The sequence below is a fragment of the Aotus nancymaae genome, unplaced genomic scaffold (assembly GCF_030222135.1).
Source record: "Aotus nancymaae isolate 86718 unplaced genomic scaffold, 86718_ANA_hifiasm-v0.15.2.pri h1tg000008l, whole genome shotgun sequence".
Lineage (NCBI taxonomy): Eukaryota > Metazoa > Chordata > Mammalia > Primates > Aotidae > Aotus > Aotus nancymaae.
Window position 1 is genome coordinate 29,476,709 of NW_026988419.1, and position 63,320 is coordinate 29,540,028.

Genomic DNA, 63,320 nt, shown 5'->3' on the forward strand with positions numbered 1-63,320 from the left:
AATTTGCTTGACTATAGTAATCATTTATATGTATATCAAAATATATATTTTATTATATATGTTCAAGATATATAATGAGCATTTAAAATTTTTTTTAAGTTCTGGCATACATGTGCAGGATGTGCAGGTTTGTTACATAGGAAAACATGTGCCATGGTGATTTGCTGCACCTGTCAACCCATCACCTAGGTATTAAGTTCCACGTGCATTAACTGTTTATCCTGATGCTCTCCTTCCCCTGCTCCCACCTCCCGACAGGCCCCAGTGTGTGTTATTTCTCTCCCTGTGTCCATGTGTTCTCATTGTTCAGCTTACTTATAAGTGATAACATGTAGTGTTTATTTTTCTGTTCCTGTGATAGTTTGCTGAAGACAATGGCTTCCAGCTCCATCCATGTCCCTGCAAAGGACGTAATCTCATTCCTACTTAAAAACTTTAAATCCCTAGGATTTTAGAAGTGAAAGAAAAAAAAAACACGAGGATAATCCACTGTGATTCTTCTGATGTGGATGAGAAACGGAGAGAAGTGATTTGACCTTAATCACACAGCCATCTGGTAACAGAAATGGGATTCGAAACTGGGTCTCAGATCCAAGTCTATACACTAGACCAAGTTATCCAAAAAGATCTACACATGAAGATTCATGTCTCCCAACAGTGCTTATTATGAAAACCTGGAAATCAAGATCTCCCTTTCAACATCAAGAGATTTTGTGATGTTCAAGTGTAAAATTATTATATCCATGTATTAGTCAGGGTTCTTTGGGGAAACAGAACTGAGAGAGAGGGAGTAAAAGAGAGAGAGATTTATTTTACAGAATTGGCTCATGCATTTATGGAGGCTGAAAAGTTCCAAGATCTGCAGTTGACAAACTGCAGACCCATGAAAGCCAATGGTATAATTCTAATCTTACAGTCCAAAGGCCTGAGAATCAGAAGAGTCAATGGTGTAATTTCAGTCTGAAGACCGGCAGGCTGAAGACACAGGAAGAGCTGATGTTTCAGTTTGAATCCAGAAGCAGGAAAACAGAAACAAAAACGAAAACCTACGTCCTAATTCAAAAGCAGTCCGGCCTTTGAATTGAAAGATCTCCCTTTGACTCATGGAAAGGGCAGTGTTTTTTTTTTTCTATTCAGGCTTTTAACTGATAGGATGAGACCCACCCAAGTTTAGAGAGGGCCCTCTGCTTTATTCAGTCTACTAATTTAAATGTTAATCTCATCCAGAAACATTCTCAGAGACACACTGAGAATAATGTTTCACCAAATATCTGTGCACCTTATGGCCCAGTCAAGCTGACACATAAAACTAACCATCACAACCTGTTGTCATTAGATTTCTGGGTCTGGGTAACAGAGAAGCAGAGTTGCACACACAGTCCCCAATACCTCATCTCTGATAATCACTCTGCCCAGCAGCTAGGGAAGAAGATTTGTGGCCCTGGGGAAAGAAGAGGCACCAAGACCTCCTTGCTGAGCCTGTTCTTTTGGAGTTGGATGAGAAGGCAAATAAATTAGAGCTACATATGATAACCCCATTGACAGGATTTGAAATGTAAATCTCATATTTTAGAATGAAATGGAAAAAAGAATAAAAAGCTTAGAAATTTTTACTCTTAAACTATAAGGAAGATTTTTAAAAGACAGAAAGGCTTATGAGAATGGCACTATCTCTTGAGGTTTCTCTAGAAAGCAGGGGTCCCCAAGTTTTGGTGACAAGCAGCCACTTTTCATTCCCCTAAAGCTTTATGCTCACGAATGTAGTAGAGCAAGGAGAGAAAAGGCCATAATAAAAACAGAGTGGAGGGGGCAACTCTTCCTTATGATTGGAATTTTGGCAAACCACAGAGCTCTTTGCTGGTAGTTATAAAGATCTTGAAGCCCCACTGTGAAAAGATTAAAGTCTATAGTTGGGGTTCACTGTCATTGACACCTATCACCCTGTAAATGTTCAGAAGTAAAAATAACAGAAAGAAAAAACAAGAAGGAGCTCTATAGCAGTCACATAGAGTAATAAGATTACAGAAAATCAGAATGTCAGCACTTTCCAATGGGAAGTGAAAGACAGATATGGAACTCACTATTTCAAGAAATTAAAAAAGAAAGAAAGAAAGAAAGAAATTAAGAGAGGCCCCACGAAAATGATGGCTCCATTCATTGACTTAAATAACATTTTCTTTGGACCTTTGAGGAGAGTAAAGCATATTTTGCAATTTCATTGCCCTGGCTGCATATTTAGTAAATTTTCAGGCCATCAATAGGATTATAGAGCCTAGAAAGTCCAATCAGAGGCAGGAATGAGGCTTAGCCACCATTTAAGAATGTGATTCTATGGCTCATGCCTGCACCAATATCAAGGAGAATACCCCAAAATGCCACAAGTGTAACACATCTGGGCAGCAATATCCTGTTTTTTAAAAAGTTAAAGAGAAGTCAGTTAAGAATGATCTACCATCATTCTTGGTAGATCAAATCTGATTACATTCATCTAGGCTGACAACCCTCTTCCTACTACCTGAAAACCTTCCAACAGGGTGCATGTGACCCCCATCCTACCTGAGAATTTATCCCTTCATCTTCTGCCAGGTTAAAGAAAGGGAAACCAGGATCTGATTCTCAAGGTCACAAAAACGGCATCTTTTTTGTTGGCCCCCTTCAGAACTGGGGCAAGAGGTAGAAAGATCGAAAGCAAAATATTTGGAATTCGGCTATAAATCAGATGAAAGAGACCAAAAAAATCTAAAAAATGTCTAATACCTGCTTCCTGTCCAGGCCATGGTCAAGAAACTGAATTATGATCAGCTCAACAGGGTTCGCCTCTCAAGCTCCTTCCTCTGAGTACCCTCTCTCCGCCTCCATAACTGGCACATATATCTGGGGACCACCAGGAACAAACCATGGGCCCTAACGAAAGGAGATGATGGAAAGGGAGATAAGGAATCTTGGCTGATGATTTTCCAAGCCAGATTATTACATAAAACCAAATATACTATACATTTTAACCTCAGAGAATAAGGTTTTCGTTTTGGGGGTTTGGGTTTTTTTTTTTCCAAGAAGAATTAATGTTACAGAATTTGGAGGCATGATTGTACAGATAGCATATAAGGAAAAGAATCTTTGGTGCCATGCATGATTAAAATTCTTAAAATTGCTAAGCCCAAAGATACTGAAACCTCAGAGCAATATTGAGTGACAGATACACTAATCTTCTTCCCATCCTTTTTATAAGAAAAGAAGGTGGGACTCATAAAAATAAAGCAAATTGGGTGACAGCAATTTAGAAGCCTGGCTGGGAGGTAAGCCTGTCCTGATTTCAGAATGTTTATCTTTTTTTTTTAACCTTAAGTTCTGGGACACATGTGCAGAATGTGCAGGTTTGTTACATAGGTATACTTGTCCCATGGTGGTTTGCTGCACCCATCAACCCATCATCTAGATTTTAAGCCTCGTGTGCATTAGGTCTTTGTCCTAATGCTAATGCTCTCCCTCCCCTTGTTCTCCCGACAGGCCCCAGTGTGTGATGTTCCCCTCCCTGTGTCCAGGTGTTCTCATTGCTCAACTCCCACTTATGAGTGAGAACAGGCAGTGTTTGGTTTTCTGTTCTTGTGTTAGTTTGCTGAAAATGATGGTTTCCAGCTTCATCCATGTCCCTGCAAAGGACATGAACTCATTCTTTTTTATGGCTGCATAGTATTACATGATGTATATGCACCACATTTTCTTTATCCAGTCTATCATTGATGAGCATTTAGGTGGGTTCTAAGTCTTTCTTACTGTGAACAGTGCTGCAATAAACATACATGTACATGTGTCAGACTGTTTGTCATTTCCAGTTACCATTACACCTTCCTTCATCATTCAGAAAGGGGAAAGGAGAGAGAGAAAAGATAGAAAAACATTAAAAGGCTTTTTATTCTTTTTTCTTTTTTTATTTTCTTTTTTTTTCTAAATAACCTTCAAGCACTTGAGTACCTGAGTTTTCTTTCCTGGCTCACTGTCATCAGAATTCCCCTAACCAATAAATGTTTTTTTCTTGGGTTTCCCCTGAGTCCAAGCGTTCATTCCTTATTCTCTGCATCCCTCTTTTGATAGGTCCCATTTATAAAGCCTAGAAAACTGGAACCATAATACTCCACTCCACCAACCACATCATAATAGAACACCTGAAGAAGTCCTTGTGCTCAGAATTCCTGGTGTCACCTAGGCTGTTGTGCAGTGGCATAATCATAGCTCACTGTAGCCTCGAACTCCTGGGCTCAAGCAGTCCACCAGCCTCTGCCTCCCAAGTAGCTGTGACTACAGGCACGTGCCACCACAACCGGCTCATTATTTGCTTTAAAATTCACCAAGTTCATCAGCCAGTTCAACAGGGCAAAGAAAAAGCACTTGCCAAGTTCAAATTCTAAATTCTAGTGAATTACCTTAAGAGGAATTCTTGAAACATGAGGGTGGAAAGCAGAAGTATTTCCCTTTCCTAGTTTTATCCCACCGTTGGCAATGAAAGAAGGGTTCGATTGTACATAGAAACTTGTTCTGATATACTGCTTTATCTGCAATTGTCAACTCTGGCTGCCCATTTGAATCACCCGGGGAGTTTTTTAAAAATAAGGTCTATGTCCCAGCACTGGTGGTTCTAATTCAACTGGTCTATGTTGGGATCCAAGCAGCAGTCTTTTGTGTTGTTGTTGTTGCAGGGGTGTGTGTGTGTGTGTGTGTGTGTGTGTGTGTGTGTGTTTTGAGACGGGGTCTCACTCTGTCACACAGACAACAGTGTAATGATACAATTATAGCTCATTGCAGCCTCAAACTCCCAGGCTCAGGCAATCCTCCTGCCTCAGACTCCCGAGTAGCTGGGACTACAGGTGCACACCACTACACCCAGCTAATTTTTAACTTTTTTGTAGAGACACATCTCACTTTCTTGCTCAGACTAGTCTTGAACTCCTGAGCTCAAACAACCTTTTGCTTTGGCCTCTCAAAGTGCTGGAATTACAGGTGTGAGCCATCATACCCACACCTAGGCAATGGTATTTTTAAGAAGATTCCCCAGGTAGCTGTAATGAACAGCTCAGGTAGGGAACCACTGCTAAATTCATAAATAGGGCCTCCCTGTATCCATTGGTAAAGTTAGAATTCTGTGCTCATCTCTGAGGAAAGTGGCTCAGAGATGTTTCCTGCTCTTGCATGTCACGTACATATTCTTCAAGTTAACTCAGAATGGTCCAATGACTCATTTCAAAAGTCAAAAAGCCCAAATTCCATTTTAGGTAGATCTGAACAAGGACAATTGCAGCCCCTTGCATTTGAAAAGTACATCATATTTTACAAATTATTTCCCTGATGAAGTATCTCATTTGATCCTTACCACAGCCCTGCAATAAGCAAGTCAGATATTTTTCCCATTTTAAAGATGAGGAAATCAGTGCTTCAAAAAACAGGGAGTGGTTTCCCCAGAGTCACACAGATGGGAGTGGTAGAATTGGGTCTAGAACCCAGGTCTCCTATCTCAGTCTGGTCTTCTTGGCATCACCCAATGCTGGCCACCACCAAGTTTTCCATCCAATCCTATTGGCCCAGTCCTGTGAGCTGTCATGGTGTGCTTTCCACTCTGCTTCTCCACTGTAAGGTACATACGAATCACCCAGGGATCTTGTTAAAATGCAGAAGCTGCGTCACTGAGTTTGAAGCGGGTCCCAAGATTCTGCATTTCTAATCTGCTGTGAGTGAAGCCAATGCCGCTGGTCCAGAAATCATACTCAGAGTAGCAAAGGCATAACAAAATCACAAAATATATCCCTTCAAATAATACTGAAGAAAAAAATTCAGTTGAGCTTCATCCATTTTCTGGATGCTCACGAGACAACACGCATATATGGAAGCAAACCTTCAGATCCTTGGCAGTTCTCCCTGGCTAGAATATGTGTTATTCTTCTGGCAGCCAGATCATCATTGTGCTCATGTCTGGAACAGGATCAACAGCTGGAGTTGCAGCAGCCACTGGCTATAATTTCTGTCTCTCTCTCTCTCTCTCTCTCTCTCATTTGCTTCTCATTCTCTCAAGCCAGAAGGATAGGGTCTGTGGGGCCACTGGGACATCTGCCATGCAGCTGGCCTGAGCTTCTGAGTCTGAGAACACAATGGTGATTCACATTGTGCAATCTAAGTCCTTAGATGACATCTCCAGTTCCTGGAAATAAACTGTCAGGGAATAGTTACATAGATAAAGGGTTTTGTCTTTGAAACCTGTTAAAGTTTGTCAGTGGGCTAGGCACAGTGGCGCATACTTGTAATCCCAGCACTCTGGGAGGCCAAGGCAGGCGGATCACATGAGGCCAAGAGTTCGAGACCAGCCTGGTCAATATGGCAAAACCCCGTCTCTACTAAAAATACAAAAAATACAAAAATTGGCTGTGTGTGGTGGTGCGCTCCTGTAATTCCAGCTACTGAGGAGGCTGAGGCACGAGAATCATTTGAACTCGGAGGGCGGAGGTTACGGTGAGCCAAGATCGCACCACTGCACTCCAGACTGGACAAAAGGGCAAGAACCTGTCGCAAAAAGAAAAAAAAATATGTTAATGTATTAGCATCAATAAAGATGATCTTTTCCAGTTGGTTCTTATTCTTAAAACAATCAAATTGCTAAATATGTTTGCAATATATAGAACATCCTAGAGAGCACAAGGGACAGGGACTCCCAAAATGGGTTTAGTTTCATTCTCACCATGGACTAGACAATTCGAGGCAAAGCATTTCATCTTTCTGTCGTTTAAAAAATGAGATGGTGGGACTCTATGCTCTTGACAATCTTTCCTAAAACCAATATCCAGAGTCAGTGGTTCTACCTCTAGAAAGTAGAAGAAATTCTTGTGGAGAAATTTTATCTCGTTCTTCTAATACCCCTACCCCCTGCTCACAAATAGTCTATATTGCAACTGCTCCACAGTCCATTTGATCATTGCCCACTCTACCATGGGGCCATTCAATCCAACCACTCATTTCTGAGAGCTGCCCACTTGGATGCCATCCAATCTTCAGGAGGCACCATTGAGTATGCACAGCTATGTCCTGACACACCAGAGACCCTATCAGTCCCATATGAGTTGGATTCACCTTTTCTTCTAATTCCCTTGACCCTCTCCCCTTGCTGCCATTTCAATGAGCACATACATTTATAACCATTATGGTTGTTGAGGGTTAATATCTTGAAATTGTCATTTGAAATAGTTTCTTTCCTAGTATTATCTCCTTTCACTTCTCTGTCACCCTCCCTACCATGTTCTCATAACTTGCCTCTGTTCTTCATTGGCTCAGGGGAAGAATGTGTCAGAGAAAAAGGTTCAAATATCCCCACTAGTCTTTCAGCCATTTGTTTAACAAAAGTATTCAGGATAAAGAAGGCTCTCAAAGGAACCTGAACAAAGAATAATTTCCCTCAAGCCCTAAAGAGAAAGAGACTCCTCCTGAGGTCAGAGGGAGAAAGAGGTAGGTCAAGGAACAGAGAGAACCTATATCTCACTCCCTACGGTCACCACCTGGAAGAGAGCAAGACCTCAGAGAAAGAAGTGAATTAGCTATAGGGTGCATACAGACCAACAGGACCAGAGACACTTCACCCAAGATCTCCCTGCCCCAAGCAGAGCACAGGAATAGCTGAGAGTCACCATTCCTGAAGAGTGACAAAGACAGAAACCATGTAAGTAGACAGGTGTGAGAGGACCTGACCAGCACCCTACCCCAGTGATTTGACATTGCACAAGATCCAGAGTGTGACACAATCCTGGGTAGACATGGGGAAACCCCAGAAAGGACTGAGATTAAGGTTTCTTTCCACTAACTTAGCATAATAAAGCTTGCAGTCAGAAATTCAAACCTGAAGTTGAGTTACTAAAATGAAGAAAATTGTTAATAATTCCTTCCTAAGACTCATGCCTGCTCTACATCCATAGGGTGTTGTATTGGTATTACCCTGCATGAGCAACTCCAGTTGGAATTTACTTCAAAATATGAGGGAATCCAGTGGTTGTTTATTAAGTATTTCTTGCAAGCCAAGTATCCATTAAGCACCTAAGAGCAATGCATGGCATATAGCAGCCTCTTTGAACACTGCTGGTTGGTTGGTTGGCTGGCTGGTTGGTTGGTTGCTGAATGGCCAAAATACTTAATGAAGCACTAAAACAACTCCCTTCCTTTATTTTACTGTGCCAGTTTAAATACAGAAAGACAGAAACTATTCAAATCAGTAAAATGTGGACTAAGAGTGGGCCCTTAGTAATAACTTCTTCCAGATCGATTTCCTTGGATCTCTCCAAAGATATGGCCTGAAAAAGTTCAACCCTCTTCACCAGAGAGCTTACCCTGGAAGGCAGACAGCTGCTAGAGGTGATTTTACAAGGACTGTAAAGATGTTAAAAGTCTTGAAGCCCTAGGACCACTGTGAAATCTGGGATGCTATGTTTAGAAGTGACAAGTTTGCCTTGGCAGCTGTTCTGTAACCAGGCATGCCTGGGTGTTAACTGAAATTGAAAAGAGCCTTTCAACAGCCCTAGGTCCTCGTTATTTTTTCATATTATAGTTCGTGTTGCTAAAAATATTCCTAAACCTCTGCTTTTTGATAATTCAGAAGGAAAGGTATTACATGGAGAAATAGCTGAATAATAACCACCTCCCTACTGAAAGTTCAGGATAAACCTAGAGAAGACACTGGACTCCATCAGAGTAGCAGCCATATTGGATCCTGTCTGTTGCTGCGAGGTCTCTCTTCTCCCTGCTAAGACACACTTCAAATAAAAGCTTCTGTATCTCTTCTTGTGTGAAAGTGAGACAATTTCACATTTCAGATTGTTAGCAGTCACTGCTTAAAAGTTCTAACTCACTACCCACCTACAAATCCTGTTTTGTCTCTTTCTCTTAAAAAATATTTTTAATGGGGCTTAAGATTTGGGATATAAAGCAAGAACACAGGAAAGAGGTATGATTTCAATACTCAATTACGAATGGCAGAATTATGTTACTGGAGTTTACTTCAGTGTCAATCCTCATGTCTTATGGGAATTCCTTCCTTACTGATGTTTCAAATCCTTGCTATATTTAGTGAACTTAACAGATAACTTTACTGGTTACTACATACATTAAACACCAAGCAAAAAGAATAAAGGAGTGAGATCAATTTTTACTATCTACTCCTAGTAGAATGTCAAGGGCTCTGCAGACATTAAATGACTAATAAGAGCCTTGTGTTTCTTTTTTTCAAAGACAGCAACTAGAAAAGGAGGAGCTGTGAACCCAAGGTTTTCTAACAAGTTAGAAACATACAGATATATTATTGGGCAAGGATAGAAATGCTCTCAGCCTATCCAGCCTAGACACTCTTCCACAAGCTTAGCTAAGTCACCTGAAATTAGATTGTCTTATCTATGAAATACTCCCTTTTCCCAGAATGCTTAGAGAGTCACATGAGTCTTAGCAGTTTATGTGACACCTATTCCCAATTCTGAACTTGATTTGAAAAAATAAAAATCCTGGCCGGGCACGGTGGCTCACGCCTGTAATCCCAGCGCCTTGGGAGGCCTAGGTGGGTGGATCACAAGGTCAAGAGATTGAGACCATCCTGGCCAACATGGTGAAACCCCATTTCTACTAAAAAATACAAAAAAAAATTAGCTGGGTGTGGTGGCACGCGCTTGTGGTCCCAGCTACTCGGGAGGCTGAGGCGGAAGAATTGCTTGAACCCAGGAGGCGGAGGTTGCAGTGAGCCGAGATTGTGCCACTGCACTCCAGCCTGGCAACAGAGCAAGATTCCATCTCAAATAAAATAAAATAAAATAATAAAAACAAAAATCCTTCCTACCTTTTTCTCTTGCCCAATCTGTTTATCCAACTATCCCTAGAATCACTTTTAGCATTGAACCAGCCTACCTAGCTCTTCTTCTTCTTAGCCAGTTGGCAATTCCTATGGTTTGAATGTGTTTCTGTGTTGGAAACTTAATATGCAGCAGTACTGAGAGGTAGGACCTTTAAGATATGATTAGATCATGAGGGCTCTGTCATTAGAACAGGAGTGGGTTTGTTATCACAAGAATGGTTTTGGTATAAAAATGGGTTTGGCTCTTTCTTGCTCTCTCTTGCTCTATCTTTGTCCTTCCTCCATGAGAGGACATAGCAAGAAGGTCCTCACCAGATACTGGTCCTTCCATCTTGGACTTCTTAGTATTCCATATTGTGAGCCAGTAGATTTTGTTCATGATAAATTACTGTTCATGATAAATTACTCAGTCTCAAATATTCTGTTAAACCAGCATAAAACAGACTAAGACAATAATAGGCAAATTATTTAATCATTCTGTAAATTAAATAATTTAAAATTTCTGCCTTAATTTTTTCATCTTACAAGTGAAGGTAATAATAGTTTCTACCTCATAGTATTCTTATGAAGACAGATTAAAATTCTATTTTAAGGGTTTAAGACAGTTTGAGCACATATCAAGCACTAAATGTTTGTAATTATTACTCCTGGAGACTCTGAAGGTTTTTTCTTATGCACACACACACATATCCCTTGCCAAATTACAGAAATGCCCTGTTTTTGTTTAGTTTTGTTTCATTTGAGATAGGGTCTTCCTGTGTTACCAGGCTAAAGTACAATGGCTCAAACATGGTTCACCAAAGTCTCAACTTCCTGAGCTCGTGACATCCTCCCACCTCAACTCCCAAGTAGCTGAGACTATGTGCATGTGCCACCATTCCCAGCTAATTTTTTTTTCGTAGTGATGATGTTTCACTATGTTGCACAAGCTGGTCTCAAACTTCTGGCCTCCAGCTATCCTCCCATCTTGACCTCTCAAAGTGTTGAGATTATAGGCATGAGCCACCATGCCCAGCCAGAAATGCTATTTTTAATGGATATATCATGACTATTCTAGAGACAGAATAGGCTAATTACATGTATGTTTTCCATGTCTTCTCTTAGTCTGGTGAGCCCACCATCATTTTTCGCTGAATTCCTTGGACAGGGCAGACTTTGTGAGACACCCACCTCACTTACAGTTTCAGCGAAGTTCACCTTCTAACTCTGGCTTTGCACTAAATACCATCCTTCAGGGCTGTAATCATTTGCTTTACTCTGACCTCTTCTTGAACAGCCACAAATTACCAGGTGATATCCCTTTGCTTATTCCTTTCAACATTCCTCACCTTACTAGCCTCTGCCTTGGTTCTTCTCTTCCTCATCACAACATCTCATGCCTTTGCTTTTTCTCTGTGCTTCCCAGTCCCAAACCTGCCATTACTTGATGGCTATGTGGAGGTAGATAATCCGATTCTGTTCAAGCTTCTGCAGGGGAAGATGTTACCAAGAATATGGTTGTGCAGCATGTTCTTGTTAAGCATATTGAAGTGCTTGCTCTGTTGGCACTGTGCTAAGTACTGTAGGAGATACAGCAGAACATAAGGCAGAGACTTGACCTCAGGGAGTTTATAATTATTAATAATCATCTCTAATGTACAAGCAGCTCCCTCATGTTCTAAGAAAGAAGTCAGGAAATCCCAGGTGAGGAGAATAATATTATGTGTACTATGGTGGTAAAAAGTGGATGATATCTAAATTTCTAATTTTCTCAACCCCAGCCCAGCAAAAGCATTAAGTGTCTCCAATAATAAGTGGGTCTTTGCATGAGAAAAGCCATGAAATCATATGGCAGGATCATCAAATGCATGTATATACATAAATCAATTAGTGACTATTCCCTAAATCATGAATCTAAAGTCCTTTTGCAAATTCATGATAAATGGACCATGTTCAGGCTATGTGTCATTTTAAACAACTTACATCTGTTTCTTGTAATTCATTAAGTGGCAAAATGCCATTTTACCCATTCTATGCACCTATTGTTTAATTTGGCTCTGTTTTCAGCAGTCTGAATAGTGCTCTTTCAGCTGGACAATGTGTTTATTCATGTAGCTGTAGCTATTCTGTTACCAGGAGTGTGTGTTTGAAACAGACATAATGTCTGGGAGGAAAGAAAACACCCAAAAGAAAAAAAAACTAAACACATATCTTTTTTTTTCTCAATGACCTTTGCCCCCTGCATATATATTAAACACATTATACTCCTCAAAACATCTTTATAGAAGAAGACATCTATAGAGACTTTATAGAAGACTTCAAAGACTAGAAGACTATCTCAAGGTTGAATCTAAGTGGATGAACTTCAACTCCACATTGCTTAAACACTGATAGGCCTCCATGAGATGCCTCTTCCCTTATTAAAGACAGAGTAATTCTCTGTCCTTCTTACAATGCTAAAAATGGCTAAAGAAATCCTGCCACTTAAATGGAGCTTCTTGGTTATAATTTTTAGTACATCTTCTGATTCAAGGCATCATTTTGTAGTGTGGGGAGCCTATGATTCTGAATGGCAGCACAGAATGCAATTGGGAAGAATCTTTTATAAAATATTTCAACAGAGATGAAGAGAAGGGTTTTGGGGCCTACCTGATAAGGGTTAAACATGGGAAAACTGAATAGCTGCTCTTGGGAAAGGGGACCCCTTGAGTCCCAACAAGCTCTAGTGTTGAATGATTTCATACTAATAACATGACTGTGTTTTTCAAAAAGTATTGTGGTGACCAGATTTGCCAAAGAGATAACATGAAGGAAATCTGAGTAATGAGTGAAGCTGCCTGTCAATCATAATGTAATTCAATAGGTGAAACAGAAAGAGGTCTCTTGAGAAATGGTTGGCCACAGGGTACGACACCTCATGAAATTTCTCGCTGGTGAAACTCTCTTGCTTTGCTGAGAAGGTCTCATTTGCTGAGCTTTCACAGATGTAGAAATATGGACTCAGCAGGTTGCAGAGCCAATTGGCAGTTTCAATCGTGTCACTTACAAGAAGAATTTGATAACCAATTCAGAAATGAATTGTGCTCCTTTCCTCTCTTGATTAGCATACCTCACCAAACCATTCTGACTGTCTAAATGTGTCGTCTCAAGTCTTACTTGTTGTGGAGCTTATATATTGAGTTCTTTCCAGAGAGCAAAACTGCGGTTTGTGTGGAGTGGGGAAGGAAGGGCATCTATTACAAAATCAAATGATTCGCCTTTCATTCAGTAATAAAAATTAACATTCTAGCAAGAAAGAACTAGGAACACAGTCTGTGTTGAATAATTTTACTTGCTCATTTCAAAACTTACAATACAATAATTCTATTAACATTTATGTTCCTTACTAAATATATCACAGAGATAGTATCACAATAAAATGAAGCTGAAAATAGATTGAGTGAGTAAAAACATCCTCATACAACTCTATTTCTTAACCAAGTTAATTAACATCCCTAAGCCTTGACCCTCTTATCTATGAATCATGATCAGCCTGGCACTACATAGGTCTAGGACAGTTGTGATAACCAAAGGAACTACCATTTCCTTTGACTACTACATTTCAGCAATATACATGAACATGCCTTTAAAACAGAAATGTCTTCCTCAAATGGAAGGTAGTGAGAAAATTCAAACCCAGGAAATTAAATGACTTGCATGAAACTGGCAATTAATTGGTGATGGGTCTGAGACTCAGAGCAAGCCCTTTTTATTTGCTACCCAGATGTATTTCTTCTCCAGACCTTGTTACTTTTACAATTTTTTCTTGTGAAACCAAGATAGCTACTTTAAAAGGCATGCTTTTGAAATAAGCACTATACTCAGTCCTGTATTACCTAAAAGCAATTGAAAGAGTTTAACATCAAAATGTAGAACAGTTATTCCAATGGCCATCTTCTAACTAATCAGGAACTCTTTCCACTAGAGATATTCAATGAAAACCTGTTCTATGCCAGTCACTCCTCGGTGTCTAAGCCATCACAGTGGAAAAAATGGGCAAAGTGAAAAAAATGTTTTTAAGACCCCTCAATACCCCCAGTGACAAACCCATTAACAACATAAAAATTACTGACCATTGTAATTTATGTCCACAATTATATGTGTGGTTAACCAAGATGAAACTTGCTCAACATAGTTCATTTCCAAGACACAGGGACTCGAGGTGTTCCTTCATATGAATGAGGACTGCTTAAATCTGTTTTCGGGCTCTCAAGGAAAGGAGGTGGGGAGGAAGGAAAGAAGAAATTGACCCTTCTAAAAGCCATTTTCCAATTCCAATCTAACTTTAGGTTTCTTTTCTCTTAAATTCCCTTCTTTTAAGTTACTGAGCTGAATCAAATGGCAGCATCCAGAACTGGTGTACACAGCGACAAGCATTTCCGGGGGACTGCCCTGCACTTCCTACAGATCACACCTTGCTTATTATACCCAGATGCACCCATTCCAAGCAACATCATGTGCTGCTTACTCATCCCTGGGTCTTTTGCTGATGTACTTGCACACAGCCAGGCATTTAGCACCTGGTATTTCTGTAATTTGCTTTTCTTCACAAAGCACACTTCTCTACACTTGCTCTTGATTGGAATTCATCTTGTTTGTAACTGAAAACCTTTGCAGTTTGTCATAAAGTCACTCTAAATTCTAATGATAGCCCAGTAGCCTCTCAGGCCTAGAAGAAACCTTGGAGACAGTGATTCTGACCAACCCCCTACTTCGCTAGAGGAGGAAATGGAGATCCAGAGGCATAGAAGGACATTTCCAGGAATATGAAATGTCTCAGTTAAGCTCTTGGCACAAAACGGAATTTGTCTCCGATGATTCGACTGAAGAAATGCGAATTAAAAAAACTACTTATAGAGGAGTGGACAGGATTAAGGCAAAATAATGGATGCTAAGACTCCCCTCCCCGCCCCCAGCAACCTGCACCAGCAGAAACTCTTTACTTCTGCAAGGTCTAAGATAAAACTGGGAAATAGCCACCAGAGCCCAGTGAGAGCAGGAAGCTAGGATGGGCCGCCCAATTCAAGGTGTAGCCAAGAAAGGACACAACTACTGTCCTGGATGCTGTATCAAAGCAGGGATGAATGTAAGAAATACCCCAACCACTCTTCTGAGCACTCTCCCATCTCTTGCTGGTGCCTTCTGGGGGTGGATTTCCATAGGGCAGGGCAGGCAAGGGGACGTGGCCTGTTCAGGCCAACTCCCCCGCGCATAGAACTGAGCAGGGATAGAATAGAGAATCACAGTGGCTTTCACCTGTAATCCCAGCACTTTGGGAGGCAAAGGCAGGCAGATCACCTGAGGTCAGGAGTTCGAGAACAGCCTAGCCAACATGGTGAAACCCTGTCTCTATTAAAAATACAAAAAATCAGCCGGGTGTAGTGGCAGGCGCCTGTAGTCCCAGCTACTCAGGAGCCTGAGACAGGAGAATCACTTGAACCCAGGAGGCAGAGGTTGCAGTGAGCTGAGATCGCACCACTGCACTCCAGCCTGGGCAACAAGAGCAAAACTCCATCTGAAAAAAAAAAAAAAAAAAAAAAACAGAGAATAGATTTAGAGGAGCAAAGGAAGAACAACTAACAGATATGGTTAATTCAACCACCTAACCTTATTTTGCCTAACAAATTTTTACTGAAGAGAATTAAAGAAAAAGTAAAAGAAATGAAGGCAAGTAGGAAAAAGGTAGAACAATCCTATGCCCGGCACTGTACCAAATACTATGACGTGTCAAAAAGAAATAACAAAAAATATACCATAGTAATGTACTTACCACATATATCAATACATTATATACTATTTACCCTGTGTCAGGCCCATTCTAAGCACTTCATATATAGTAACTCATCTAACCTGCAACCTTATTTTACAGATGAGGAAACGGAGGCATAGAGCATTGAGCAGGACAAGCCCCAGTCCTTTTGCTGAAAGGTCATGCTTTAACCACTACTCTATGCTGCCTCTCTAAAGTAAAAAAAAAGTCCCTTGGGGAATTCATTATATATTTAGGGAGATAGTAGCATTAATGCACTAAAACTTAATTATCAGAGTTACACAGTCACATTTTGCATCATTACAAGACAGCAGCGAATGAGTCCAGGGTGGGGAGTTCAGCTTGGGCTGGAACAATCAGGGAAGAGCCCAAGGTGATTATTAAACAGTGCCTAAAGCGGAAACAGCTCCAGGTAATGGCAGACCTGCTGGGGCAGAGCCAAAAGCAGAACCCAGGACTCCTAGTTCTCCAAGGAAGAATGAATGACTGGTTCCCTTGCCCTTGACAATTGTCTTTCCAGAGCATCACAGAAGTGTTCTCAGGGACAGAGTTCCAATTCACAGATCTGGTACCACATCCAACAGGATCCCAGAGGGTCACCTTGCCCAGCCTCCTTCCCTCAGCCCGTGAAGTATTATATGCTCTTTTGTCAAATGAAGCAACTCTTCTGCTCTCATTTTCTAGATTCTGGGGTAAGGCCAGTGACCAGTAATTTTTAAAGAATTAAACATAGGTTGGTCATGGTGGCTTACACCTGTAATCCCAGCACTTTGGGAGGCTGAGGCAGGCAGATCACTTGAGGTCAGTGATCAGCTTGAGACCAACCTAGTCAACATGGTGAAACCCTCTCTCTACCAAAAATACAAAAATTATCCTGGTGTGGTGGTGTGCACCTGTAATCACAGCTACTTGGGAAGCTGAGGCAAGAGAATCACTTGAAACTGGCAAGTTGCACTCCCACCTGAGTGACAAAGTGAAACTCTGTCTCAAAAAAAAAAAAGTGCATAGACTTGTAAATCTATGCACAGGAAAACACTCAAACAATAGAATATAAACAAAGTAAGTCTAACCTTGTATGCTAAACATTGATCCTTATTACAATCCCTCTTGAATATAATTTAGACTGTAAGACAGATGATTACATTTACTTTCTTAACTGTCTCTCTCTTAGAAATGTGCAATATTTAATAAAAATATGATTGGAGGTCTTTTTGTTCAAGGACCAAAGTAATTTTCTTCACTTGTGTACGCATTTTTACGTTGAAGGGAATAGGCATCACATTTGGTTTTATGATGTTGTTATGTGGTTTTCAATTAGGTTTCTGTTATGTTCTACAAACAGAAAAACCAGCCTGTATCTAATTTAATACCTATAAATTTCCACAGATGGCCGCGGAATACCGTAGGCTAGTGGATAAAGATTTTGCCGCATGTTTTCCAATTAGTGACTTAAAATTCTGTTTCTACCACATTCTTCTTTATTAAAAGTTTCCATTCACTACTTTTTTTCCAGAGAGTGTGATTATAAAATAATTCTCTCAGTTTCACTAGACAAAAAAGACATCTGATTTGAAACAGTTCGTAGGTTAGGCAGCCAAGTTAGAAATAGTTCAGCTGCAACTGAATAAAGGCAATAGTGTTAGGATGGTTGTCAAAAGTCAGATTCATCAAGACCAGTTTGATCCCAGTGTATATAATGCACCACAGAAAATGGAATTTTTTTGAGACAGGGTCTCACTCTGTCACCCAGGCTGGAGTGCAGTGGCACAATCATGGCTCACTGCAGCCCCAACCTCCTGGGCTCAAGGGATCCTCCCACCTCAGCCTTCTGAGTTGCTGGCACACGCCCACACATCTAGCTAAGTTTTGTATTTTTCATAGAGACAGAGTTTGGCCATGTTGCCCAGGCTGGCCTCAAAGTCCTGAGCTCAAGTAATCATCCTGCCTCGGTCTCCCAAAGTGCTGGGATTACAGGCATGAGCCACGGTGTGCAGCCTAGAAGATGGAAATATCTGAAGATATAGCAGGAGAGCTTTACTTCTAGAGCAACCATGAAATTCCTTATATGTCTGTCTATGTTCAAAAATGCAGCCTTGTTTTCCTGCCACCTGAGCCTGTGCCAATGTGCTGAAGGGTACAACGTTTAGTGCAAGATTTAAGGAAAAGAGCACAGTCTTTGAAATCAAACTGCCTTGAATTCAAATCCATCTCTACCACTTACTACGATGGGATCTGGGGCAAATTATTTGACAAAAATAGAAATAATACCTTCCTCTTTAAAGGTTTGGGTAGACAAATATCATAAGCACTCTCTCATTGCCCACTGTGAGCTCAATCTCGAGAAGAGACAAGGCCATAAACAAAGGTTGATACCTCAGAGTGGTAAGAGCTGAAAGATTAAAGGACCAAATGAAGTGAGAGCAACCATGTGTGAGGGTTCAGGAAGGCTTTACAAAAGAGGGGTACATATGAGCTGGGTCTTAGGAAAGGCAGGAAATAGCTTAAAATCTCTGGAGTTCTCCACAAGGACACGGGAAGGGGAACATCACATACTGGGGCCTGTTGGCGGGTGGGGAGGCTAGGGGTGGGATAGCAGGGTGGGGGGATTGAGGAGGGATAACATGAAGAGAAATGCCTAATGTAGGTGATGGAGGGGAGGGATGCAGCAAACCACCATGGCATGTGTATACCTATGTAACAATCCTGCACAATCTGCACATGTACCCCAGAATTTAAAGTACAATAAAAAAAGCAATAATAAAAATAAAAATCAGTTGCAATATATTTAAAAAAAAAAAAAACCCTCTCTGGAGTTCTCAATGACACCTTGAGTGCCAACTGTGATATCTATTGTTCCCTAGAGAACTGGGTTGAAAAGAATTTTTAGGATGCAACTGACATCAGTGATCCAGCCTATGGGAATATCTCCAGGCAAGGTCTCTGTATTAGTCAGGATTCTCTAGAGGGACAGAACTAATGGACTATATAATATATATTCTAGTATATTTCATTATTATATATATGGGAGTTTATTAAGTATTAACTCACATGATATTAAGTATTAACTCACATGATATTAAATATTAACTCACAGGATCACAAGGTCCCACAATAGGCCATCTGTAGGCTGAGGAGCAAAGGGAGCCAGTCTGAGTTCCAAAACTGAAGAACTTGAAGTCCGATGTTCAAGGGCAGGAAGCATCCAGCATGGGAGAAAGATGGAGAGTGGGAGGCTAAGCTAGTTCTTCTTTTCACATTTTTCTGCCTGCTTACATTCTAGCCACGCTGGCAGCTGATTAGATTGTGCCACCTGTCTGCCTTTCCCAGCCCACTGACTCTAATGTTGATTTCCTTTGGCAACACCCTCACAGACACTCCCAGGATCAATACTTTGTATCCTTCAATCCAATCAAGTTGACACTCAGTATTAACCATCACAGTCTCTAAGAGGTAGTCCTCCCCAATTTATGGGTTTTAACTAGTTGTTGGCCTCAGTTTACTGATCCAGCATTCCAATTCCCCATGATACCCCGCCTAGCCTCCCCTTAAGCATGGGATACATCCAAAGCTGGCAGATATCCTAATGTGAACTGATGGACCCACCAGAAGGTCAACAGCCATCTGGTTTTGGGCATTTCCTACCACATCCTTTCCTGCTGTGGCACCCACCTGCCAAGGTAGATCTCTGTGGACAGTGACGCCTGCCTGAACGGAGACTGAACCCATTACAAGTCTCAGATGCAGGCCGTAGGAATGCCGCCTGCCCAGCAGGAGCCAGTCATTCAAGCTGGTCCAGTTCCTCAGCCCATGCCCCACCAGGTCCTCTGATGCATTCCTTTACCCACCAGCTGCTGTTAGTGAGGATCCAACAGGCCTGCCCCTGGCCAGTCTGCAGTACGACAGGATCCAACGCACTCTCTCTCACTCTGAATCCCAGACTTCCAATACAGGAGGAAAAATAATGCTAACCCACCTCTTTCATCATGTGCTTCTGTGGAACACCAGCGCCAAGTGCTCCAGGAAGCCCACAAAGAAAATCTAATCCCTCTTTCATATGACACCCTTTCACACCTTACACACAGCTTTCATGCCATCTTTGCATCATGTCTTCTCAGGTACAAATTACAAACACTATCAACACTCGAGTTGACACAAGTGCAGTCCATGCTACTCAGCTCCACCTAGGCTTATAGCACTCAGGGGTTCCTTTGTGATGCTTCAAGACGCTGCCCCTCCATAATCAGCTTTCATCCCTGCTCAGTGCCTATCCACACAGCACACACCACCTGCCTCCACCCACACTGATCCAGAGTGGAATCATTACTTTTAACTTCCATTCTTAGCAGGGAGAGTCTTCTGTGTTTCAACCCCAGATATTCCTACTCTTCAACTTCTGGTAGAAATTACTTCTGCATAGCTACCTCCATTACAGCCTCAGCTGACTAGTTCCTTGCTTCTGCCTGGAGCTTCTTTCAATCTTCTATGTGGGCTGTGGCATTGGACCCAGCTCTGCAACTTTATTCACAGTACACCAGTTCACTAAATTTGGCATTTGGGGGCATCTTCAGGCCTCTGGAGTCTGCTTTTGCCTTTTATTTATTTATTTATTTTTAACTCAGAGGGATTCATTGCCTTTTCCCAGCATCCCTCAACCTCAACTCCGGGACCCTCCCTCCTCTTCACCCCTGACACTCAGCTTCTGCTCCAGGCTGGTTGTTACCCTTGTAGAAACTAGCCCCATTCCAAGGTTCACAGATATACATGCGAGGTAACTCCCACTGACTTCCATTGGTTATTACTTCCTATATCTCCAGCCTCTTTCAAATGGAGAATCACACTCTTTGCGAGGAGCATGTTACAGTTGTCATGAAGATCAGAACTTCTCACTGGCTGTGTTAATGGTTTCCATTTTCCCCCATCTCTGAGCCAAGCATCAGTGTGAGAGAACCTGTAATACCTTAGGGCCAGAAAGACACGCTGGCCAGCAACTCATTGCAGCACTGACTTCAGCGCCAGTAAATGGGAAAGCAGCTAGCTACTGCTAAAGCTGTGAATTGGAGCCAGTGGTCCATCTTTAAATGTCTTCAACTTCCTGTTTTCCTCACTGGTTACTGGAGAGAGCTGCTGCTGGTGATAATCTCAAAACAAGCACCTTCAGAAAGCTTTTTCAAACATTTGTCCAAAAGAATATTTGCTGATATCAACACCCATCTATAACCTGTGACACATGCTTTACTTCTCCAGTACTTCAATCCCCATTTACCTTCCATTTTGCTCTTTTCCTTTTGCAAGTAACCCCCAGAAGTCAGATATGGTCATTGGAAAAGAACATGGGCTTTGGAATTAAACCTCTATCCTAATCCTGATTCTGCCACTTACTAGCTGTATGGCTTTGGGCAAGTAATTAAACCTTTCTGAACCTTATTCTCATGTGTAAGATGGAGATGATGGCAGAACCGCTTCCACAGGATTACTGTGGGAATTGCTTTAGCTAATGTAAAATACGTCCATGTGTGCAGTATTTGAGGCTTCATGAGTTGATTTCCTTTCCCTCTTCATTTAGGACAAGGAATTCATGAACTGTATCTTAGTGAATCAGCTTCCTCAATAGGAAAGGATTACCAGGCTAGTCTTCATTTACAAATCCATGTTTCCTATCCTTAACATTCTGCTATGCTTTGCCATAATGCCAGGGGCAAAAAGGGGCTCACAGGAGACTAGAGGCTACGTTGAGTTGCAAACTAACTATAAAGAAGGAAAGAAACACTCCTTTTCTTTTTTTTCTATTTTGAGACAGTCTCACTCTGTTGCCCAAGCTGGAGTGCAGTGGCATGATCTCAGCTCATTGCAACCTCTGCCTCCCAGTTTCAAGCAATTCTCCTGCCTCTGCCTCTTGAGTAGCTGGGATTACAGGTGCCTACCACTGTGCCCAGCTAATTTTTTTTCTTTTTTTTTTTTTTAGTAGAGATGGGGTTTCACCATGTTGGCCAGGCTGGTCTCAAACTCCTGACCTCAAGAGATCCACCCACCTCACCCTCCCAAAGAGCTAGGATTACATGTGTGAGCCACCACTCCCAGCCAAAAAAACTCATTTTCAATAAGGTGAAGAAGAAAGCTACCGGTGGGATGCATGCTGCATGGACTAACACGACAAGGTAGAAGCAGGAAGAAAAAGGTGATGTACTTCAGGAAAGTGCTGCTCATGAGAAGCTGTCTGTGTTATCTTCTAAAATTTGCAGTCGCCCCTGAAATATATTTCTTACAATATCAAAGAAAGCCTCCTCTTTTTGTTCAAATAGATAATATTACTTGTGACTAACATCATGTTTCTGAAACACTGTTGGTTGCTATGGTAACTTCATTGCGTGTAGTTAAAAAGGCACGTATCATCTCCATGGGTTGTTCCTTGACTTCTAGCAGCATGTAGGAGCTTTCTTGGTGTACTGCAGGCTTTCCTGACAGGCTGTTTATTGGCAGTGTTTTGCTTTGTGTTGTCCCCTGCAGCATTCTTCTGTAGGATTGCTAAGAACGGGCTGGGTCACCTGAGATGCTTTTGCTAAGTCCCCTGGAATATTACAGGAGAAAGAGAAAAGATGGAGCCACCACTGGGGCAGCAACAGTGGTAATACTCACACCGAGGTGTCACAGGAGCACTTGGGATGGAGGTGGGTAGAAGAGCAGGTTTTCTGTGGGTGACCTGGAATGGTCACAGGGAAGTCCCAGAAGGACGCTGGAAAGGATAGCCCCTGGTTGGAAAGGTGCACAGTGCCACCCACTGCAGAGTCCTGATGTGAAAACCTGGAGATCTGACTTCTTAGCCTAGTTCAAATCCTGCCTCACCCTAGGACCTTGGACAAGGTCCCTAACATTTCTAAGTCTTATGTTCTTCTAACATCTGAGGATCATTTCCAGTATCCCTTTTCTAGTCCTAATCATCTGTAATGGTAGAACACTGAGTGAGACCAGGGCTTCTGAAAGTATGGCATAAAGGCTCTCTGAGGAATTAAAATCCCCAGGCACTGCCTTAGACCTTATAAGTGAGAAGTTCTGGGTTGGAGGCACCTCAATCTGCACTTTTTCCAAATGCTTCAGATGATTATTGTATGAAGTAAATGTAAGAACATACAGTGTGCCCATGAAAGCAGATTTCCAAGAAGGGTCTGAATGTCAGGTTCCTTGCCATACACATCATGGTGGTTAACTTCCTCTAAGAAAATTGCTTAGAAGAGAAATAGCTACCTCTTTGCAGGTCCCATTAGCCTCCAGTGACATAGCATCAATCCCAGATGTGCCTGGGAGTGGGAACAGGAGATTGTGTTACAATTGAAACAGCGGTCACAGTCTCAGGCTGTTCTTGCTCAGAAACTTCTGAAGAGGGGTCTCTAGTACACTTTTATTTTATTTTATTTTATTTTATTTTATTTTATTTTATTTTATTTTGAGATGGAGTCTTGCTCTATCACCCAGGCTGGAGTGCAGTGGCACAATCTTGCTTACTGCAACCTCTGCCTTCCAGTTCAAGCGATTCTCCTGTCTCAGCCTCCCCAGTAGCTGGAACTACAGGCAGTTGCCATTGCACCTCGCTAATTTTTGTATTTTTGGTAGACATGGGGTTTCACCATGTTGGCCAGGCTGCTCTCAAACTCCTGACCTCAAGTGATCTGCCCACCTTAGCTTCCCAAGGAATTACAGACATGAGCCACCACACCTGGCCTCTAGTACACTTTTTATTCCGACTGCATTAGAAGCATAAACTTTCCTGCTGATAGTGTTGTCAGATAAAATACAGGGCATCCTGTTTTCTTGGTTTTGTGGGGTTTTTTGGTTGAATCTGGCAAACTTACTATGAACCCCTATCCCAGCATGTAGCCAAGAAACATAAAAGAGGAAAAAGTAAAGTTTTCCTCCCTTTTTACCAATAGGGTGTGTCATGTTTCTGGACTGAACAGAAAAAAATGACCTGAGATGAGAAAAAAAAAATATGAAATAAAACAAGGTCTCTGTGGAGCCTGAGTCATGGCTCTAACAGGTGCAAAAGACAAGTGAGGCAATGGGAATAATTTTTCGAGAAAGCCATGTTCTCCTTTGCTTTGAGACCTCCCAGAACAATAACTTGATTTGTAAAGTCTTGAACCTCTTAACTGGCTTTGCTCCAGTTAACAGCACAGTGACATCAGTGATTCACTAGTTCAGTCCCAACTAAATTAAATGAACCGTGTATTAACTGTGGATACGGAAGAAGGCTCAGACTGGGTATAAAAATATAGTCAATTTTAGCAACAACCAACGATTCAAAAGAGAAAAAGAATAAAAATCAGAATTCACCAAAGAAAGAAAAAGATTGGAAGTAAGACTGGACTGAGATAAAAGTACAACGCATGGGGCAGAGTAGGCAGCTGGAGCTCACAGTCCAGAGTCTAAAGTTTAAGCCGAAAGATGAGTAGACCTGCACATAGTTCCGTCAATCAAATGGGAAGGAGATTAAGCTGGGACTCTCTGAGAAAATACAGATGGGTTCCGTATGGAAGACAGTTGTTCTTCCTATTGTCCTGGAGATCCTAGTTCCCCAATTCCTCAATCCATTTATCTGAGCATCTACTGTGTGCCTAAAGTTGTGATTATCCCTGTCTTGGAGAAGTTCCTGATCTAACTAGGCAGAAAAGACATGCATGCTTGAAATCATTAGAGATGAAACCAACAATAGCTATGAAACAAAAGGGGAGAAATCCACATGAGCTTAAAGTGTCAGCAAATCTGATTGTGGAGGCAAAATTTGGGATTAGTCTTGATGCGTGTGAGAATGAAGGATTACAATATTTGGAGGTGAGAAATGAGTAAATGGGAAGTCTCAGGAATGAGGGTACCATGCTGAAGGAAGGGAGATGAGCAGAGGCATGTGTTGGGAGCCATATTGGAGGAGGAGCTGACAATGCAGCCCCTGGCAGCTCTATCCGGCTCCCTTGTCATCCGCATTTTCTTGCCTGGAACAAGGGATTCCAAGGAGGAGGATCACAGTGCCCAGGATCCCCCTGCATGGTAGGCCACGCCCCTTTTAGATTCATGGATTATTCGGGCTTTGAACTGCCCCAGGACCCTGACCCCAGAGACAGAGATGGTGATAAAGTTTGGAATGCCATGAGACAGTTGGTCCTCTGACTTGGGGTCAGTGCACCTCTCTGAGTACTGCAGACATAGCATCTCCTCTCATAAATGACATGGGATTAGAAGAGGCTTTCATCTGGTGCCCAGATGCACTCCCTTAGCCTCATATTTGCTTTCTTCCTTTTCAGCAGAACCCCAGGTCAGTCTTTCTTATACAATTCTTCTTCCATAGGGGAAGCTTTTTTGAGCTAAGGGGTATTTTATTTTTATAAGATTGAGACCGAATGAAGAGGGCAAGGCTTACCTCAGTGAACAGCAAATGGTAGAACTTTAGGCAATAGCAGTGGAAATATTAAGCTTATATAAAATAATCCATTATCTAAGGGTGTCTGAAAGGTACCTGGAGGGTATCACTTATGTAAGGCACTCTCTATCACTTAGATCTACCCATAAACTATGAAAAAGAGTCATCTCTCTAAAGATGTTTAGAGGAGTAGAAATGATATACTGAATGGATATCATTTAGTGGTATGGATATACTATCCACTGAGGCTCCTGGTTAGTGTTTTTCTTCATGGCTGCCATCCAAAGGCCTAGAGAGCAAGAAGCACAGTCTTCCACATAAAAGGAGTTCATTCTAGACAATAATATTTACCTCACTTTGAAAGACCTATTCATTTTTATTTAACAACCCCTTTGAAATGCTTACTATGTGCTGTTTTGTGTGTGTGTTAGCACCTGCTGGAGAAAGAAAGACAGAGAGAAAGAGAGCAAGAGCAACCAAGAAAATGAGCAAGGGGGAGAGACAGAGGAAGAGACACAGACAGAAAGTTACCTAAGGAGTGATTCTGGAAACCTGATGGGTATAAGAAGCACTAGGAAGATTTTTGGAAATGCAAACTCCTGACCCCACCACTCAAAGATTCTGATTCGATGTGTCTTGGAGTAAGTACATGAATCAGTGTTTTAGTAAGTGACCCAGTGAATTCGGCTACAGGGGGTCCCTGACCACACTGAGAATCATTGCACAGACAATAACAGGATGTGGAGGTCAAAAATAGGAAACCAAGCGGGCTGAGGCTATACATTGGTTAGCCAAGAATTACAGAAGGCTTAGTGTGCCAGGCCCAGCTGATAGTAACATAGGACCGCAGGTGCGTTTTCCCCACATTTGCAAAATAGTTCATCTGGAAGCCACAGGGAAAAGCTCTACTTGTCAGGAAGGCAGATCAAAATGGCAACAAGGGGCCTGGACAACATTGTAGTTGCCATGGAGTTGCAACATTGGAGTTGCCATGACAACTGGAATGCCTGTGAGAGTTGAGCTGAGAAAAAAGCGGGTAAGAAAGAGGAGGTGAAGAACCTGTGTTAAACAGCATGCCCTGTGATTTGTAAAGGACTGCTATGTCTGTGTTAACCCACATTATATCCTATACAGTGGTGAAGAAATCAAAAGAAAGAGGATGGATACCTTCCAAGAATGACTTGCAGGTAATGGGCTGGTGCAAAGCTGACTCAAGAAGCATTATTTTTCAAAACAATTGTTTGTGGTTTTTCAATTTGTTTCCAGTATTTCTAATATTGGAGACTCCGCCAACTACTGAATTAATGAATCAAAAATTTAAACACAGTGCTCAAATGCAAGGATGATAAAGACAACTCTGAAAAACGACCACCACAGATTTTTATTTAATTAAAAATATTATACATGTTGTTGCATTTTCATGGAAAATATTGAGTTAAAAACACCAGCAGTGTTGATTTTCAGAAACTTCATGCACCCCATTCTGCCACCTGCTGCTTTCTTCTGTCCATGGCATTAACCACATGTTTGGAAGAATTGGGCCCATCAAACTGGAGCTTCCTAGAAGATTATAGCTACAGGTCTCCTGGAGTGAGCCATTGTCTTCAAGACAGTGTCTGTCAAGTCAACTCAGATACCACCAGCTGTAGCTTCCTTGCAAACCATTGCAAGGAACTGGTGGAAAAGCCCCATAGCACATGTCAACACCAACTCAGCATAATTCCATGCAATCAAGCACTGCTATGGCCTCATCCAGTTTCCAAGTCAGTTAGCAAATGACCTTATATTCTACCTCACGTATTAGTGTCCTGAGCTCCTCTGCAAAACTTCCCTGGGACCCATGGTGGAAAGACACTGCCATATAGTGTTTATATTCAAACCATTAACAAATACACAAAAACGTATGTGGCTCCATGCACAATACTATCAAATTTAAAATATATATGTATACATACGAAATACAACCTTTAGCATCACTGGCTAAAACATAGCCATGTGAGTATTTTTGAAGCCATGATTTAATTATACATTTGTTTAAGAAACGAAAGGCATAAATTTTAACTTGAAAAGATTATTTTAGCTATAAACTTCTCACAGGTAAATATAAGGTGTGTACAATATAGTCCTCTCCCTCAGTTCCTGCCTCTTCTTTCTTTGGACTATCCCATTCCCTAACTTAATTTCTTGGCCCCACATCATAATGCTGCATCCCCTTATTAATCCCAAGTGATGCTTTCACTAAAAGTGGAGCTGATGTGATAGAAACATCCCAGCTCTGTCTCTCTGCTCCTTTGCTTTAAATTGTAGTACATGTAATTTGGACTCTGCATCCAGCTTTATATCAAAGAGAGATGAACTCCCCCCAAATATACAAAAAAGTTAGAATTGGCTCAGCTCTTGGAAACTGAAATATGGCCTCTCTTGTTTATAATGGTTTCTCAATTGATGGGAATAAAATAAGGCTGAAATTGCTTTTCACATTCTGGCTCTGTTGGGGGCATTTTCACATAGACCCCTGTTGTAAGAGGGCTTCTTTTCTTTAGCTGTCAAACACAAAAAGAAACAGTAATTACTGTTGAGGAATACAGAAATCACTTCTAACCATAATAGAACTCAACACATATTGGGTTAAAAATGAATGTTCACAGCATAGAAAATTATAAACCTCAGGAGATTTTCTTGATTCAGCTATTAAAATTTATTTTAGATAAATAACTGTGATTTTGACATTAAATGGCAATCATTTGCCTTGACCAGAAGATAGGGAAAAGTGGCTTTGAGAAAGCTTCACAAAGAACACCCAGAAAGCCTATGGTAATTGACCAATCTGGTCTGCAAGGGAACAAGCCTGATAAGGTAATAAGCTTTAGTTATCCTGTTTGAGAGCTGTGTTTCTCATCTCCACTGCTGAACCCACAGCAAAGGACATCTCTGTCAGGTTGGGTAGAGGATGTTGGAATAGAGTGTATCTTTGTGTGTGTGTGTGTATAAGAGACAGAGAGTGAGAAAGAGAAAGAGAGAAAGAGCAAGAAGAAGGAGGACGAAGAGAAGGGAGGGAGGGAGAAGGCTGAATTTGTAATGGCAAAGCCAGCCTTAGGCAGAGGTGTCTGAAAGGGACTGTCAAAAAGAAATCCTGGCAGGAGGCCTGATTCCATACTTCACCTCTTCCACCTCCAACACCTGTAATAAATAGAAACTGGGACTTTCATTTCCTGGCTGAAGGGGAAGGCAAACCTCCCCAGTCAAGCAAACTGGATAATAGGGATATGTGTTATGTGAGCAGCTACAGCTTGGACAAAGAAGGCACCAGAGTGGCACCAAGAGATGACTTCCAGGTGATGGAGAGGGACATGAAGAAGGAGAATAAAGACTATCCAGGCAGTCCTCTCTAGCGGCATTCTGCCCAACTAATCTCGTGTTTCAGGGCTGTTAGCTTAAGTACAATTGTCATGAAGACAAAGAGCAAAACAGCTGCCCCATGTTGTTGCAATGGTTACTCAAATTGAAACCCTGCTCAGAAGCACATGAACATTCAATATCAAACAAATTCATCTAAAACATTAGTCATTCTGAAACCTCAAAGGCCAATGCCTACGGTTCTAGTGTGTTCTTTACCACTGGCCTTCTTCCTCTTCATTTATTGCCTCATCTCAAGAACACTAAACTCAGCACCATCATTTGGTCAGTTGATACCACTAAAGGTATCCCCATCAGAAATGGTCCACTGTCAGCATCACACTCACCATTTTGCTCAAAGAAACAGCTGTGAGGAGAAAGCTATAAAAAAACAACCCCGAACTAACTGCTGCAAGGATCCAGAGGAGGAAGTCAGAATCTGGGCACGGTTCTGGATCTGCAACAGAAAACAAAGCAGAGCCTCCCTGAGACAGTTTTCAATTCTAAGTCTCTACTCCCCCACATTGGTGAAAAAAGAAAGTTAGAGCTTCCAGGCCTTGAGGACCACCCCAAAACTGCATGGGTAGCCCACAAATAGGTTTGGCTATCTGAGACTTCTTCCCCAGGAGCATCATATCATCTCAAAAGCACGGGTGAAACGCCATGATGGTTAGCACTCCAGAGCTAGTGCCCCAACTTCCCCAAATCATTTTATTGTGTAGTCAGAATGCTCTTAAGGTTGCCACCTATAACGAGCAAGGCTATCGTGTGGTAGTGAACTCTTAAAGAGAATTTCCACAGTCCTAAAAATAAACCACCTGAAATTAAAGAACAAAACTGTTTTTACGCATAGAAGACAGCAATGCAACAGGTGTCAACTCAGTGAAATGGCTTTACCCACCAATTACATAAATCTGGGTTCCGTTGCCTATGCTCATGTAGTATGGCGGCGGGTACATGAGCTCCACCTTGCAGATGTAGAGCCCCATGTCCATGGCCCTCAGTCCTTGGATGGTGAGGTTCACTTTATTTCCACTGAAGGTGCCCATGCAGATGGAATCATCTAGGAAGGTCAACTCATTCCCCATTATGTATGTTCCTGCACAGACTTCAGTCACCTGGCTGTCGGTCTGCCGAAGCACTGTTACCCGGATCTCAGTGGTATTGCCTGGAGACGCATACTCACACACAAAGCTGGCGATGCCTCGGCTGCTGGCTAGCACCACAGCAGGCTGGGCCACGTGCATTGCTAGCATGGAAAAGCCAAAGGGAATTCAGTGAACTCATGTTTCTCTGTGGAAGAGCCCAGGCAAGCCCTTCAGCATTCTAGCTTCACCCCCATGCCCTTCTCTCCCGCTTCAACAAATCCATCACTTATTCCTTCCCTTTTCCACACCCTATCCACACCCTATCCACACCCCCAGCCTCCCCTCCCTCTCTCAATTGTTTTCCAGCTACTCTCCACAAAGATGTTTTCTTACTGGGAAATGGATTCTTCAAGACAGTTGCGGCAGGAAGAACACTGACATGACAAACAAAAGACCTGGATCAACCATGAAATATGTGATTTGGGGCAAGTCACACTTCCCCCATGTCCTTCATTTTTCTCACATACAGTAAGAGAGAATGAGGTGAGATGATATCAACTGGTGTTCGAAGGTTATGACAGAACGATAGGAACTATATAGTTCCGGAACTATAATGAGTGGTAGGGGAAATTCTGAAGGTTGAGGTACAGAATCTTGCTTTATCTCTCCAAGCATATGTCAAAAACCTCTGCCTATTTACTGAGCTTATCACCCAGCAGTAGCTGTGTCTTGATGCACTGTACCAGCCTCCACCTCCCTTGGCATTGTTGTAGAGTGGAAGATGTTGTTAGATGAAGGAAGCCACAGAGCCGAGGGCACCGGGTCGTTTCCTCTCCAGGTTGAGGCAACCCTGCTGTTAACTCCCGTGGGCTTCCCCTGACACCACCGCCGCCTTTCTGCCCTTTCCTTCTCCTTCACTTGAACACTCCCATGCTCCTTTGTTCTCTCTTCCCACTGGGATCTACAGGATAAAGATGAACTCTCCATACAGAGAGGCTTGCATTAACTCAAAATCAGCGGCTGCATGCCAAATTATCTTCCTGTAACTAACCTGGCCCCTCTCCAGTCAATCTGACAAGTGAAACCCAAAACTTTTGTTGCATGATGTCACTCACCTGCTCAATCCCTTTGACACTTTACTAATACTGATTGCAAAAACAAATAAAATAAATAACATTCAATGAGTCCCTCCATGATCCAATTCCAATCTATCACTCCAGCCGAATTTCTAGAACGCACTTTTCTGCTTATAAAAATTACCCTATACTAGACTCACTAGTCTCTTCTGCCAAGCTGCCTGTACTGGACATGCATCCTCAGAAGAGAAAACAGTTTGGCAGCAGCCACTGTCATGTCTATTCCAGCAGCCCTGGCTAGCTAGACTATAGTCTCCTTCCCTAACCCTTGCCTCTGCCTGTGAGAGATGCCTTCTGATCATCCGTAGCACTGTGATAGCTTCATTGCAGTACTTCATTACCTTCTGCCCTGTATTAAAGTTATTTGTGAGTTAATCATATCTCCCTACTCTTTTACTTGTGGTTCTTGAACTCCTGCAAGCAATGATTATATCCCACCCAAGTGGACACTCAATAATCTTTATTGTATTGACTCTAAGCTTAAGAAATCCTAAATGTCCTGCCCTCTCCCCAGCCAAGTTCACACTTACCACCACTAAATGTGGTCACACTCAACTTTCCAGTATCTGTCATGAGAGGGTCCTGGTTACTGGCTAAGATAAATTTACTTTAGGAAATTTAAATACTTCTAAGAGTATTTATTTAATCTTTACATATTTAAAACTTGTAAATTTAAATACTCCTAAGAGTATTATTTAATCTTTACATATTTAAAACATGTAAAAATAAGAAAACGTATGTGAATATTTCTTCTCCAGTAAAAATTAAATTGTCGAATATCTTTTGAGCACGTACTTCATACAAACCACATTGGTTTCTTAACCAAGAAGGTCTAGAGAGAGATAAGGTTGACATTCAATGGAAGTGCTCATCATTTTAAGCCATGTAACAAACCTGGTATCAGTCTCTGAAGAGCTGAAAACTGAGGAGCTGCATCTGAAACCCACATGTAGGTCAGGCAAAAATTAACTATCTATGCCAAACAGACTTTCTTTCTTCCTTCTTTTTTTTTTTTTTTTTTGGCAATTTCAAACTTTTGTTTTTAAATAATTGACTAATTAGTTTGTAGAATTGATTAAGAGAAACTTAAAATCTTGAATTGAGTAAAGAACCCATTCTTCCCACGATTTCCCTAAATTTTAAACAAGCTGGCTAATTTGTTTATAAAGCATATGAGTCCGAGGACCTTAAAACCTTGAATTGTATAGCAAAGAAACTCTTCCCAGGATTTGCTAAAAGTCAATGTTTTTTTTTTTGTTTTTTTGTTTGGTTTGGTTTAAAAAAAAAAAAAAAAAGGAACTTGTGAGCTCATCCTGAAACTCAGCTCAAATGTATTCAGGACTGTGGATATCCTTTTCCTCTTAATCACTTCAGTCTCATAGAAGGGTCTGAAATTGCCTGTGTCTCCTAAACCAACTCTCATGCATTCATGAAGTCCCGGACTCTGCTCTGAGCTATGTCTTTGCTTATTTGCTGCTGCCCAACTGTTCCATGCTGGCCCCGGAATACAGAGCCAGCCAAGCCAGATTGGAGTTTTACCTTTTACTCTGGCTTTGCTATAAATCACTGCCCTTGACTGCTGAAAGAAATGAAACCCAGGTGGGAGAAACACCTACTCCATCTTCATGATCCAAAAGTCTCACTCACCATTGGAGAAGACAGGGATGAAGAGAAGAGAAAACAGGAACGTGCAGGGCCAGGTCCTGGTAGCCAGGTCCAGCTGAGCCTTGTGCCTCTGAAATCCAAGGCAAGCCATGGCTTTATGGGAGCGGTGTTCAGGTCTTCAGGAAGTAGAGCGAAACCTTTCAGGATCCTGAAGCTTTGAAATGTGTTTGAACCCACACAGAATCAAGGACTTTATATAGACAGCTTTGATCCCGGGTATGTATTACACATGTGCACACACAGAAGGTACTTGAATAGAAAGCCTTTTTGTTTTGGTTTTACGAGAAAGGAAGCCGTAGGTCTAGGTGTGACGTCGACAAGACAATCTCAAGCACTCAACTGAGCAAAACAAGCCAATTCATGGATGGAAAATGTACTCAATTTGAAACTGGAGCTTCGTGTTCACTTTGAGGATCTGCATAACTAAGAGGAGACTTGGAGAATTTCCTGGAGTACAAGGGTCCTCCTAAATCCCAATTTTATTCAACCTTCAGGGCATCCTTAACCACCCAATTCATTTCACTGACATATCCTGAACTGCTAGGCTGCTAGTATATAGGCATCATTAATAAAAACTGTATTCTATCTGTGAGGCACCATCCTTCTAATGGTCCCTTGACATGCTTTACAAATAAGTTTATTTCTCCTAACTCCATTTAGTATTTGGTTAAGAGAAAATACCAAAATCACAAGGAATAAACTGAAAATAGGCAGAAAAAAAAATGTTCCTCTGATTTTGCAGAAGTAAAAAATTCAGATGTTCTTAAAAGCCTTAACAGAGACAAAACGTTGAAGAAGATCCAAAGAAAAGTCAACCAAAATGATTAAGAGATTAGAGCCTTCCATAAGAAGATAGGCTTTTTTTCCTCATAGAAATTTTTCAAGCAGAAAATTCAAAATTCAAGGTTAACTATAACCAGAGTTCTTAAATTTGCAACAACTGTAGATAGGACCAACGATCTAGCAAAAAGAATTTGAAACATTGAGGACCCTCCTTAAATCTGGAGAGTTTTCATACATTTTAATAAAGAAAGAAACATTTATGGAGACCCTATCATATGCCAGGAATTGTGTTCACTTAGGATGGACTGATGACAAGACAAAAACATAGTTGATACCTTAAGGGGTTTCTAGAAGGCTGACGTGCAAACAGACAGTTGCAGAAGGGAATATGGCACTTGCCTACTCCAGCCCGTCCATGGTTTCCCATTGTCCATACCTGAACACAGCAAAGGAGTCTCTGCAGAATACTCACCAAATGCCTCCCTCTTTGGCCTGTTCCCCAGCATTCCCTCCCATGCCCCCTCTTCCTGCATTTCTCTTTCCTTCCACATGCCACTTTCAGGTCTCATCACGTTTACCCATGCTGTTCCTACTGCCTTATTTCTCCTATTATCTTATTTTATCCTCCAGGATTTAGCTCAGCTGTCACCTCCTCCAGGAAGCCTCTTCTGACCTGCTTGTTTTCTATACTCCACTACACCTTATAGAAACTTTTAAACCCGAGCTCAAATGCTGACAAACAATAGCAACCTAATGGGCACTTAACTAATGCCAGACTGGGCACCAGAGGTTTTCTAAAAGGGAAAAACAAATGTTCCTGCCCTCAAGAGGAACACACAGTAGTGGCAAGGACAGACAGCTAAACCCACAATCATGTTACAGCGAGATCAATGCTGGAATTGAAGTATTATGTAGAGGAGCAGAAGCCAGTGGTTCAGCCTGTGGAAGTCAGAAAGGACTTCTCAGAGGAAGAAAAGCTTGAACTTATTATTGAGGACAGGGAAAAGGGTGGATATTCAGACAAAAAGAACAGCATGTGCTAAAGTTGGAAATGACATGAAAAGCTCATTATGGTCAGAAAACAAGCTTGTCTGGGGATGGGCAGAAGGTGCAAGCTGACACTCTTAGCAGCAAGGGCCAATGAAACATAAGGAGCTAATTGGTATGACTGAGTTCACATTTTGGGGAAATTTAAGGGATGGGGAGGACGGGTTCAGGGAGAAATGTAACCAGGAAAACTGGGAAGAAGACTATTGGAATATCCTAGGCACCAGGATTTGGAAAACTTTCTGTAGGGGGAAAAATAGTAAATATATTATGATTTGCTGATAATAATGGTCTCTGTTGCCACTACTCACCTCTGTCATTTTAGAATGAAAGCAGCCATCTATTATATGTAAACAAATGGGTGTGTGTGCCTTCCAATAAAACTTTATTTATGAAAATAGGTGAAGTCTGGATTTGGCCTGTGGGCCCTGGTTTGCCAACCCCTGGTCTAAACTAAGGTAATGACAGCTATGAAGACAAGGTCTCTATGAAACTAGTCCACATTCAGTGAGTGGAGGGAGAATTTTAGAATGACACCACAATTATGGTTTCAGAAGTACTGTGGTGCTGCAGAAATTGTTCAGATGTCAATTTTTGTTTCTTTCAAGTCTTATAACAATCCTACAAGACAGGAGTTGTCATTTTTCCCATTTTATGAAGAAGGAAACCAAAGCATTGAAAGTTAAGGTGACTTATCCAATCACCCATAGCAGGTGGTAGAGCCAGGATTTGAAGCCAGTGATAATCTTTATCACTACACTATAGCAAAAATTTTGAAGTCCAAGTTAACTGGATTTGCATCCTAGCACGAAGACATGCTTGTTGTTGACCTGCAGCTCCACCCAATGTCTTCCAGATAATGGCATCTACTTCTCAATATTATTGAAAAGATTAAATGAGATAATTCACATATAAAAGGCCTATTGTAATGGATAGCCACTCAATAAATAGTCATTTCTTATTATAGGGTCACTGAGAAGACAGAGGTGTAATTTACTGGGATAAACAACATAGGAAGAGCAGGTGAGAATGTGAAATGACAGCTTTCATTTTGGTATGTTAACTTTATGGCCTCCATGAATGTTAATATGAAGAGACCTGAAAGCAGTTGCCAATAGGATTCTGGAGCACAGGAAGAGATATGGGGCAAAAGCATCAGTTTAGACAAGCATGAAACCACGGATAAAAACATGATAGGCCAAGCCACGTAACGAGCATTCTCTAAACATTTGTTGAATGAGTAGGTAAATGAATGAAAACAGTTTAACGTAGAAGAGATGAGTATTGTAATTAGAACTTTCAAAGATGTCTTACCACGTTCTTTATGCTTTTTGAAACTACGTCTGTCATAGCAAGAAAATTCAAATGGTTGTTAAAAAAATGCTGGGTAAAAGAATGTTGATGAGAAAAGACATATTCACATATACCACCCCACAGATTACTTGATAATTACAAAAGGGAAAAGATAATTGATAAATCTAGCAGATACTGCCTTAACCAAGTGATCCAACTGAAGATAACCATGATGGAGTGTTCTGACATCAGGTACCTCCAGATACAATACACTGAGAAGGACACAACAACTTTGTATAGTTATTGCCAAAAATTGTTTTACCTGAGGAACTAATCAGACAAATCCATATTCTGCAAAATAACTGACCTAGATTCTTGAAAAATGTTAATATCACAAAAGATTAAAAAGGGAAAAGCCTGGAAAACCATTCTAGATTAAAGGAGAAAACAGAGACATGATGACAGAATTTAATGTGTGATTCTTCATTAAAAAAAAAAATAAACAACACAAAGCAAATTAATGAGATATTGGGAGAAATTTGAATATAGCCTGTATTCCATAATAGCATTACCTTAATGTTGAATTTCCTGAATGTGATCATTGTACTGGGGTTATGTAGAGAAGCATCCTTGTTTTTAGATAATATGTAGGTATTCCAGGTTTAAGTCTCAAGATGTCATCAAGTACTCTCAGTTCAGCAAAAATATGCGTCTGTGTTAGTAGAGAAAGGTAAAAAGAATTAAACAACAGTGACGAAATGTTAACAATTGGTGAATCTAGGTGAAGAATAGGTGCGTGTTCATGGTACTATCTTTACAAATTCTTTGTAAATTTGAAGTTTTTCCAAAAACTTGGAAGTAAAAATTATAAAGCCAATTATTTATATTATTGATAACATGGTAGGCAATAAACAACAGATGAGCAAACTGAAATTTAGAGAGGAAAAGTGAATTGCTGAATGTGATTCTCCATCCCGTTTCCTCAGATCCAAGCTCCACTTGGGACAGAATCCAATAGAAAACGTCTCCTTAGTAACCCATCAGGGTGGCTTCTGAGGGCCTAGCATTGCAAGGTCCCAGCAGATCAGAAAACACAAGGTGGAAGTCCAGGTCTTTCTTCGCTGCCCTCTCCCAGATTTTCCGTCCTAGAGGTGCTATCAGCTTCCACTGTTGCTGGGTGCATTACCAACCTCTGCCCCTAACCCTTCTTAATTTTTCTCAAAGTAGTTCTTTCTTTGAGTCTTTTATTTGAACCCCCTGTCTCCTGTTGAGACCCTCATTGATCCAGTCTTACATTTGGTAACGTGGCAAAAACTGGATTGAGATCTTCGTCTTCTCATTCCCATTCAGTATTTTTCCCCAGTTATCTTATGTACAATAATAATATGTTGTGTCATATAGGTTTGTATTTACTATACTCAAACATGTGTAATTATGTCTGTCTTACTCCAAATTCTATTTCCACAGCACCTACATCCTCAACACACACAAAGCACCTAATCAGGTCCTCCTTTGTACCTAGCAGGTAGTAGAGAATTTCTGCATTTCAGGTTAGATCTCAAGTGTTTTTATTTCTCTTGCATCTCCTTTCCAGCTCTGGGTAAAGTGCTAATCACTAAGGATACAATCATAGGCCTGATAGGCACTAATGAGCCCAGCAGAGTGATTAAGAGCATGGCTGGAGTCAAAAACACATCAGTTCACGTCCTGGCTCTGCTGCTTCTAGAAATGTGATCCTGGATGACATTTTTTAACTTCTCTTATCCTCAGCTTCCTCATCTGTAAAACATGGGTAATTTATAGGAATTATCTTGTATCATTATTATGATGATTCAATGAGCCTATACCAATGAGTTATTGAACATTGTGCCTATGATATACTATGTTCTTAAAAAAAAGCTTACATATTAAACACAGAGCAAGCTATGTGTTTTAAACTTCAGCTATTATATAAACCCTCTTTCATTATCATTTCTGCTGAATGGATGGTATTTTAGATTAAAATCGGATACTAATTATTCTAATACATATTGAATTTCTGCCTTTGTCAGTATTTCCATGAGCATCTGGAACCAAATAGCTTATTATTTTTTTACCTGATTGAGTCTGAAAACTCACAACTCTACAAATAATCTAAGAATTATGTATTATAAGTTCTCAATTACAGTGGTTGAATATTCAAATGTCTAAGGGAACCACATCCTTGGATATTTTCATTTCAGGTTAGGAAGGGGAAAGTCAATTTGATAATTATTTTTACCACTCCAATTCTTTTTTACAAAAAGGTGGGGTGTTGTTGGTAAAGGAAATGAAAATAATTAGCTAAAATTAGGACTTGGGGATTCACTGTGATTTCATTTATACTCACTATCTTCTTATATCCTAATAGCTTAAGTAAACCCCAGATTGGTTTTATAGTACTCTTAGTGGTTACTGGATTTGAAAGATCTCTCAAGATTTGCATAATTCACAGTGGTGCCTATAGTGAAGTATCTTCAGAATTCCAGATGAGGTAGAGTTTAAAGAGTAACTGGGGTTTTTTCACTTAATTGTAAAATTCCTCAATTTGTAAAACTCATTCTGAACTTAATTCAGCTTTTCAGATTTTTGAATCTTTTTTTTCCTAAACCTCCTCCTATTATCCTTTGCCCAACTAGTACACACGAAAAAATCAACTTTTTATTGAAAGATTTGCACCTGGCATCAACTGTGGCACCTACTGCAAAACATCCTTTGCTTGATGGTTTCAGATGTAATGGGAAGAATGAAAAGTCTAATATTTGCATAGCATGCAGTTTCAGGACATCCCATTACGTTGAGCCTATAATCATGTCTAATTAAGGTTATATACTCTGTGTGTTTGTGCTAATTAGCTCATCACGCACAGCTCCTTTCAAAATCAACTTCAAAGGAAAAAGAAAATCATCTACCAAAGTGAGTGACTGCTGAAGAAGAATCTATCAATCATCTCACTTCGAAAGAGAATTAAAGAGAAAGGAAATGATATGCAAAGTGACTGGAAAGAAATTTTAGCTTCATTACCATTAAAGGGTGAAAATAGGGGCTGGGCAAGAACCCACTTAAATAAATGTGGTACATTAATTTTCAGTCCCTAGGAAACTATAATCCATTTCCTAAAATCAAGTAAAAATGGATGCTTCTGAGCTGTGGACTTTATCAGTCCTTTTGAGGGGAAACAGAGTACGTTCCCCCTGGCTTTTCAGTTTACATTGTGAACAGGGTGGTCAGGGAAGCAAAGCTGTATTTGCTGATTTGGATGGCAATGAAATGCAGGGCCTGCTTCAGTTGAAAGGTAATCTTCACCTGTCAGAGATTTAATTATATAGAGATGAAAACAAATATTTTTGAATGAATAAATAATAAGTTGGTTGGGTGCGGTAGCTCATGCCTCTAATCCCAGCACTTTGGGAGGCTGAGGCAGGTAGATTACCTAAGGTCAGGAGTCTGAGACCAGCCTGGCCAACATGGTGAAACCCCATCACTACTAAAAATACAAAAATTAGCTAGGCGTAGTGGTGAGTGCCTGTAGTCCGAGCTACTTGGGAGGCTGAGGAATGAGAATCGCTTGAACTCGGGAGGCGGAGGCTGCAGTGAGCCGAGATCAGGTCACTATACTCCATTCAGCCTGGGCAACAGAGAGAGACTCTATCTCAAAAAATAATAATAATAAGTTAACTGTGGTCACAAAGCAATTTGTACAGGGAATCTGTGCTCTAATTGCCTATGCTCCTTACTTTATATGGTTATATCTTTTTGAATATCTTACCTCCACTTACGTATAATGTTCTGTTATTATATTTCTAATTTTAGACATTTTCTTCTCTGATTGTCTATCAATGTCCTCAGCTTCTCACTCCTAAAAGTAAAATTAAAGTTGGATTTTTTTTTCTTAATCCCTTAGCCCTGTTGCAACACAGCCAGCCATAAATAAATTTAGGTAAGTGGTTTTACCAAAATCCAAAAATAGCTGTTTTCTAAATAGGTAACCCTCTTATTTTACAGATCAGAAAACTGATATTGAGAAGCTAATTGACTTGCCCAGGGTCACATATTTAGATATTATTCTTTCATCATCAAGGAAAAATAAACAGAAAGGGAAGGATAAATAGTCCCATATTTGACCCGTGATGCCCTCCCCACATTGTACCCCAGCTGAATGGTACATTCAGGAGTGTACCTGATTCCTATTTAGAACAAGCTGAGATTACCCAGTACCATTTCCATTTTACAAAAGAGGAAACTTCACAAATCACTAATGTTTTCTTGCTTTCGTGCAAGGAGAGGGAAAGCCTGGACTGGGACTACAAATCATCTTTAATGCTGAATGAACCACCCACCTACACCCCAAAAGTTGCTAGCTATCTATAAAGAGTAACATTGGAAGTGCCAAACATTTGATGGAACCCATTTCTTGCATGATATTTATGGCTGATATAGTCTCAGCCTTGAGCACTTATTTCAGTTTCTTGGTTACAGAGACACTGCTTTCACAGTTTGAACTGTGTTATTTTGGGCCCTGCTGCGACTGCCACACTTCACTGATGTCAAGCCCTGACCTTCTTCATACCTCAGGTCATAGGACATGGTTATACCCAAACCTTGAGCACAGAAAATATAGAAAAGGAGTACCTTTACTGTTTACCGTGTGAGTGATAGCAGCTGTGATGGTAGAAAAGGGTATGTTAGGTGACAAGAAATACAGGGTGTTTGCACAGCCTGTAGCAGGCATTGACTTCTGGAGCTAGAATAAATGTTAGTGAGTTCTGCTGTCTCATTTTAAACAGAGACTATGAAGGCCCAGGAAGGTGAAATGATTTACCCAAATCACCCACCCAGCCTGTTGGTGGTAGAACCAAGATGAGAATCCAAGGGCCCTTGACTCTACTGTAATTTTCTTCTCACTGCCTTTACTGTCATTCACCACCTTCACAAGAGCCTCTTGAACTGACATGGCTTCTGGCTCTAGTTTTCTGCCCAGTTTGCAACTTCAAACCCAGCCCCACCAAACTTCCTGCTAGGTTTTGGGTACCCACAAGCACAAATCAGCAAATCATTTAAGCAAAAAAAAAAATGCATATTGTCTTATAGCAGCATTAATCACAACAGCCAGAGTGGAAATATTCCAAGTGCCCATTAACTGATGAATGATAAACAAAATGTGCTTTATCAACACCACAGAATATTATTCAGCCATAAAAAGGAATGAAGATGCATGCTACAACATGGGTAAACATTGAAAATATTATGCTGAGTGAAAGAAGCCAGACACAAAAGGACACATATTGTATGATTCCACTTATATGAAATATCCAGAATAAGCAAGTCTGTATAGCCACAAAGCAGATTATTGATTGCTAGGTGATGTGAGAGGGGAGAATGGGGAATGACTGCTTGATGGTATGAGATTTATTTTTCAGGTAATGAAAACACTCTAGAGTAGCACAGTGGTAACTATTACATGATGTTGTGAATATACTAAATGCCACTGAATTGCACACTTTGAAATGGTTAAAAGAGTAAATTTTATGTTATGTGCACTTTACCACATACACACACAAATACAGTCATATTGACAGATTCGATAGGCATTCACCATCTTAGAAAGCACACCATTGGTCTTACAGTATTCTTGGCCATTTGGTTTGTTCTCCTCTGAATGTAATCTGGCCAAATCTGAAGTCAAGTTCCACTTCTTTCCAAGTGTAGAAAGAATGAACTGGTGGACATATTCTTCATGGGCTTAGGCAAGGAAAAAAGATTCTGGTTATTACTCATTGTCTGCAATTCTGATCCCACATCACACTGAACCATTACCAGCCAGAATCTGAGATATGGATCACTGGCTCTGCCCTCTCCTGCACACAATTTTCTAACAGGTTACTTAGCTGTGGACTAACTAAATGAGATGGAGGGAAGCCATGTTAGGAAACTTTGGCCCGATAAACTGTATTATTCCACTGTGCTTTAGAAGAATATGATTTAAAAGGAGCTGGTTACATTAAGCAGTTTTCCTTAGCAGGCCCTATTTCATAGAGTATGTTCTAACAGGAAAATCTCTGGCCCAGCACTTCAGCCATGAGGAAGAAACTGAATAACTGTATTGACATAGTCACATCAGGACCTGTTGAGGGCAATGAGAGTAATGCACTTTAGCTAAAACCTAAGCTCTTTAGTTTTTGTCTGGCACATGCATAGAGTTTAGTTTCTGTACACCTAATAGGATCATGTCATGGCAATGATATTGTCTGTTTAGGAATCCATTGCTTATATTTTGTTATTTCTTACCATTATTTAGATTCAGTCTGATCACATAAAGTTCTTTCTGCCTGCAAAGTTTGAACTTTGTAGTTCTGGACGTTTCTGTTCCATTGGTTAAGAAATGTTAACAAGTAGAAAACACCAGAAACATATGTTTCTTGTCCTCTTAAAATCTAAGCAGGTCAAGAAGCTTCCATCAAATGCACCTCCTGCATTTCTTCCTTGGATAAAATAGACAATTGTGGGCATCAGAACAAGTAAGCTTATTTGGAATTTTAAACTCACAATATTTTTTAAAGAGGTAAAAAAAGTTATGATATTTAAAAATTAAATAGGCCAGGCGCAGTGGCTCATGCCTGTAATCCCAGCACTTTGAGAGGCTGAGGCGGGTGGATCACCAGATCAGGAGTTCAAGACCAGCTTGGCCAAGATGGTGAAACCCTGTCTCTAATAAAAATACAAAAATTAGCTGGGCGTGGTGGCAGGTGCCTATAATCCCAGCTACTCGGAGGCTGAAGCAGAGAACTGCTCGAACCCAGGAGGCGGAGGTTGCAGTGAGCTAAGATCACACCACTGCACTCCAGTCTGGGTGACAGAGAGACTCTGTCTCAAAAAAAAAAAAAATTAAATATTTGTCACTGGAATTTATTATCCTAATTTATAGGATAACCTCAATAACAAGTTTATGATCATGTTGACAAATTAATACAGTTTTCTCATCATTTAGAATCACTATTTCCATTCGAGAAAATAAATCACTTCCAAATTATCTGAATCTCTCTCCAAATATCCAGGCTTTCTTTTTAATTAACATCATAAAATGTCTAGGTGAGTAAATGCCATTCGTATAATCTGAATATACTCACTGACTTCACTATCTCCTGTAGCAAAGAAAAACTAAAAAAAAAAAAAAAAAAAGAAACCCTAAGGATTTTTATTTTAACAGAATGGGAAAGAAGAAAATGAGAATAATAAGAGAACTGAGAAACAAATGAAACAAAGGAAGAATGACAAAACAGAAACTTTAAATGAAGGATAATTTACATGTGTTCAAAGAAGCATCAGTTCTGACCCATCTGACAGAATTAATCAGCAATAAAAAAACATTGGTTTTTATTGTAGGTGGAACTTGCCTAAAATTCCAAAAACCTCTTGATATCACAAAACCCCAAAAAAGTGCTCTGCTAGATGTTTTTATACAAAGAATGTACAGATAATGTCACTCTAGTGCTAAATTTGGCAAATAAAATTGATGATGGTTGATAAGACTCGTTGAATCTTGAATCTGTTTTTTTTTTAAAGTCTTTAACTCAAATTTCTTCAGCATAAATGGTTTTTTGCAGTCACAAACCTAAAAGGAAATTCTTACTTAGATTCTATCATATGTCTGTTGACACTGAATTAGATAGCTTTTTAGAGATTTGTGGCAGTTTGAGATGTTACTGAGATTCAATGCCTCAAGCTTTGTTGTTCCTGCAGAGAGACCTCAATCTGAAGCTTTAAAGTTTGAAAACACATCACAAAATGTACAAATTATTTCTACAAAACATTTTCAATAAATTCTGTATTAATTGCTCCTACCCACTGTTTTCCAGCAGACATTTAGCCAAGCTAAAGCATATAAGGGGAAGATGAGAATTTTTCATGCTCTCTAATTCCAATTAATCACACTGGATTAAGTCATAGCATATGAAAAGTAAGAAAGGGCACCTGTAAAATGCATAAAGTGGTTACCTAGGATTTAAGAGGTTTTGGTTATAGGCCTGGGTCTGATGCTGCCTACATGTGAATTATTTTAATTATATAATTGCACCAGAGTTTTTCCCACCTGAGAGATAAGGAGGCACTATTAGGAAGGATCTCTTACTTTCAACTCTCAATAATTTTTAATTAAAAGTGTATTTTCCTTTCATGATATATAAGTTTTAAAAGCAGATTAGAAAATCATATTTAGAGTATAATCTGCTTTGTAAAATTAAAGCAAATATATATACAGAATTACATATAGTGACATGTTAGTGATACTAACATAATGTTTACTTTTTACTTATCTGTATTTTTCATTTTTATGAATGTATATGTGTTATTTTATGGTTAGAAAAAAGATATTACAAATAATAAAAATTAAGTCCTCTTAATGTTTACATAACACTAAGTATACATCAGGTCATCGGAACTGTGGCATCCAGTTTTTGGAGAAGTTGAAAGGACATAAGATATGCATTTAGCTTCTTCTCTTTCATGTAGAGATTTGAAATCCCAAGTTTAGTCTATATGAGAACTCCAGTTCCTAGAATACACACCAAAGAAGCAATTTCTCCAGCACAACATATTACACCATCGGCTTCTTTACTTTTGTTACTCAATCATCATCGCGATAACCTGAAAGCACTTCTGTGTTAACTATCCTGGAATACTATAAGATACTGTACACATTAAGAAACACATTCTTTTCCCCAAAGATAAATTACATTATTGCATCTGGTCAATTGGACATGCAAATAAGTAGATTATGTGACCTATATAAGAGTGAGACTTTAGTGGAGTAAAAAAAATTTTAAGCTTTTGAAACCACAGCCACGGTATTAAAGATATCCACAACCAAGGTTATTAAAGATATCCATCACAGTGGGTAAATTTTAGAAGGAGGTAAATTTATTTAATACTGTCTGAGCTATCTGGGCCCAAACTCATTGAGACCTTGAATATGGGAATCAGAACTTTAAGGTCCATTCCTTGTTGATTTTGACAAGGAGAAACTGACCCTCAAAGGCAGAGAGCTAAGCCTGGCTTCACATCAACTGCTGACTGCATTTTCTGAGTGCATGTTCTCAGTTTCTTACTTTATAGAAATCATACAAGATACACCAAGCTGGTCAGGCAGACTACCTTCAGTTTAAGGTGGACTTTGGATGTCAGGGGTAAAAACTGTCAGAATCAGGTATCAGATAATTCCCAGAAATTCCACATTCAGTAGAATAAATTAAACATGACCTTGAGCATACCATGAGCAGAAATTTGAGAGACCAATCTTATGCAATTTTAGAATTCTCTGGCTGATTCCTCTATGTCAGAATAATATTCTTACTTAAAGATAATTTTCTCTCTGAGCTATAGGAGTATAGTCCAAGGCTCCCGACCATGCCAGCCCCTTCTCTGGAAGAAGGAAACAAAGGAAGGAAAAGAGGCTCAACTTTCTTTAGCATGTGGAGCTCTTTTATTTACCTAAGTTTAATACAAAAATATATATTTAAAGAGACATCTCCACCATGTTACAGGGAGAATCCCAGGGAAATATAAGGAAGGCTGGCTCCCCACAGCTCATCATAGCTTCAAGAAACTCTCAGTAATGAAAGGTCAATTGTTTCATCTTTATAGGAAGGTGAGTGTAAAACTGCAAATCCAAATAACTGTAACTCTTCAAATGTGTCAGTTTGGAAGGCTATAATTTTCCAGTGATGTTGTCCTTGTCAGAACATCCCTGGGATACCTCTTGAAATTATTCTCAATTTTACGGGGGAGAAAAAAAACGCAGTGTGTTATTACTTTGGTATCATGTCTTGGTTTTGCTACAAAGTGGAAAACACCTGGTTTGGTCACCAACTGTCCTCCGTTAATGAGAAAATTTAGGGGGAAAAAATCAAATTCACATTCAAGCAATAAATTAGGGCTACCTTTGAAGATATTGCAAAAATTGTGCTACAGGTCTTTGAATAGCAGACTCATTTTCAGTTACGGCTGTGTACCACTAGAAAAAGGAATGAGCTATTATATTCTGAGAATTGAGGAGAAGGCATGTTCCTGCCTCACAGCCGTACAAGGCAAGTAGAGAGAAAGGAAGACTTCCCCCTTACCTACCACTTGTGCAGGACTGCAGCCGAGTATCAGGCCCCTGGGGGATCAGATCAGGTGTGATGACAGACTTTCACCAGGCATAATTCAAATAACAGCACTAGAACCTGAAGAAAAGATAATGCACACAGGCAGATAAGTAGACCACAAGGAGGAAACCAGGCAGGCAGTAGCCGGATACGTCTTCACTGGGAAGGTCAGCCCACAGATGGGTGAGCCCCACCTCCCAGGATAGAAAGATGGAGTTTAGGTCAGGGCTTCTGGCCTCAGGGAAAAGTATTGGTCAGAGTAAGGCAGCCAAAAGAGCAAAAGCAGAAACTCAGTCCTCTGAAATCCAAGCAAAAGAGAGCAGGGAAAAGCTGGGGCTTACCTGACTATGGAGACAGTCCAATGGTCATTTCCAAGACCAGGAGCCAGGTGAGAGCCCAGTGATGTGAAATTCACTGAATCCAAGTCTTGGATAGTGATGAGGGCTAAGGCTCTTTCAATGAAGTACTGAGACTTGTAAAACCTTTATAACTTCAATTAGGACTGAGGTGAAACAGAGCCCAGAGTGAGGTGAGATGGATGGGGGAGCTGAGATATTTAGGAACACAGATAAAAGAAACTGATCAAGATAGAGATAAAAGACATAAATAAAGTCTGCTTAGATGCCCAAGGTCACTCTCCAAAGAGACCAGAACTAATTTAAATTCTGATAAGGTTATTTTAGAATATCTATCACTTTACTCTATTGGCAATCCTCACATGAAAAATTATGTTTCCTTTCCCTTCCGAGTTTATTGTCCTTCAAAAGATGCTACTATATTTCATCGATTACTGCGATTTGCCAATTACTTTTTTCTTTTTTTAATTCAACTATCCAAGGTTAGTAGGGTTGAAACTAGACCGTGGTTTTCAAACAGCAGACAAATTGAGACCAGACTATATTCTAAACTCCCCCATGTTCTGGTTTCATTACGCTCTTGAAACCCAAGTCAATTTTATAAAAAGAGTTGATAAAACTGGTCTTAATTCTTAGCAAACTTGACCTAGTTAGAACTTGAAGTTGAAGTTAATTCAATTTTAATTTGGGGTGCAATGCTGACAGTAGAAGTGAAACTAAATTTGTGCAAATGTGTAAGAACTGTAGAGGAGGAAAAAATTATTATTAAATGATATATTAACCCAAATCTCTGAGCACTGAGTGGACAACTGGTTAAAAAAAAACAATCCAAGTCTAAAAGCCCAGAAATCACTCTAGATCACAATTCTAAAACAATGTTTCTGATTAACTTCAGACTTTCCAAGAACATTCACTCTTGATCTGAAACTGAACCTTGAGAAATTTCATACTAAAAGTCATCATAAACTGCTTGCATGAGAATTATGTTTTCATGATGGAACTATAGTGTAATCATTGTCAGTTACTAACTACAATCTTGAGACAGAGTCAGTGGGGCCAAAAAAAGAAAGAAAGGGAGAGGAGAAAGAGAGAGGGAAACAGAGAGAGAGAGTGGAGAGGGAAGAGGGAGGGAGGGAGGGAGGAAGGAAGGAGGGAGGGAGGGAGGAAGGAAGGAGGGAGGGAGGAAGGAAGGAAGGAGGGAGGGAGGAAGGAAGGAGGGAGGGAGGGAGGAAGGAGGAAGGGAGGGAGGAAGGAAGAAGGAGGGAGGGAGGGAGGAAGGAGGGAGGGAGGAAGGGAAGGAGGGAGGAAGGAAGGATGGAGGAAGGAAGGGAGGGAGGGAGGAAGGAAGGAGGGAGGGAGGGAGGGAAGGAGGAAGGAAGGGAAGGAAGGAAGGAAGGAAGTAAAAGGATTAAGTTCATGTATTCTCAGAGCAAGTTACTTTGACCCTTGGAAATAAGATACTATTAGTCTTATTCTGAATGCTTCTCAAAAACATCATTTTTCTTGGTGTTACATCTGACATCTAGACCAATCCCAGAGAGCTCTATCTCCAGTGAATCACAAAATAATGGGATAGATATTGACATCCAACTTCCACTGTCATTCTTTCTCTAAGCCAAGATTTCCTAACCTCAGAATTGTTGACATTTTGGACCAAAATTGGATTAAACAAGCACGAATCTTGTTAGAGGAATGTATCTAAAAAAACATGGGGAGGGAGACGAGGAAACATCAGATCGTGATGCAAATTTGACCCTCAAGTGAAGGATAGAAGGAAGAGAAGTTGGGGGAAGGGGTCTAGAACCTAGTGCAATCTAAAAGGTTTCTGACAAGACTGTCAGGGCATCTTGATCTGAGGTGAGCATCTGGAACAGGCTTGCTTTAGCATTCCCGCCCTGCTCACTCACTGGCTGGGAGCAGTTCTTGGGAAGCAAGACCTCAACATAAACAGAGCACCATAGACTGAATGTTTCTGTCCCCCAAAAATTCAGATTTTAAACCCTAATCAATTGGATAGCATTTGGAGGTGGGGTCTTTAGGTGATAATTAGATCATGATAGCGAAGCTCCCATGAATGGGATTAGTGCCTTCATAACAGAGACCCCAGAGAGTTCCCTCTCTCTTTCTCCCACCATGTGAACACAAAGAGAGAAGAAGCTATTATGAACCAGGAAGTTATCTTCTCTCACCAGACACCAAATTGGCCATTACATTGCTCTTGAACTTCCCAGGCTCTAGAAATACAAGAAATGAATTGTAGTTTATAAACCACTCCATTTATGGTATTGTTATAGCAGCCTCAATGGACTAAGACACAGGACAGTGAATGCCAGAGTGGAGTGGCTTGGGCCTTTCATCCATTACACTCCTCACAGGAGTAAGGCTTATTTTCATGGATACCGTAGTCCATCCCTTATGCCATGTTGATCTGTTTGTCCACAAAGTTTTGGCAGCTCTACTTTTTTTTTTTTTTTTTTTTTTTTTTTGAGACTGAGTCTCACTCTGTCACCTAGTCTGGAGCACAGTGGCGCAATCTCGGCTCACTGCAACCCCCACCCCCACCTCCCAGGTTCAAATGATTCTCCTACCTCTGCCTCCTAAGTAGCTGGGAGTATTCACACACCACCATGCCCAGTTAATTTTTGTAATTTTTGTATTTTTGTATTTTTCAGTAGAGACAGGGTTTCACTGTGTTAGCCAGGATGATCTCAATCTCCTGACCTCGTAATTTACCACCTCGGCCTCCCAAAGTACAGCGATTACAGGCGTAAGCCACTGCACCTGGCCAAGGCAGTTCTTCTTCAGTGATTCCTGTGAGCTTTTCTTCTTCAGAAGAAAACTCAAACTCAGAAGAGGGAGATTAATGGGATAAACAACTCCCATCACTGCAGTTGATCAAGGCTACAATTGGTCCTCCTCTCTCCCTCCTCCCCAAACCATTCTAAATTCCTTTCCCTCATTCTTAGCTATCATCTCAGCAGGTCTTGGTGGTTTACCAGGTCATGTGAGCCAAGCCTTAATAACTGAGGAGTGTGAGCCCTTAAGAATAATACCCTTTACTGTTTGGAGTTGTTACACGTTTGTTCACAGTTATAATGGGAGAAGAATACCAGAAAACACCTATGGGTCACCTGTGTTCCACCCGTATTCCTCCCTGTCACCATTGTGTAGAACCAGCCCTACTTCTTCCTTGATCAGGACCAATTATCCCTGCCTGTATGGTGACTCTGATTCCTGCCTGTTGGTCCTTAGAAACACGACTCTGAAGTGTCCTAGTGGCCTCTGTAATGTGTATCTCAGTGGGACACTTGCCGTGTCTTCTAGCAAGAATGTGCTCCCTTGGGGGACCAGAGCTGCAAAGACAGAGAGCACAAAATCCCCAAATGGGTTATTGGAAGCTATGGTAAAATGGGCCCACTCTGCTTCCACCTCTTCATTTCTGAACTCAAGTTCTCTTCTTACTGAGGATGTGGTATTATATGGAAGTTCTGATTTAATAAATGCATTGCATCCTTAAGGATAACAGCCCATTCTTTCAAAGTGTTTCCTCCATACTAACATTTTAGACGCAACTTTTGAAGGCCATTGCAGAATCCTATGAGGCCAGCTGCCTCTTGGGTACACAATGTGATATGATTAGCAGATCCCATGGACATGAGTCCATTTCAAACCTCCTTTGATATAAAGTGGGTCCACTGGTCAGATGCTATTGAGAGTGGAATTCTATGTACATGGATCAGGCATTCAATAAATCCCTGAATAATAGTGTTGATATGATGCTCTAAAGACAGAAAAAGCAAGTCCATCCTCAAAATAGGTATCTTTTCCTATGAAGATGAACCACTAGCCCTTCCAGGATGGAAAAGTGTCAATGTAATCAACTTGTCACCCAATTGTGCCATATGAGAGGCTTGGTGTTGCTAACAATTTGGACACTCTAATAGAAGTCACTAAACCTACTATGGTAAGTGAAAGTTCATACTACTGAGCCAGAATGTCATTTCCATCTCTTCTACTCTATTCACGTGTCCAGCATACCAGTTCTGGGGTTACCAGTAATGAAGTCTGGCTAAAGTCAAATAGCCAAATCATTTCGTTCATTTGGTTGTTCAGTGCCTTTTCCATGGTGGATGCTTCTGGGGGGCGTTAATGTAAGATACAAAATCTTTGCACTTTGTGCTCACTTCCATATGTCTAGCCAAAAGGCTTCAAAGACCTCCTTTTCTTTAACCTTCCTTCCAGGTTCTTGACCAAATGACCAGGCCGTTTGTCACCTTCCAGGATCTATATTCTCATTTCAGGCCACTTCTCCTTCCACACAAGTGGATGATCAGGTACATGGCTCATGTCTATGTCCATTGGGAAGACTTTTCCACCTGACTGCCTTCACAGCCACCACTGAATAAGGCTACAATGCAGCCACCGTCCACATTCAGTTTGTACTCAAGTACCAAGCCAAGCCACCTGTAAGCAAAACTCCGGCTTTTTCCTCCTCTTTCAGTTGGTCAGCTGAAACACCAATTATAATCCCAAATTTGGCCATAGGCACAAGCTGAGGGAGGGGCCCTGGTGCAACTGTGGTGGGTGATGTGGGAGTCTGGGCCACCTGTTGGTTTAGCTTGCTCATATCCTCATTCTTCTTGGGATCCATCTCAGATTTAGTATTTCCTTCTTACGATAGACTGCTTCTGGGTCCATATGACTTTATGGCTTAGTGGATCCAACAGAACCCAGTTTATAGTGATAAGTCCCAAATGCACAATCACTTGGAGTCCTATAGTCAAGGGTTCTACCTCGATCATGGTCCAGTAACAAATCAAGAGCTTTTTATCCAAGGGCATATTATTCCCTGTTGTAAATGGCCTGGCTCCAGAATCCCAAAGGTCTGCATTATGATTCTCCTGCTGGAGCTTACCATATACTCCACACTGCATCTTTTCTACCACTGATGCCTTTGACACAATAGGATCTGCTAGATCACATGACCCAAATGGCAGGGGCTGCTGCACCACAGCCTGGACCTGCTGCTGTGCCCTTTCCTGCTCTGAACAGTACTCAAAGCTGGCAGCCTTCCACATCATCTGGTGCATGGGTGGGAGTAATATCCCTAGATGTAGAATGTGTTGCCCCAGAACTCAAAGAGGCCTACCAGATGCTGTTTTATTTGTGGTAGGAGATACAAAATGCAGAAATGTGTCTGTTGCTTATCCCAGCATGCCCATGACAACTGAACCTCTAAAAGTCTTCACTGAAACTTCCCAACCACTAGATCACATATGTTTTCCCAAGACACCAATACTAGTCACCTCTTGCTCAACCTGTCCAGTCATCATGATGTTGTCAATGTAATAGATCAGAGTGATGTTCTGTGTGGTGTCCAGGCAGTCCAGATCCTTCAGACTACACCATCACAGAGGGTGGCAAAAACGTAGACCTGAGACAAAATTGTAAATGAATATTGTTGTCCCCCCTCCGCCCGCCAGCATGAGTACAAACTGTTTCTGATCCTCTTTTCTAATGGGAATGAAAAAGAAAAACATTTTCACCAAATCAGTGTCTGCATGCCATGAACCTGAGGCCTTATTAAAATGCTCTAGGAGTGATACTACATCTAGTATAGCAACTGTTCTATGGGCTGATACTTGATTAAGTCTATGGCAGTCTAGAGAACTACCAGAATCTGTTCAATTTCTAAGGAACCAGATTGGTGAATTAAACAGAGACACAGTAGGAACAACCTCCCTTGCGTCCTTTAGACCTTTAATGATGGCATTAATCTTCACCATCCTTTCTCTCCAAAGTATATGATATTTTGGATTTATTATTGTGAATGAAGTGATAAGGGTATTGGACAATTTGAAAAGTTTCAATTTGGCCTACTTTAATAGCTAGTATTCTACAGACTAGGAAACCTGTGTGGGGGTTACTACAATTTCCAAATACATCAATTCCAATTGTGCGTTTAGGGACTGGGAAACCAACCACTCCTGGATGAGTTCTTGGGATTCTAACTATTCCATGACCCCCATGGGCTCATTCTAACAAGGGGTCCCATGATGACACTCTAGGTCTCCAAGTATCAATGTCAGCTCAGACTCTGTGTCCATTAATCCCAAACATGAGTGGTTGTTCCCCTCTTTCACATTCATGTAAGCGATCATAAGTCCCTTGGGGAAGGACTGAGGGAATTATCACAGTATATTCTTGCCATGGTGCTAAAGGGTCCTTCCTCCTAGTACCAGGCCACCTCTTCAGTCAGTGGATCACAAATCTGAAAATTGGCTCAAGTCCAGGAACTGCACAAAGGATTGTGACTTTTTATTGAAGCAGTTGTTCTCAGTCTCCTGATCCTCTGCTCTTACCTGAATTTTGTTTACAGTCAGCCTCCTGGCTTCCCAGAGCTCCGTCATCCTCATAGATGTCAACAGACTTAACTCTGTGACTCTCTCTTGCCATAATCCCTTACCTGCAAAGGAGAAAACCACTGTGGTGCTGGTGCCCCTCCCACCAGCATATTCCTTATAACCCTGGTGAACTATTTGTTCTCTAGTTCCTGTCATGGAACATCATCCTCCTCTGACGGGTCTTCTGGTCTCACATAATATATCCATTCCAGTGTGTCCACCTCTTCAGTCCCTTTATTCCTCTCCCATCTGCCATGGTAACTCAGGCACTTCCACTTCATGACAGTTGGCTAATTTTTATCCAGGCTTCTAAGAGCCACCCAGCAATGAGTTTCCCCTATCACCTAACAACTTTTCTAGGGTATTAAATATTATATCTCAAGAAAGTGCCCTAGGTCAATGAATTCTTGCTTATCTAGTCTTACATTTTAGCCTCCTTGATCAAGCACCCTCAAAATCCAATCCAAGGAGTATTCCCCTGGCTCCTGCCAATTAATGCTGGCAAACTACTGCAATTCTTTAGGCAGAGTCTCTTTCTTAACTTACCAGGCCCAGCATAACCTCAATCCTAGCTATTGGCTTGGCAGGCAAGAGAGGAGGTAGGGGCAAATCCTGAAGATGGCACCTGTTACAGGGGTGAGATTTCTACAGCATCTTCCAGCACCGTAGAACTGCTAGCCTTTACTATGGAAGGTCCACCTCTGCAAGCCCAGAGGATCTGAGGAGGTTGAAGAATGAACATCCTCAGGGTGCCATCCAGATGTCCCCATCCCATGTGGCAGTATTCTGTGTTTTCCCACCAGGTCCCTGATTTTGCATAATATAACTGCTTTGGTTTAGCATTCAAACATCTCTGGGACTCTAAGGGTGGCCACAGAGGTTCTCTGGCTCACACACTTAGCAATACACTGCCTGCACTCCTTAGTCTGCCAACATCCTTCTGTGGGGCATTAATGCAACTGTCTCTGTGAGCATTAATCCCTCCATGTTTTTTCATATTTTGGATCACTGCATCTTGCTCACTACTACCCTCCACCAGAACATTTTCACAGGACACCACTGGTGAAATCTTTAGCAACCGAGCCTTCATACTGTGCCAGGGACAATCTGTAGTTGCTCACCAGCCAGGACTGTGTCCTTTTCACCTGCTGTTTGGTGGGAAAATCCCAAATTCCTAGCTTACAGCCTATTTCCTCTGAAAAAACAAGTGCCAAAATGGGAGTAAACATGCAAGGATTGTATTAGGGGAAATGTCTGTGAGATAAAATGAGGAAGGAGCTGAAAAAGCCTAGGACAGCCCTCAGACCATTATGCAAATCTATGCCTCCAGAGAATTCTCATGCTAAAAACAACTATCCATGGAGTCCCACATCTCCCAGGAAGGGGCTGCCTCAGTATCCCTGCCTCATTCAGTCATTGGCTGGGAACAGCCCATGGCAAGCTTAAAGTTTTAACTGCATCACAAATACAGGGATAGACATCAGAACACAGCATCTGGGGGCTTTCATCAGTTATGCTTCTTGTAGTTGGAGGTCTGGAAGCCTGGAAGTCTGTGACTTGTTTACTGTGAGCTCATCTTCACTGGAGGTGAAGATGACATTTCGGGACATACGGGTGTGGAGATGTTCTTATCAGACAGTTTCTACTTTGCTTCTGTTGGAGCAGTAAGTGTTTTACCAGATGAAGACTACTTTTAGGCTGGGCAAGGTGGCTCACGCCTGTAATCCCAGCACTTTGGGAGGCCAAGGTGGGCGGATCACAAGGTCAAGAGTTCGAGACCAGCCTGGCCAATATAGTGAAACCCCATCTCTACTAAAAATACACAAATTAGCCAGGTGTGCTGGCAGGTGCCTGTAATCCCAGCTACTCAGGAGGCTGAGGCAGGAGAATCGCTTGAACCCAGGAGGCCGAGGTTGTGGTGAACTGAGATCGTGCCACTACACTCCTGCCTGGGTGACAAAGCAAGACTTTGTCTCAAAAAAAAAAAAAAAAAAAAACCAACTAATTTTAATGTGATTTCCTTGATTTGGCTTACCTACTCCATGCGGGGAGTTCTAATTCAAACCCCATGTACTTATGTAGTAGGCTCCCTTGCAGCCTCCCCAGACAAGAAGACAGGGTTTTTCTAATCTCTGCTTCATGGGTAGGTACCACAGTCATGCATAGTTTCTATGTGTATGCAAGAAATAAAATTCCGTATTTCCAAATAACTAAAAGAGTGAAAATGGATGGAATGTTCCTAACAAAAGAAATGATAAATTATTGAGGTGATGAATATTCCAATTACTCTGATTTGATCATTACATGTTGTATGCTTCTGTCGAAATATTACATGTACCCTTAACTATGTAAAATTAGTATGTATCCATAATAATTTAAAATTTTTAAAAAGAAATGGGTCCCAGGTCTTTTCTTAAAATTAATTTTCAGGCCGGCTTGGTGACTCACATCTGTAATCCCAGTACTTTGGGAGGCTGAGGTGGGAGGATTGCTTGAAGCCTAGAGTTCGAGACCAGACTGGGCAACAAAGCAAGATCCTGTCTCTACTAAATAGATAAATACATATTTAAAAGATTAATTTCCAACAGTGGGACCATGAGTCAAAGAATTTTATGGCTTTTGATATATATGTAGAAAGAATTAGGCAAAATGCATCAGTTTACATGTCCATCAGCAGCCTACAGATTTTGCAACTTTTTAAACATACCTATCTTTTTTAAAAAGATCTGCTAATTGAATAAATGTGAAAATCTTCTCATTATTTTCTCCTACTTTTATTAATTGGTTTGGGGTCATATAACTGAGCATTAACTGACCAAAGAGCAACAGCACCTGAGGTGCTGGCCTGAGGACTGTTTAATAGTAGTCCACAGAATGGTCAGGAGGGTGAATGAAGACTCAGTTTCTCTGGAGGTTACTGTCTGCCTATCTACCACCACTTACACCCTGACTTTTGGTCAGACCAATCCTCTGAACCTACCAGGCTCTCTGAAACTTTTTCTCCTTCTGCCTGAGCTATCTTTTCATTAACCTGGTGAAGATCTACTTTTTCCATGCAGTCTTTTCCCTCTTCATTTTCCCTCATCTCCACCCCAGTAGATTATCAATCATTCTTCTGCCATGACTATATCTTAAAGTTACTTCTATCAACATCAACAACACTCCACTGTCCTTGTTAATTTGCAAATCTTCTCCCCATATTCTGTTCCTTAAAGTCAGGAACCATATTGGTTTTATTGTTATGCCATCAGCATTTTGAACAGTAAGTGTGCACACAGTAGATATAATAAATAAAGTGTTTCAGAATTATCTATGAATGAGGGAGGGAAAAGTGGCATTGCTTTACATTCATGTTTTTTTGCGGGGGGACAGAGTCTCGCTCTGTCACCAGACTGGAGTGCAGTGGTGCAATCTTGGCTCACTGCAACCTCCACCTCCAAGCAATTCTCCTGCTTCGGCCTCCTGAGTAGCTGGGATTATAGGCTCACACCACCATGCCTGGCTAATTTTTGTGTTTTTGGTAGAGATGGGGTTTCCCTATGTTGGCCAGTATGGTCTGGATCTCTTTACATCATGATCCACCCACCTCCGCCTCCCAAAGTGCTGGGATTACAGGTGTGAGCCACCACGCCCGGCCAGTCATTTTTGCTTTTTCCTTCTTTGTCTGCCCTCTTTACATTTCTTTTCTTTGACCAATCAGCACATTTAGGTGTCTACCCATCTTATAAGGCTGCCTTCCCTATGGTGGCTTCTCTAAGGTGACAACAAAACCTTCCTAAAAGCCTAAACAGCCTGAGTTCACATGTTTGGGAGGTTCCAAGCAGGTATCAAAAAATCACAATGAAAACTCAAATAATCAGGCACCAAGATGTTCTTTAAATGCAGATATACAGTATTAGATCGAAAAACATATAGATGCCACATCAGAACTTTCCATTTTAATCTGGACACACAGCCCTACTTTTACTAGGATGCTAGCAGGAATACTGTTAAGATTCATAGCTACTCTTATGAATTTGTAATTTGTAAATTGCATTAGCGTTGACAGCACTTGCTGAGTCTCCAGTATGCATAAAGAGGAGGCTTTATATGGTTTCCAGATGTCCATGGAAAGAAACTTTCAATGTTATTGGGCTGAGAAATTGATTACACAACAGTAGAATGTCATTTTTTTTTTTCTGAGGAGGAGGAGTCTCACTCTGTCACCGGAGCTGGGAGTGCAGTGGTGCAATCTCAGCTCACTGCAACCTCTGCCTCTCGGATTCAAGCAATTCTCCTGCCTCAGCCTCCCAAGTAGCTGGGATTACAGGCACCTGCCACCACACCCAGCTAATTTTTGGATTTTTAGTAGAGACAGGGTTTCACCATGTTGGCCAGGCTGGTCTTGAACTCCTAACCTCGTGATCTGCCCTCCTCAGCCTCCCAAAGTGCTGGGATTAGAGGTATGAGGCACCACGCCAGACCTGGAATGCCATTCTTAAAATTCATACATCACAGCCTTTTTGGCTTTAGGTGAAAGCAACCTGAAGTGAAGTTATAACTTCCATGAATATATACACAACCCTGGCCACCCCCAGCAAACAGCACAGCAATGCTCTTTCTCTCTCATTCCCAGAGTAGAAGTAGCTTAACAGATAGCATGGAGTATAAAAGGGAAGTCCCAAGGAGAAGACCTTCAACACTTTTACCACCTCTATTCCCCACAGTTCTAAGCCCTCACACTGGTCCAGAAGAAAACTGAGGCTTGTCATCTACTTGAATGTGGTCCATTACTTAAGCCTAAAAATGCATGAGGAATTGGATCTCCTAGGAGGAAATCACATAAAAACATCTGTAAGCTGAAAATATGCTAAAAGCATATTGAAACATAATAACCTAGAGTTTTTTGTGGCTTTGTTAAGCCAAAAAGAGGAAAAAGAATGAAAGAAAACATACTTCTCGTTTCTAGATTTGTATCGTCTGGAGTAACCGAATATTTGTACATTAGACTTCCTTGGGTCTCAGGCTCCAATAAAGTTGAATTTAAAAGAATTTATGCCTGCTCATTTTTCTGACAGCTTATAAAGTTATGAGGGTGAGTAAAACTACATCTAGAAAACAGAAGAGAGTCTTGAAGCCAAGTCTGCTCAGGAGAGAAAAGGAAGGCAGAAAGGCTGCCTAACAAAATCCCTGTTTCTCCCTTGTCACCTACAGCCCCTCCCTCAGTAAGTACAGTTGAGTTCAAGGCACCTCCTTATTTAAGTTACTTGAGTGACTTGAGTTCCCGTTCAGCTTTGTTTGGTCCTGGAAAAGGGACTAGCCATCAGAATTGGACATAAAATCACAGGGATGGGATGGGCATGGTGGCTCATTCCTGTAATCCCAGCACTTTGTGAGACCGAGGTACTCGGATCACCTGAGGTCAGCAGTTCAAGACCAGCCTGGCCAACAGGGTGAAACCCTGTCTCTACTAAAAATACAAAAAATTAGCTGGGCATGGTGACAGGAGCCTGTAATCCCAGCTGCTTGGGAGGCTGAGGCAGAAAATGGTTTGAACCCGGGAGGCGGAGGTTGTGGTGAGCCGAGATTGTGCCATTGCACCCCAGCCTGGGCAACAAGAGTGAAACTCTGTCTCAAAAAAAAAAAAAAAGAAAAGAAAAGAAAAATCACAGGGAGGACTCACAGATTCTAGGCCTACCTAAAACACACTGAAAAGTATTGTCACTGACTCCTACTTTCTTTACCGGGAATCATTACTCACTTGTGTACCATGTAGTCTGAACTAGAAAAAAAGCACCATCATGGAAGGCATTACCCACAATGTTTACAAGAGGAGACAACAGGAAAGATGGTTGTGAACAAAACTTATGAAAGCAGATATTTCTATGCCCATACATAGTATATGAGTAATGAATTAAAGGAATTTTATTTGCATTCACACAAAGATAGTGAAATAAGACTGATGATTTGGATGTAGAAAAGAAAGATTAGTTCATGATCAAAAGAAACCAGTGTAAAAGAAGATGAGGGCAGAAAAGCACTCTGTTACAAAGCTCTGTTTCCACAAGGAATGTGACTCATAAAACCAAATGGATACATGAGGAGAGAATTTATATTCATTTTTTGTTATTTTTATTACAAAATCCATGCATGTTAAGTACAGAAAATCTGAAAAAAAAAAAAAAAAAAAAAAGCTCACAGAAGCAAGAGAATCCTACGTCCATAAATAATGTGCTGGCAATGATATATGTATGCATACTAGACCATGAGCAAAGGACCCTATCAGTCTTGTTCATAACTCAGTGGATATCTTTTGGATGAATGAATTTAAGATGTTTTTCTGTGCATATATGCATATAAATTGGAGTTATCCCATACACATTATTTTGCACTTGACAGTATATGACAGACATAGTTCCATGCCAATATATCTCCATGTCAGTATATTTCCATCTACAGCATTTGATTGCTGTATTTTATGGCACAGATGTACCGTAATTTACATGACTGATTCCTTTTCTGTCTGAGCCCACTGGTTGGAGGCATTTCCTCCTTTTTTATTGCTAATTTCTTTGTCCCTCCTTTCCCCTGAGCTCTAATAGAAATAGTCTCACACTTGCATGAGCATTATGGTTTCCCAAAGAACTTGTCAAAAATTCAGACTCCTGTGTGCCACCCCTGGAAATCTGAATTCATTTGACTAAAGGGGGTCATGGGAAACTTTTTTTTTTTTTAGAAGATCCTAAGTAATTTGTCCACAAGGTGTGGGAAGACCACACTGTGAGAATCACCTTTTGGTCAAGCTACAGAATACTATAGGCATATTTCCACTCCTTTTCATTATTTGCAGCCTCCACTCTCTGGAAGCCTTGACCCTATTTTGAGAGAAATATCTAAAAATCTGCTTCCAGATCCCAGAGATGCAAACTAAAGGACTTGATGCTTATGATTTCTTAACCATAGAAATGGCAAACATATATAGTCAGTCAGAAACATGCAGGTCTCATCACATCTGCTGCTTCTGAAAACAAGCAAGCATTTGAGACAAATCAGAGGAACACCTCCCAGGTTGTGATAAAATTTTGTACGCTGATAAAATTATAACCTAATTCCAATTTTACAAAGGGTTTTGGATATGTATGTGTTCGGTTAATTAAACATTTCCTTCAATTAGCCCACAAAAAAGTCCAAAAAGATCAGAAAGCATACTGGAAATCTCCTTTATCATTTGCCTTATTCATCTGTCCTCCCACCTTCCCACCCCTCCACCAACTGCCTCTCACCCCTGTCTGTGGCTTTGTCTGGGAAGGGCTGCCACAGGAAGGCGGATGGAGAAATGTCACTTACAAAGTGTTTCAGTTGAATAAGTTCCTTTTCCACAGTCAGACTTGGAATGCCAAGACTTATTGGAAGCCAAATAATAAATCTTCCTAGCAACCTGTGACCAATAAATTCCTGTGTTAATTGATAAGCATGGGTAGGAACTGCAATAACAGTGGGAAATAAGGTCTGATCTCTGTAGTGAGGATCTCGATGGAGCTGGAATCATGTGCTAGCAGAAGCAGAAATCAGCCAGCTCTGGCTGCCATGATCTCTCCCCAGAATGCCTGCAGCAGCCCTCTGATTGATGCCTTTGCCTCCTATAAATCCCCTGACCTCTTCTCCAGAGGCGGGTGCAAATCCCTTCCATGACTCTCCATGACGTTTGGCATAGAATCCAAACACTTGAGCATGGCTATCAAAGTCCCTTATGATCTAGCCAGGTTTTTCTCTCTCCAGACTCACCTCCTGCCTCTCCTCCTGCAGCCCTCCCCTCACACATCCACACACACACCTATTATGTGCTCCAGCCATAACCATACTCTGTGCAGATTCTGTGATTCACCACACTCCCTCCCACCTGAGGGCCTTTGCCACATACTGATTTCTCTGCTTGGAATATTCTTTACCACTCTTGCTGCTTCGCCTCCTGACAAACTTCTGCCTCATTTTTTAAGTCCTATTTTATATAGTGTTCCCCCAGGAAACCTTCTTTCCTCCTTATCCCTTGCAGTAGTAGTAGGTTGAATAATGGCTACCCAGAGATATTATGCCCTAATCCCTGGAATTTATACATGCTACCTTACTTGGAGAAAGTGTCTTTGCAGATATAATTGAGTTAAGGATCTTGAGATGAGAAGATTACCCTGGATTATTTGGGTGGATCCTGGATGCCATCATAAATGTCCTTATAAAAGAGAGGAAATGGAAGACCATACAGAAACATACAGGGCAGAAGGTGATGTGAAGTCAGAGGCAGAGACTAGAATGTTGCAACCACAAACCCAGAAATGCCCAGGAGCCGCCAGAAGCTGGAAGAGGCAAGGCACTGATTCTCCTCTAGAGTCCCCAAAGGGAGTGCTGTCCTGCCAGATTTCTAGCCTCCAGAACCTTGAGAGAATAAACTTTTCTTGTTTTAAGTCACCCAGGTTGTAGCAATTGGCTACAACAGCCTTAAGAAACTAGTATGCCCTCCAACCTGGAAGAGTTCTCTCCTTCCCTCTTTTCCCAGGGCACTTACAACACTGAACTATTATCACCTATTTACTTGACTTCAGACTCCATGAGATTAGAACTAGGAGCACTGTCTGCTGTGTTCCCCACAGTATCCTCAGTGCCCAGTACACGGCCTTTCACACAGTAGAGGCTCAATAAGTAACTGTAGAATCAATAGATGGATGAAGGAATAATGGAATGAATGAATGCATGCACAGGCAAAGCTTTTCTTATAGAGGGTAAAAAAGGGATACCTAATAGATACTGTTAGTCAAAAGGCTGTTATTCAGAGAGGGAGAGGAAATACAAATGTATTGAATGCCTACTGTATCAGCCACTATGCCAGACAAATAATGTCCATTATATCATTAATACTCACGACATTCTTTTTCTTTTCTTTTTTTTTTTTTAAGACAAAGTTTCACTCTTGCCACCCAGACTAGAGTGCAATGACACAATCTTTTGGCTCACTGCAACCTCTGCCTCCTGGGTTCAAGTGATTCTCCCACCTCAGACTCCTGAGTAGCTGGGACTACAGGTGATCACAACCATGCCCAGCTAATTTTGTATTTTTAGCAGAGATGGGATTTCACCATATTGGCCAGGCTGGTCTCAAACTCCTGACCTCAGGTGATCCACCCACCTAGGCCTCCCAAAGTGCTGGGATTACAGGTGTGAGCCACAGTGCCTGGCCAATACTCACAACATTCTTAAGGAGTAGTTACCATTGCCCTGGTTTTACAGAAGAAGAAGAAGTAGGCTCAAGAAATTAGGTTATTCACTCACGGTCACATAGGAAGAAACAGACATCTGTGAGGACCCTGGGGTTGTAATGAGGCCCACAGGTGGAAGCCACAGGGGAGGCAGAGTGCAATTTAGAAAGATGATCTCTGTGTTAATAACTAGAGCTATCCAACAATGAAACGAGTTGTAGAAATCTGGCAGAGGATTAGTAACCTACAGCCCATGTATCAAAACAGAAGTGAAAGTTGGCAAAGAATATGGGCTCTCCTGGGACCCTCTCCCCCGTCTACAGGCTGGCAACCCACCAGTTCTTTCCCTCAACTGAAACCTGACTCTCACAATCCTCAGCATTAGCCCAAACTTCCTCCCCATCTCCTGACACTAGACCAGGACTCAAACTTTCAGAAAACCTCTTTTGAGAGTTCTCTGAGGCCTGCACAACATTTCCCAAAGTGTGCTTAAGGCTAAAGAGTATTTCATGAAAATCAATCTTCTCTGGAAAAGGGGTTTATGCCATAAGGACTCCAAGACAATGTATGAATAATCCTTTTTTTACTTTTTATTAAAATTTCTGAAATTAACTTGTTTTCTTATCTCTTTCTCTCAAAAGTAGACTGCAAAAGATAAGATCAGTAAGTCAAGAGTGCAGTCGGACTTGTGATCCTCAATCTGATATAAACTCTCTCCTTCCTTTCCACAAGCAGAGATACTGTGAGGTGAGCTTCTCTTATCATTTTTATTTAATCACCTTCCTCAACTGCTTGGTAGTATTGCTATTTTTCTCCTTCTCCTATCCTCCCTTTGAGATCGTAAGCTCCTTAGGAGCCAAAGGCAGTATCTTGTTTTTCATTCCTTGCAGCACTATCTTCATCTTGTGGCGTGTGGCAGTCAATTGGGCTGCTCAGAGAAGTTTGACTATATTATATATATTTTTTAATTCATGTGAATCTGATTATATTCTATGAATGGGTTAGAATTTCTTGGTGATAGAATAGTTAGTACTTTCTGAATTCATATTCAATACAATGACCTCTCAGTTTGGAAAGATTCACAACTTACTATATGCAGAAATCATCGCAACCAAAAATGTAAGGTTTTTCTTTATTGTTTATCAATTTAAACAGTTCCTTTTTATCCTCAGACCCATCAACATATTCTTGATTGTTGTTAGGTTTTAGCTTTAATTTTTCAATTAACATACAGCAAAATCAACTTTTAAAAACGGATGTCCAGTTCCATGAATTTGAACACATGTATAGATTCATTATAACTATCACTATCAGAATATAGGACAATTCCATCATCCCCAAACCCTCTCATACTATCCTTTTTCAGTCACACTTGCTCCCAGCCCTAGCCACTGTCCCCACCTCTTTCCCCATCACTATAGTTTTGTCATTTGGAGAATGTCAAAGAAATGGCATCATATACCATGTAGCCTTTTAATATGGGTTCTTACCTTTAGCATAATGCTTCTGAGATCCATCCAAGTTATGTGCATTGGTAGTTTCTTCCTTTTTGCTAATGAGTAGTGTTCCATTGGATGGATGTATCATAGTTTATCCATTCAGCCATTGAAGGGCATTTACATTGCTTCTGGTTTTGGTGAATATGAATAGAGCTTCTACAAACATTTATGTACAAGTTTTGTGTGAACATAAGTGTTCATTTCTCTAGG

General features: G+C 41.0%; 1 protein-coding gene across 5 annotated transcripts; it reads right to left on the reverse strand.

Moving 5' to 3' along the window:
- Nucleotides 1-26,414: 26,414 nt before the first annotated feature.
- Nucleotides 26,415-45,707, reverse strand: CTLA4 (cytotoxic T-lymphocyte associated protein 4). 5 transcript variants are annotated; one of them, XM_012446369.2, is made up of 6 exons: nt 41,771-41,854; nt 41,108-41,224; nt 32,324-36,176; nt 29,354-29,701; nt 28,800-28,909; nt 26,415-27,599 (listed from the first exon to the last, which is right to left on the reverse strand). In XM_012446369.2, the coding sequence occupies exons 3-6, from the start codon at nt 32,430-32,432 to the stop codon at nt 27,495-27,497; spliced, it is 672 nt and encodes a 223-aa protein (XP_012301792.2). In that variant the 5' UTR covers nt 32,433-36,176; nt 41,108-41,224; nt 41,771-41,854; the 3' UTR covers nt 26,415-27,494. The 5 variants fall into 5 exon arrangements, with proteins under 5 accessions (XP_012301792.2, XP_012301791.2, XP_064229191.1 ...); XM_012446368.2 differs by lacking the exons at nt 41,108-41,224; nt 41,771-41,854 and adding an exon at nt 45,602-45,707; XM_064373121.1 differs by lacking the exons at nt 41,108-41,224; nt 41,771-41,854 and adding an exon at nt 45,598-45,707.
- Between the last annotated feature and the right edge of the window lie 17,613 nt (nt 45,708-63,320).

Coding starts and splice junctions, on each gene's coding strand:
- CTLA4 (XM_012446368.2), bottom strand. CDS start 32,432: ATGGCTTGCCTTGGATTTCAGAGGCACAAGGCTCAGCTGGACCTGGCT. Junction 29,702..32,323: donor CATCCCTGTCTTCTCCAATG/GTGAGTGAGACT, acceptor TTTCCATGCTAG/CAATGCACGTGGCCCAGCCT. Junction 28,910..29,353: donor AACCCAGATTTATGTAATTG/GTGGGTAAAGCC, acceptor TTTCTGTTGCAG/ATCCAGAACCGTGCCCAGAT.